Genomic DNA, 66,818 nt, shown 5'->3' on the forward strand with positions numbered 1-66,818 from the left:
TTTTCAGAGTTGAGGTTTTCATTGGAAAATTCATCATGAATGAGACAGAAGCTTCTCACAGGAGTGCATTGGTAAATGCGTGCTGTAAACTCTGCTGTGGGGGTCCAGAGAAGCAGAAGGAGGCACTGGCATCAGGATCTGGGCACTTTCAAGGAAGATGGATCCTCCAGGCTCAGTTTCAACCAGTCACTTCCTGACTGCCAGACCTCCTGCTCTCATTTGTGAGAAACATGTGAAAGATTTTGATTCTGTCTTGATACAGATGAGAAAAGAAGACTAGTGCCACCATTAGTGGCACTAGCACCACTAGTGCTTGCATTTAGATGGGCTGAGACGAGCTGGAAAGTTCAGAATAACCCAACACAGATTCCCCTCAGAGCAGACCCAGGGCAATCATTTAGACTGAAATAGTGCTGGCAGTGTTTTGGGTGCACTGAAACTAAAACTGAAGTCAGCAATTACCCCATGACTAGAAGTGTACCAGCATGGCTGGTAGGATTATCATGTCATCAGTAAGAACCTGCAAAAATGGCTTGGGCAGAAGAGACATGTGCTGGCTGTTGGCCGGGGATTAATGGTTTCAGTTGTGGTTTCTTCTCTCAGATGCTCAAACACAAATCCCCAGACACTCTGGTTATTGCACACAGAAGAGATAGCAGCCACTGGGGAGAGGACAAGAGGCAGTGTTTGCTCTCAAGAAAATAACATTCATAACCTTTGCTCTAGAAAAGAAAACGGAGTCTCCTGATAGAACCAGCCCTGTCAGGAAACCAGGCAAAGGAGCAGTCCCGGATGGCAGCCCCACAACTGGCGGGAGAGGAGCAGCATTCACCCCGCCCTCACACGTGTTTGTGACACAGCCGCTGACACCGGGTGTCCGGGCACCGTATCTTGGCCAGCCCAGACCACGGGGGCACCCACCGGGACTAGTCCCTGGAAGAGGGAGAGGGCAGCCACGCTACTTACAGGCTGCTCGATAAGCTCAGCAATGCTTCTCCCACCTGACATTAAAACAGAGGTGCTGCATGAACTATCGTAGTTTTAGCGGGAAATTATTACTGCATGTTGCACATCCACTCGTGATGGTCTCTATCTATCCAGCACTATCTAATACAGATTTGTTTAGACACTTAGTAGTATTTTGGATTTGTAACCCCCAAAGGCCGTGCTGATTTTGATCGCCAAGGAAATGGGAGGCAGTCAGAACGAAAATCAGCTGTGGCCCTGCTACACTGAGGACACAGTCCTGTGGCCACTAACAGCAGCACTAACAGTGGTGGGCTTGCTCTGCTTCTCAGCACAGCAACTGCTTGTCAGTCTTTTCAAAGGCTTCTTTAATTAATAAAAGTGGTGTGAGTATACCTGTCATTTCAACACAGTTGGTTTGGCTTTTTTTTTTTTTTTGCTGTCCTTCTACTCTAGGTATTAAGGATTCTATCAAAAAATTCAGTGTCCCAGTCCAGCTGCAAGCCAGCTGCTACTAGGAGTAGCGGACCCCTATTAGACCAGCAGAGCAGGAGGTTTTGTCAGCTGCACTTGTGATAGCTTTTCTCCAGTCTACCTCCTCCAAACTTTCATATTTTTGTTTCAATCTCACCACCATTTTCTCTGGCTTCCCACTCTGCTCCTCTTCCCATAGTCTGTTGACAGCAGCTTCTACCATTACTTCAATCCTTGGATAGGATTCCCAGTCTAGCAACACCACCCAGCACAGCTGAGAGACTAACAGTGTTTTGGCCTAGTTTCTGATTATAACCAGTTAGAAATTCCTGGTGCAATTTCATAACAATATCTTCCATATCTCCAGGACTTCCCTGGACTCTGTGGCAGAGCTTCTCTGGGTTGACCTGCTCTTTTACACCTAAGGTTTCTTCTTATTGTTTACACAAACCCATCCCAGGCAGCTTAGATCAACATGTGTTGTTCTTCTTAGAACTGCTATAAAAAAATTAACTTCTTCAGTAAAACCAAATCCATAACCACAGCTAGTAAAAATTCCACTAAAGCTGGGATATTTGGATTTAAAAGTTGACACTTAAAATTTTTCCACTAAATGCCACAAATCTTGTCATACATGTTATGTTCAGGACAGGAAACTCAGTAAACTATTTCTCCTCTACAGTTTGGCAGAGCACAGAGCATTTGACCTTCAGCCTGGGAACATCCATCTTCAAAGAGCTGGGCAAAAGGGTCCAGTTTAGTCAAATATAAGGCAGACTGAAACAAGTATTCAGTTTTTCAGGTCCAAAATAACAAAAGTATTTAAGCATCTGATTCCTTATAGGAATTACGAGATTCAATACTGTGCTGAGCTTATCTGTAGATAGAGATCTAGCTCATTTGTTGATGTTTGTGTTTTATAAAAGAGACCAGAGCCCTGGAGAAGTACTTCCAGAAGAACAAACAAGGAGCAACTAAAAGGAAAATTGAGAAATTCTTTAAAAAAATAAATCATTGCATTGTGCTTTCAAATACAGAGGAGTCAATGTCTTATTTCAAGAATTAGCTGTCCCTGGTGCACATCTTTAAGTCGGTTGGGCTATTCTGAGGCACACTGCTATGGTCAGGCTTGGTCATTCTCCCAGGGAGCCTCCATGAGAAAAACTGCTCAGCAGATTTATTTCCTAGCCTTAGAAGGACATTTCTCTGAGCTGGGTCTCACAGATAGGGCCTTGTCTTGCCTCTTTTCTGGGAGAGTTGCTGATGCAATACAGCTGCGGTGACCTCTCTTGCCACTCTGTCCGCAGAGATACCCAGTCACTGTGCTGGAAAAAGTCAGACAAAAGGCGGCCTTTTTCAGGAGACAGAAGCTGTGGCCCCCCATCCTTCTTTACAGCTGTCCATATTGGTCAGAAAATGCTGGGGGAAGGTGCTGCCAGCCTGCTAATTCAGAAGGATGTCACAGAAACAATACAGTGCCCTGATTTCAGCCCAGCTGGTCTGCCCTGAAGACTCTGGTATCTTTGGGAATGGTTGCAGAACAAGGAAAAGGACTTTGCTCCTCTGCGTTTCTCAGCTCACACTGAAAAACCATTTAGAAAAGGGAGAATGTGGCTTCAAATCTCACTCACCTCTGCTAGAAAACAGAAAGAGACTGGAAACATGAGTGTGCAGACATATCTGCATATGTGGAAGAAAATTAAAGTAGGAATACAAGGGCAATAAGAAACACTACGAAGAAGCCAAATAGAACTTGAGAGAGATTTTGAGAACCAAAGAAGCAGAGGCAGACTTAGACCAGATGAGTAACTACTACAGAATTTGGATGCTCTCCGAATCAGGCCCCTGACTCAGACCTGCAATAATATTGAACATTACAAAGCACTTTGTCATCTCTGGAGCACACAACTGCCCGTTGGCTAATTAATCTTTCAAGGTTTGCTTATCTCTAATTATAATGCATTGATCAATGTGTTTTGCAAGCTCAGAGACTTCAGGAAACGACAGTGATAGTATCAGCTGGACACTTTCTACAGACCAGTGGAAACTCTTCCCTAGCTGCAAGTGGTAAAAATGCCAACCCTCAGTCCTCATATTAACTGAAAAGATTGTGTCTCAGAGTTTTGAATCCATTTACCAGTTACTCACACGCAACTGAAGGTTAAACTCCACAAAGTCATTGGAATATTCAGTAGTATTTGGTTTCATCCCTATTTTTCTATTGTTAGGAACTGCAATAAGCTCCTGTCTGAGAACTCAGCATTAATTTCCAACCCCCAACATTTGTTGAAAGACTATATCTATACCAAGCTTCCTCCAGGGCTCAGTCTAACTTCAAGGGCAAAGACAAAAAAAACCCCCCAAAAAACCCCCCCAAAAAAAAAAAACCCACAAACAAACAAAAAAACCACAAAAACAAACAAACAAAAAAACCCACAACCAACCAAACAAAAACAAACAAACAAAAAAACCCAAACCTCAGTTGTGAATACTGGGAGCCTCCTAGTAACATCTCACACAGAGCAAAGTTTGCATTCATATATGACTGGAAAAGCCCTCTGCATTGCAAATTTTTCACATCTTGTATTGCCACTAGATCAAATGCTGCATCCAAAAGGTTTTGGTAAAAACCAAGGAAATATCTAAGCTTAATTATTTTTGTTCTCACCAAAGGTTTGTTTTCAAACAGGCAGCTCTTGTGGGCATGTTTTTAGTTTGCATGGCCAGACAGAGCATCTGCTCAGTGTTACTGATGAACAGGAATTTCAACAAAATAAAAATTAATTTTTTTAGAGGGCAATTTTGCAAAACACGTGTGGCTAAACGTGAGCTGTCAAAGGGAAAACAACATGTACACTTCTCTTGGGGTAAAAAATGTCATTCAACCATTTCTACCGTAATGTGCTCAGCATAGTATGAGACAAACTGCTTTCTGTACTTGCAATGAACATAAAATAGTAGACACCACTAAAACCAGGTTTGTTCATAAAGCCAGAAAAGAATGCAAAGAACACATTGATTTTTGTATTCAGTACCAAGGCACCTTGACTTCTCCAAAGCAGAAAAGTCAGCTTTTGCTCTAGAAGGAGAGTAAGTTCCTTTCAAAAGAAAACGTTGAAATATCTGAGCTTGTATTTTCAGGTAGCTTATATGAAGCTTTCCAAGAAGAGAAAGGGAAACAAGCACCACATGGAAGGCATAACCTCACTTACTCCAAACAAGCAGTCAAAATCATCTTGAGCCCTTTCTCATCCTCTGCTCCTATAGCTGACCCTGCACTACAACAAAGTCATTTATCACACATTCTGAACCTTCACAGCCATAAGATTGTCACATTGCTTGATAATCTGAGCTACAGAAGTGCCACGTGTAATCCACCTCCTTCCTTCTTCAGAATCTTCACTGTCTTTCACTGCACAGCACTGCTCACGGCAGGAGGAGAGGGCTTCCTCATAGCAGCTAACAAACCAGAGCTTTGGGGATGGACTTTTAGTTTCTTTCAGATTGCTGAGGACGGACGTCATCTGGACATCTAAGACAAAGAAACCTCTCAACTACAAAGAGGCTCCGTGTACTGCAAGAGCCACTGTAGGGACAGGGGCCACAAGCTGCATGGGCTCTAGCACGCACTGAGACATACCCTGAGAAACTTACACTGATGAATCCAGGCAAGGAAGACAACCCAAAAAAAGCCATTTCCCCACATCCAGAGAAAACTCCTGATGATGGAAACTGGTATTTTTGCAGCTTATCCTGTCCCACAAGACATCCTGCTCAGCACGCCAGGCTGGGCGGGGGCTCTGCCAGTGCCAGTCTGGGAATGTCCACCTTCAAGGAACTGAACACAGGGATCCAGTTGGGTCAGACCTGAGGAAGACTGGAAAAGGATTCTGCTTTAAAGACCTAACCCAACAAAAGCATATATGCATCTGATTCCTCACAGGAATGTGCTGTGCTTATTTGTAGAGACCTAGCCCACTTGTTGATGTCTGTGCTTTTAAGAGACCACAGCCCTGGAGAAGTACTTCCAGGAGCTACAAGGGAGAGACTTCAGAATTTCTTCAAAATTAAATAATTGCATTTTGCTTTCAAATACAGAAAATTCAACGGGTTATTTCTGGAAGTAGCTGCACCATTAAAAGGTGGGCACTCCCAGGCTGGCACAAGCCCAGCAAGGCAGGGGTTCTGCTGGTGTCAGGAGCAGCAGAGTGGTTTCTATGCTGGTGAAGATGAACCAAAACTCTAATGTCCTGTGGGCCCCTGAGTTGCCCCCAGCAGGCCATGGGTACAGCAGGTCGCCCGCCTTCCTGCACTCCAGCATGTTCAGACCCCTCTCCACAGCCTTGTGGAGAGTGCTTTTGCTGCCACCAAAGCAGGTCAGATGGGAACCTTTGAAGCCTGACCCCACTGCCTCTCTAAACCGCATCTTTTCAAAGCAGTGATGTCCTGACCAAAAAAAAAAAAAAAAAAAAAAAAAAAAAAAAAAAAAAAAAAAGAAAAGAAAAAGAAGACAAGTTTTTGCCAAAAGGCTTTAAAGAGTAATTTCCTCCCCTCCCCATTTTGATTAATTCTGCATGCAATGTTATCAGCTCTCCAGCCTGACAGCTGTGGGGATATTTTTTTCGTCTCTGTCATGGTTTTCCTGCTGCTTGCCTAAGCCCTGAGGCAGCAGCTCGTCCTTTGGCAGGTGGCCGCCTGGTTTCATCTGCAGCCAAGGCTTTATCACTCACAAATGCTCAGATACAGTTTTCCCCTGGGGAAAAAAGCAACTCTGAAAACCAAGGATTTCTAGGTCCTGGCCCATTTCTCACACAACATAGTCATCAATGCTGAATCAGAATTCAGCATTGTTTTAAATGGACCATACCAACACAATGCTGTGCCGTGTCAAGCTAATACAGGGAGGCTTGGCTTTGCTGCAATCACAGGACCCAGCTCCCTGGGATTCCCTTCAATTCAGCCATCTATAAACATCCATATCCAGTTGTGAACATTGCCTCTAAATCTTAAACCGGCACCACGTGGTGCTACTCAGGGAATACCCACCTTCTCCACACGCTCAGCAAACATAGGCCACGAGGCTCCCACCCGTCAGGAGACAGTCTGTGTATGCACATATCCACACAGGCACCGAGATAAAGATGAGTGGATTTTAAAACATTTCAGAATTGATAATATTTTCTCCACCACTCCTTCACTATTGACAGCAAAACTAGAATGTAAGGAGGAGAAGAGATTTCTCTGTGCATGGCGCTCCAAGCGTGCAGGTGGAGGGAGAGGAGCTGACAGCCACCCAGGGATGGATGGACACGTGTTATTTCCCAGCTTTGCGTGCGTCAGCATCAAACACCAATGAAAAGACCCAATGGACAAAAGTCACCTGAAGGTGGCAGAGGAGCCAAGGGGAGGAGAGGGGCAACCACAAAGGGTCTTCTCCACCTCCTGGGGACCAGAGTCAGGCAGGAGAGCCCTCTGTGCTGAGCTCAGCTACGCTCCCCAGAGGCTCATGCCTAAGAGAACCAGAGTGCGATTTAGTATCATTTAACCCAGCTCACAGATCTGGGAAATCAGGAGGGTCTGGTCCCAGGCACAGCAAGCAGGTGGGTTAGAAATTCGGCAGCTCTGCACCCACCTTAAGGCTGGCACAGAGGTAAGGATACACTGCACCCACCACTGCTACATACAGGGAATGAAAACGCTTTGCAAGGAAACAGCTGCAGGATATAAAAGCAAGAGAGCTTCCCTGTTGGGAACCAAGCAATGCTTGCTGAAGCTGCCAATGTCATTTCTCTCTGGGAAATGTGGGAGGAAGAAAAAATAACTTCAGCTCAGTCGAAAATAAAATGAAAACAACCATAGTGGCATAGCACTGTTACCTGGACTGCATGAGGATGGGCAAACTATCACAGTGATCAGGTGCGCAGATCAGGCTAATAGGAGGTGGAACTTTATTTAAATGGCATTACTAACTCATTTTTCCAGGTAAGAGCAGCTGCAGAAACATCCCAAGCAGCTGTGTCCTTCATCTGCCTCCATTCTCCCTCCCTCAAAGCAAAGCTGTTTGGGGGAACCAAGGCTTCTCCTGCAAAAGCCTGCAGATCCAAATCTTCCTCTAATTAAGAAACACTTCACACATAGGAGACTTTTGGGTTTTTTTTTTAGATAGCAGCAACAGTAAATAACAGCCTTGGCAGATGTTTAGGAACTTCAAAATATGAAGGTCATTAGCAGATTTATTTATATAAGGTGCCTGGAGGGCTCAGGGCCAGGTAGAGAGAAAAAAATCCACCACTATAGTAAAAACCATGCTTTCTTCATTAGCCAGAGCACTTTAGCACATTATCTACAGTGGCCTGGGCACAACAGCACAAACACTGCCTGAACACAAAGCGGAGCTTCACTGTGACCACAGCAGCACTGCTACAGCTTGCAGATCCCAAAGCTCCATCAGCAGCTGCTGCAGCATGGGAACAGCCCCAAGGCCAGGGCTGCAGGGGTTTTGCAGAAGGCCCCAGCAAACTGAACTTCTGCTCCCCATGAAGCCCAGCAGTTTATGGAGGAAAAAGCTGCAGAAGCATTTTGACACTGCATTCACAAATATAACTAATGAACCACTGCTAAGTTTTCCCTCACAAGCAGCTGCAGCTCTGCCTGGGAAACACTCCACAGCTTTTGCTCAACTTCCCACACCTCCATCATCATCCCCACATGGGATGGGGTTGTGCCACAGCAGCGGAGAGCCAGCAGTGGGGAAACTTCAGCATTAGTGTTGCCTGAAGCACTGCCCCATGGACAAAAGCAGTTCCCTCATGCAGAAGTGGTGGAAATCTGCTGGGACAGTCCAGTATCAGGCACATGCCCTTTCAGGACTTAATGTCCTCCCTGATGCCAGTAACTGGCAGCCCCAGCTCTTCCACCCACCACCAAACCACGCACATCTCAACCTGGTGCTGATTCAGCCTCTTTAGTCACAGGTTCATTTACTAATTGCATTTCAGACTGTTATCTTCCTGGGTGAATGGTAGGGGATGTTGATATGATGGCAGCCACGAGATGCCCAACAGCAGGGTGCCCCTTTTCTGGCACAATCAGACCTCGAATTCAGAGGAAAGAATATGGAATTCAAGGCAAAGCCTCCAAAAGTAACGTATGTTTAAAACTATTTGCAGCAACCACAGTAACCACTTATCCCAAAGCTATCCAGCACCAAAGAGGTGGGATGTGGGGGCTCTGCAGCACCAAAACGCATCCTAGACAGCCTCCATTAAATCTCACCTAATCAGGAAAATGTACCCAGCACACATTTGCCACAGGGGTCCTTATAGTACCAGCAAAATATTGCCTGAGCAGCTATCACAACTGCTAAACTCACTCTAGCCTTGGCAAGCAAAGATGCCCATGCTGTTCCCCTCTGGCCTACACCGCCCCATGGCACACACTCACTGCTCCCCTCTGTATTTTGTGCTGCAAGTACCTCAACAGCAGAAGAGCCCCCAAAATAAGCAATTACAAAGCCACAGTCCCAGAAGACAGCAGAGTCTTTCAGCAGCCCTCACATCCCAGAACAAACATGGGGTCACAAGTGCACACTCAGCCTTTCTCAGACCAGCCAGCTAAAAGGTGCTCTGTTCTAATGCAGTGCCTACCAAAGCGACACAAGAAGGGAAAGTCAATCCACTATTCTCATAATGGTAGAAGATTTAAAAAAAAAATTAATTAAATGCAGAGGTTGACACCTACCTGAACAGAGAAACCTCCGTCTCTCAGATCCCAGGGGAGCAGAGCCAGCACAGACCACAACAGAATGGCTCCAAAGAGAGCTCGTCCTATCTGGGCACCGCACAGCACTAATAACTTGCAGCATTTTAAATCACAAGTCTCAGATTTGACATCTTCATGAAGTTCCTCTTTCAATGTACGATTCAAGAAATCCCAGCTCTCATTTTGAAACAATAAACACAAACACGTAGCTTTCACAGAATGAAAATAAAATTTAAAACAGGGAGCAGGAGCAGCATACAAATCAAGGAGAAATCCAAGACATGCTTAGGCAAACAAAATTAAAACTTAGTTTATCTCAAAAGTTTTCAAAGGATTGAACCCTTGAAATCAGAAAAACTAGTTGTTAGACTTCTCAGCCCTCCTGAAAGAGCTGATGGAGAACCACTGGCTGCTTACAGCACTCGGACAAAATCGGTTTGCTTCACAAAACCAAGAAAAGCCAACAGCACGCTCACTCCTACCCCACACCAGTTCTTGTGAGCAAAGGGTAGGAGACACTTCAGCCCCTGGCAACTGGGGCTGGTAAAACCTTACCCAGCTGAGAGCAAGAATGTGGTTTAAAGGAGCCTCTAACCCCACACTCTGATTCACTCTCTACATGTGCTACCTAATTTTTTTATCTATAAGCAAAGCCAACAGGTGTAGTAAAGTGTGTATACCTGTGAGCTTGGGGAGTACCACGGAGATGAGTCACTCTAGAAAATGCTGGAAGCAATAAGCCAAAAAGGACAGATGACCTAGAAAGCTTCCAACATATCTTTGACTAGGAGCACTTGCAGCCAGCAGCATCCCACACTTGCTCCCTTAGGGAAATTAAAAGCAGGATCAAAGTTTGCAGCTGAGCACAGAGGCAACAAGTTTAACATTGAAACATATATAGAAAAACAGCAGGGTATTAAAGAAATGTATTATGGTGTCTTATGGTCCCTGTGAGAGGGCATCATTCTGCTGCAAGGAATTCAAAAAGCCAAGACAGTACCTTCCCTTCCCCGGTGCCTGCTCTGTCCAGCTCTCCTCCGTCCCTGCCAGCAGCAGCCGAAACGCGGACAAACCAGGAATAACAGCCCCACCTACTGGAGATTGGGAAACGATCCACACCCTCCTACTTTGCAGCTGGGCAACCCACCACCATCATCCTCCCAGCACCTTGCCAGGTGGAAGCAATGACACCTTGCCAGGTGGAAGCAATGCTTGTGCGATTGCCTGCTCCCTGAAAGCCACTTCCCTTAACGTGTCCGTGTATGAGAGTGGCAAAAGGCTGGTATTGTCATCCCAATCTAGCTCAGACGCAAAGAGCAAATATCCAGACCATCTCCTTCACTCTCAGCATCCCATTGGCTCTCCAAAGGTGAGGGGGCAAACAGCCTCTGGAACCAGTTGCTTGGGCAATGCCAACTAATTCAGCATTCCAGGTGAGAACTAAGGTTTCACAGCAGCTTTCCAGGCTGTACGGCTGCACCCTGACATTCCCAGCCACAGCACAGGAACGAGCAGTGCTGAGATGCCCTGGTACAACAAAAACTTGTCCATCTTTGTCACAAGTTGTCCTCATGGCAGACCAGCTTGGAGTTTTGCAACATGCCACACTTCTCACACCAAGCTCCCTGATTTGCATAACCCTAAACCTAACCCAAACTACTATATACAGTGGGCAGGCGTGTAGCCCCTTTGAGCACCTGAAATGTTTCAGTTCACAACACCCAACTCTGGCCCAGACAGCGTGTCCTGCTCTCCTCTTCTGAGCTGCCTGCTGTAAAAACCCAAGCCCCGCACCAAGAGCAGTGGGCACACTGGAAGGTGCTCTGTGCCAGAGGCACACGTGCACTGCGTGCACTCTTCTCCTGCACAAGAGTGACCGTCAATACTCTGTACTAAAACAGAGTTAGATGTGTGAGTCAACCCAAGGAACGCTTCTGGGTGTAGTGCAATGCCACTTAAGCATGAAGACAAAGATTTTCCACAAAAGCAGGTTTCTCTGGCCTTCAGAGCAGGGTCATTTTGAATGATGCATCCCATGGCCTTTAAGGATTTACTTTATTCATGCTTGAACAATACTAGTAAAAACAATCTTGTACCCAGTGAAACAAACACTGACAGAAATATTTAGGTCTCTGTCACATGAGAAGACACACACTGCTTAAACTCAGCTTTGTTAACACTTCATAAACTGAGGTTTCAAGCAGCAGCCCAGAACAGAGATGTTATTTCAGCTTTTAACAATAAAAAAGGTATCTTCGTTGTGTATTTTTTTCATCAGCGACTACTGAGTGCGTAAATAAAAATTACATGCTGTCCAAGTTGGACAGTAGAAAATGGCAGTGAGCATTCTTAAAAACATAAGCATTAAAAGGGCAAATAAAAAACAGGTTCAGAAATCAGCATCCCACAAAGCAAGGAATTCAGAAAATCAGTGTTGTGACATAGCAAGACTGTGCCCATGCCCAAGGTTATCACCATCTGCCTCTTTGCAGGGCTGATAATCAAGAGTATTCTTCATTCCCAGTGCTACATAGAGCTGTAACACACTGTTCTACCTTTATCTGTTATAAAGACTTGGTGGCGATGAGGTTTTCACAAACTCAGAAGTTTTGTGGTTTTCACAAGCTCTAGGCTGCAAGGGCTGGGAGTTGATAGTGCCAAGCACTGACTAGAGGAATGAAACTTGGCCTGAAACGCTGACCGATATCTCTCTGGAAGCTGCAGGGCAGTTGGGGAAATGTTCCAGAAACACCTTGGTCCTACAGCAATAATGAGATAAATCTGAAATATTTTCCTTTTTCCTTTCTCTGCCAGGACACACGTGTTCATGACAGGCTTCACCTGTCCTGAGAAGGTTCAAGATACACAGGTTCAGAGAGTGCTGCATTCATGGCAGCTTGGACTTACAATGTGCTTTACTCCATGGAGTCTATCTGCACCATCATATTAAGCCAAGAAAAAAAAAATCTAAATTACAAGATCCACTCCAACTGCATGCTCATAGTCCTGGGAGCAGAGGAAGCCTCTGAGAAGCAGCGAGGTGAATTCATCAATCACACACACCTGAGTTTTCTTTGCATACTTAGTTATATGCTGCACTGATTTTAGTAAACAGGCTTACAATATCAGTACACCATACTCCCAAAATTCAGCATCAAACATCCTATAGCCATTTTCACAGTCTCATAAAGCAAGACAGACTACAGATGGAAAGAGTGGAACATTCTTGCAGACCGGATTTAAGTAAACAGAGATGAGTCTCTTCAACTGTGCATAAAACCCTTTGCTTCCTGCAAAAGAAAAGCCTTGGTGTAATCCTACATTACTTGGATGCTAAAAATATCATGATTATTTGGGCAAAGAAATGACTGGAGAGGAAAAGGAACATCTGTGAATGGTGGCATATAAATTAAGGAGGGAATTAGAAAGCAGATGTGAATGAGAGATTCCTGGATCACACAGTACATTATTGGCAGGGACTTTTCAACAGCTCACTTCTCCAGAGAGGTTCTGTAATGCTCAGCAACACCAGTTGGCTCCTGCCGAGACCAAATGTGAGAGAAGGATATCCTAAGAAGGATATCTAACCCAACTCAGCCCACTTCCAACAACCCAAATCAAACACAGAGAGATGGTCACAGAGAAGGGAAACACTACCATGACCCTCAAGGGAAAAAAAATTGTTTTCACTACATGGAGACCTCTGCCTAAACCATTTTGAGTCAAATCAGATCAGTCCAGGACAACAGAGTTTAAGTTCTCTGCTGTCCTTTTTCAACATAACACCACAAACTGCTGGAAAAAAACTGCAGTAACGAACAAAACAATGTCTCTAGGATTGCTCCTACTTCCTGTTCCTCTACACTACCTCAACAGACCACATCTGCCAGGTGTTTGCCACAGGGGAAGCTCTGGCAGACATAGAATCTTTTGCTACACCTCTGCTGCAGCCTATATTCCTGTGCCTAGCCTTCTCCTTCCCTGTGCCTCCGGCATGCTGAGGAACACAGCCTTGCTGCAATGTGCCCTCTGCTGCTGCAGCCAAGGCTGTCTTTTCTTCTAAAAGGCTGCTATTCATCCCCTCTGCAGAGCTCCAGGCAAATGAGCTCTTCCACTGCAGAGGTCTCCTGACCATCTTTTCCCTTGATGTGTAGATCCACCTTACTGTGACAGTCCTTGGTTGTAAGAAGAATTAGAGAGTCATAAAAGCCAAGGGGATACATCAGGAAATCCTTAAATGAAAACAACCCCATTCCAGTAACGAATCAGAAATATTTCAGCAACAAGAACTCAGATGCAGCTCTCTCTTATTTAAAATAGCACCTTCACCCACACAGGAGCTGACTGATGATTGCTACATACTCATTAACTTGAACATTTACTCTTATGAAGGAGGTTACAACACAGATTAAAAAAAAAAATGGACAACGGTGAAACAGTAATAGCAATGATTCACTGTACAGAGGGGTAAGATTATGTTTTGAGTTTCAAAATGTTAATGTGAAAGAGTGAAAAGAAAGTCAAGAGCAAAAAGTTATTTGGGGGCAATCTGAGATCTGGGGAGAAAATCAGCAGGTGCTGTACAGGCTGTCCCTGATCCAGGTACAACAGCCACACGGAGTCCCAAAGTGACCAGGTCTCAACCCACCCCAACACACCAGTGACAGACCTCAGGTGACAGGAAGGAGCCTCTCACTGCTGGTTGCTGGAAGTACCTGAGGATGCGCAACAAACACACATCTCAAGAACACAGTGCACAAACAGGCCCCTTTCAGGGCCCAGTAGTGAAGTGCTCATACGCCTCTCAGCTAAAAGATGTCATGTTATTAACTAAATATTGAGTCGCCTTGCATGTAATAGGTAAAGAAAACAGGAAAAAAAAATCAGCCTCCTCTGGACACCTACTGTGCAGTAATATACATAACTTGCTTTAGGGTTTTTTACTGCTAATATGCACTATTAGAGTAAAATCAAATGAGCACATGTGCTAAGAGAAAACATTCTTTACAAGTTAATTGGCAGTGCTGAAGGTGCAAAAAAAGAGAATCGGAGACCACAGCAACATGGAAAAAAGGATCCAATTTAAACTCTCTCCAATAAAAAACCCCATTTCTCTTGGGGAAGAGTCTACCTCCCACTATTGCTAATAATCACAGCAATATAATCCTCAAGAGTTAAAGCAGACAAAATAATGCGGAGTGTTTTTCCTGAAGATTACTGCAGTATTTTTGAGAAAGGAACTGGCAATACTGATGCCAGAAGCTGCGGTTTCAGCAAGGGAGCAGCTCCCACTCAAGGACTCTCCTCTCCACATTGTGCAGTCAGGCGACCTCCCACACCCAGTCACCAGAACCTTCCTTACCCTGTTAACTTGTGAAACCCCAGGCAGAACAATAAAAACACCCTGCTTGGGTGGGTCCCAGCTTCACCCACCCGGGGGGCAGGGAGTGCTGGAAGAACCTCCACCCCTCATCACCTCCCCTCCGGGCCCACAGCAAAGCCACCCTAGTTGGACTCCTGCTTGCCAACAGGGAGCTGCCACATCACTGGGGGCGTGGAGCCAGGCAAGGCGGGAAATATGAAACCTGCCCCATCCCCGGCGCTGTGTTCTGTCAGGCAAGCAGGCAGGAGGGACAGCCCAGCCCACTGCTGCAAGCAGTGACAGAACCCACAAACCCCCAGCTCCTCTGAACAGACTCCTGGCTGAGGACTGTGCCCCACAATACCCACACACATTATCAGACAAGTTTACAAAAGCAGTACCAGGCACAGTGTATAGTAAACCAGGCTTTATTTCTCTCACAGTACAGTGGGGCTGAAGTTAAGACCACTCTGTGGCAGTGCCAACCCACTCAGTAGCCTGGGCCGTGGGAGCTGCTGACCAGTCCTCAGTGGCAGGCTGGGCACTCCAGTCCTCTGCAACCACAAAGACAACAACACTTTAATGCACCCCAGCTCTTCCCACTCACAAAACATCCCCCCCTTCCCACAGACACCCCTCAAACTGACCTGTGGGGAACTGCTGGATGGGCACAGATGGGACCTGCACTCCCTCAGACCAGTCTGCAACCTCAGGCTGAGGAGGAGCAGTGAATTCAGGTGCTGGGGCTGTCCATTCGGTCTGGAACTCCTCCTTTGTGACTGCTTTCTCGGCAGCAGCCTGCTCCTCCTTTTCAATCTGCAATGGAAGAGCCCAGCCTGAGTCTCCCAGGAACGTATCACCGCACTTGCTATCACACAGCAGACAGCAGGCATTAACAGGCAATACAATCAACCAACCATCACATTAAAGTGTCAAGTGCAATTATTATTTTAGCAAAACAGCAGGCACACAGGACAACAGGGGCAGAGCACAGGCAAAATATCTCAGAGACACACTTCCTGCCATGGGGCTCCTACCTCCTCAGGATCTCTGTAGAAGTACAAATCAGGCATGACTTCCCATGGGTGCTCGCGGGAGATGGTGCCACGCATGCGCAGGACCTCCCGAGCCAGCATCCACCACATCAGACCCACTGAGTGGGCTCCCTGCAACAGAAGGACGTAGATTTGAGTTTCTGCAAAGATAAACTTTTGAAGAAAGAGCAAAAGACTTATTTGTACCCAATCGAAGGTTCTTGTGCGGGGAGAGAAAGAAATTACCTGCCAATACCTAGACTTGAATACTTAGATACAAGAAAAAGGGCAACTTTTCACATTCCCAGTGACACTTTCAGGTCTCAGCAGGAATTGCAGTGCACGTCAGTCACCAACATCTGAGTTTGCTGTATGCAATGTAGCCCAAGGTAAGTCTCTTGCTATGGAATTTCATACTGGTCACTACCCCATGTGAATCTCGTCCAAAAGACATGGATTATGCTCATCACATATGCTAGAATGAAGAAACTGTAAACATGACAAAATAAGCAAAGCTTACCCACATGCTCAGATGTGGCTTCTATTAGTTTTGGTGATGACATCTAGACATAGCTTAAAGAAGCTTCTCATTTTCCTAGACTTTACCTTTCAGGTGATTTCTGGCAAGGTAAGGTTTCAGAGCAGCTCCTTCATTGGTTCACTTTATCTTTCATTCATATTCATAATCTGTGGCAAGAATAACTATCAAACTCCACTCATTGGGCCACAAAGACCCTCATGGCGTCAGCGAAATATCTTGCCAGGTTACTATAGCACACGTCCTACACTTGAGAGTTCCTTGGCCAGAAACCAGCCTCAGCTCCAAGCTCCAACTGTGTGCAGTTAGTTTATCTCCTCCTCCCCACCCACCTGCCAGTTTGCAAGAGGCAATTATTAGCTTGTTCCCCTGGGAGACACACGAGATACAAGCCAAGTCTCCCTTGCAGAAAGCCTCCATCTTGCAAACACAGGGCATGCTCTGGAAGAAGCTGCTTGGAATGCTACAACAAAGCCATTACCTTGTTATTGCAGGGAATAGCAATATCCACATAGCGCAGCGGGGAGTCGGTGTTGCACAGCGCAATGGTGGGGATGTTGACGTAAGACGCCTCTGTGAGGGGCTGATGGTCAGCCCGGGGGTCCGTGACAACCAGGAGTCGTGGCTCACGGAAAGCTGCCTGGATCTGATTGGTGAAGGTACCGGGGGTGAAACGCCCAGCAATAGGAGTAGCCCCGGTGGCAGCAGCAAATTTCAGAACAGCACGCTGCAAAATGGAGCACAGCAACGGTGAAGCTGGAAAACCGCATTTCAACTAACTCACCCAGGCACTGCCAGTGAACATGCACAGAATTTAACTGAACTGCTTGTTTCAGCTCCTGTGAAATCAGGGCTCACCATCTCAGAAGGAGACAGAAATGTTTCTGAGAATAGCTACGCTATGAGTTTAAAACATCATATCCACCAGCAAAGCAGGAAGTCAGGATACAGAAAACACCTCTCTCTTCCACTAAAGTTATTTGCAAGCCCTACTCCAAATTCTCATAATGAAATCATGAAAGGGGGACAAAACAAACAGCGTATTACAAAAGCAAGCCAATTTTCTTCTGTTATTTCTACATCCTCTCATTATCTAGTAGCGTAACTTCAGGACCTACAGAAAAAGCTTAATAGTAAATACATGCAAACGGTGTGTCCACTAAAATTGCAGCTGGCAGTTCTTACTCACAACAGTTTTCAACTTCTCAGGCATGTGGCAGGGCCTACTATCAAACTCCAATCCTAGAGGGAGCCCCTCTCCTGGCGTTAGCGAAAACCCTGCCACTCATTGCTGTCGCACACCTCCGACACTTGAGAGCTCATCGGCCAGAAACTGACCTCAGCATCAAGCTTTAACAGTGTGCATGTCAACCCCCAGGAACCCAGGCCTCTCCTTCATTAGTCCACCCGGTGCCACTCACAATCTCCCTGAGTGTTTGAGGCCTCAACTCCATCACTCCAAAGAAACTAATCTCATAAACTCCAGTGATTAGTAAGTTTTATTTAAAGGCTGTTATTATCTTCTGCAAGAAAATCTTTTTGCTGTAATTCTAGAGACAAAAATTACCAATATACCAGTTACTGTATCTTGCTCAGTAACAAAGGAAATTATTTCTTTGAAAACTCTTCTATCACACCCTTACTATCCCCAAAAAATCGGAGATAATGACTCACAGTGGGGGGAAGGGAACAGCAGGGGACTGGCCACTAATACACCAGAAAATCCAAAAGGAAGTTCCCAAAGGAAGACAGAGAAGACAAACAAGTTATCAAACACTCTGAAACTACAGAAATGGGGAGTGGGTTTCAAGTGACCTGTTTTAAACTACAAATGCAACACAAGAAACATGTTTTAAACTGTTCCTAAAGTTAAAGCTGGTGTTACTTTATAACCAAGCTCCCACTGGCAGGTGATGATGCACGACAAGACAGTCCTGCTCCTAAGACTGAAGGCCTCATGATTAACAAATGCCCGTACCTGTCCAGTATTCCTAGAGGAAATGACGCTCACGTCAGCTGGGTTCTCAATGGCAACAATGGCACGAGCTGCCAGGAGGAGCTTTTCCCAGGTTCTCTTCAGATTGATGATGTAAATACCTATTGGTGACAGAACGCTTTAAAGCCACTAGCAAACACGAGATCCTAAAACAGGACAGCACTCTTCCGCCAATAAACCTGTCACGTGGCTATGGTTATTCCAAAATTCATGGAAACACAGAATCAAGGCTGGAAGATACCTTTAGGATCATCCAGTCCAACCACCAACACAGCACCAGATCCAGACACCTTTAACACCTCCTGGGATGGTGACACCTCCACCTATTCCAATGCCTGACTACCCTAATTTTCTCCCTAGTGAAATATGAATCTCCCCCGTCTCCGTTTAAAGTAATTTTCCCCAGTCCTCTCACTGCTGGCATGGTAGAAGAGACTGGCCCCCACCTGCCTACGACCTCCTTTCAGGTAGTTGTAGAGAGCAATGAGGTTACCCTGAGCCTCCTTTTTTTGAGACCAGCTCCCTCAACCCTTCCTCTTCAAACATGCTCTCTAGTCCTTTCACGATGTTGCCTTTTCCTGGACATGCTCCAGCACCTTAATGTTCTCTTTAAAGCGAAAGCATTCTAGTCTAATTCTAATTAAAGCTATTCCAAGGAATAGCTCCCCTATGGGTTTAGTGTAGCACACTTCCAGCACCTAGCACCTATCAGCAAGAACCCAAACCTGGTAGGAGCTTCAGTCTTTTCACAGAGGGCAGCTCTGATTGAGGAACAATGCAAACAAGTAGAAATCACTACTGAGACACTAAAACCATTTTGTTAATATAGTCAAGACCTAGCAGAACTGCTCCAATCCAGCTGCGATTGATTTACCAAGCTCCAATATGAAGATAAGCAAAAACTAGAGGCTCAAAAATCCGTATTTCATTCTACTTCTTTGAGTTAGTACGGTTTTATCAGCAAAGACGTCTGTTCCTTTCAGATCATGAAGAAACCACGCTAGAGTGCTCAAACACTAGTACTTTCCCGTGTCATGCCCACAAGAACCCAGCTGCCCATCCCGTGGGTTTACCATCGCTCTTCCTTTTGTAGATGTATTGCTCCATCTGGAAGTCGAGGTTGGTGCCTCCCAGGTGGGTCCCGGCAGCGAGGAATTTGAGGACATCCTCCTCCTTCATCTGCAGGACATCGAGGCCTCCGGACATTGTGGGGTTTCCCTCTGGAAGCAACGACAGGGAACCTGCGGGCGGAGGGACCGGGCTCAGCGTGGCGGGGACGCGCCACGAGGACCGGCCGCCCGCGCCGCCATCTTGGGCCGCCTCCCCCCACCCTGCACCCAGCAGGCCTCGGCCTTCCCCGCGGCTCGGCCAGGCCCGGCCCGGCCGCCGGCACCGCGCAGGGGCGCGAAGAGACCCCCGGTGTTACCAGCTGGCGGGGAAGGACGCGCCCCGCGCCGCCCCCGCGCCCTGCGCGGCGGCCCCGACTCACACTGACAACGCCGTGTGGAGGCCCGGGAGGCGCGGAACCGAGAGGAAGAGGCGGCCTCCCCGACGTCTATATATAACCTCGCCAGCCAATGAGGAGCGTGAGGGGCGGGGCTCCGCGGGGAGGGGGCGTGTCCAGCGAGGTACGGGCTCCCACGGCCCTTCCCGGCGCGGACACCGGAACGGGCTGCCCGGGGAGGTGCTGGAGTCACTGTCCCTCCAGGTGTCTAAGAAAAGACTGGATGTGGCACTTCACGCGTGGTTTAAGTTGACGTGGTGTTCAGTCAAAGGTTGGACTCGGTGGGAGGTCTTCTCCTACCCAATTGATTCCGTGATCCCTTGATTCTGGACACCCCCAGTTTCCCTCCCTGCTGGGGCACTGCTCTGGCATCATGTGGGAGAGCTTGTTCTGCCAAGAGTGTCCACAAAAAGAGGTTAAATTGGCACTGAGCTTACATATCCTGTTCTGCAGTGGACATTCATGCGGTACTTGCCCTCATGGGGTTTTTTGTTGTGTTTTGGGGTTTTATTTGTTTGCTTTTAAGAAGCAACAGGAAGGGATGAGATTTAAGGATCGTCATCATCTTTCTCCTCTTCTTTGTCCTATTCTGGAAGCAGGCACAAGCCTAAGAGTGGAAAAAAGAAAAGTAGTGATATTTACTTTGTTATGCTTGCTGTTGTCCAGATCTGGATACATTTCTGGACAAATTTCTGGACTATGCAAACACTATTGCCAGTGCCTTCTGCTAATAGTAACTCACCTTCACATCTCTTTAGTAACAGTTTTCTCTCCCCTGTTTTAACCTAGTTTAACCACAGCAGTGTGACTGGACATGGACTCTCCTGAGAGCCCGTTTGCGATGCCTCCACACTGAGTTGCTCTGGAGAACATTTTTTAAGTAGCAGGTTACAATGCCATCTGGCATATGTTCTTCACCTTCTGGAAAATGGGACCTTGTCATGTTTTGGTGAGGGGCCACTGCCAGACACTTCCCAACATTTCCACGAAACTTCACCTTGCAGGGCAGGAGCTGGCACTCTGTTCTTCTTTTCTGCATGCTTGTTAGATGATGTTAATTAGCAAGATTACCAGATCAGGTTTAGGATATTTTTTTAAAGAGTAGTTCAGGCATTTGTCACATGGTGGTGACAAAGTAGGTAAAACGAAATTCAGCGACTTGCTAGTGAGCTCTCATCGGGAGCATGAACTATTATTGACAGTTCATAGACATCTGTGGCACTTTGACAAGTGCAGTGAGGACAGTGACAGCTGACCTGATGGGGCTATGTACAACATGTGTCTCTCCTAACAAGAGCACAGTGTGAATATTAGCTTGGGGGGGAAGAGGAGAGGTGGTGGTGATGTTAGCATGGTTTGTTCAATGAATTTAGTCTGTAGAGTTCTTCTGCACAATCAAAATCCAACTGTATTAAAAGTGTATTTCAACGTAGCGATTGGAAGTTACGTAATAAATATTGCAGTAAGTACAGTGTTATGAAAAGAGTGCCACTGGTAAGCATTCTAGACTCCTCTGGCATCTCTAATATTTCATTTATTTCTTCCTGTTACACTTTGGGGACTGTCTGGTAGACCATGAGCCCCATAGCCCATGAGACAGCTTGGAAAAGTCATGATAAAGCTTGACAGTAAAGTATTTCTAATTATTTCCTGAAGTAACCTGAAAACTTGCTCTATTTTTCCACTGTATGCTGAGACTTTTTAAAATAAATCTCTGTTACAAATGGACATGCCCCTCAGGTAGAAGTGTATCTATCTTACCGTGTGTTTTAGATCTGGTATCTCTGGTCTAAAGTTCACATTGAAATCTATTACACAATTACATACAGAGTTTGGCAGACATTGCTTTTTATAAGCTGAGTTAGATTCAAGATATTCCTTATCTGAGAGAAACTCCTTACAGTTTAATCACCTTATCTGATCACAAAGATATTGAAGCTGATATTAAATATGAATGTGAGGGACAGATATATTTCTACTTCTTTTGTGCAATCTGTGGCCACGCCCATGGCTGGGGCTGTTCCTGTTTGGCTGGTTTTGACTCTGCAGTCAGTACCAGCATGGTGGTGGCACCCTGGAGCACGCCCTGCATAGGGTCTTTGGGCTGGAGCCCGGAATGCTCCAGGGAAGGCTGAGGGCCGTCCCTGGGAACAGGGATTTGTAGCATGCAAACCCACAGAAAGGGGCTTTTAGCCACTGGTCCTCCTGCAGTGCCAAGGAGACTCAGGGCCTACAAGTACAGAGAGAAGCGTGATGAAGTTACCACCAGTCTTTGGGTGATGCCTTGAGAACCTTGAGCAGGTTCCTGGGGTAGTTCAAAGCCACAGAAACAGCATCTCTCCAACAGCCAACCCAGACTGCAGGAGAGAGCAGCAGCCCTTGCCAGAAGCCTATGATTAGGGGTGTGTAACAGAACCCCCCAGTGGTGGGACAGAGGGCTCCTCACAGGGCTGTAATGGGGCATTCTGTGCTCCCAGAACAGGTCCTGCAATGAACAGGTTGAATTGTGTGTCTTGGGAAGAGTCTCAGGCAGAAAGCTCTTTCAGCAGTATCTTCCCCACCAAACATGCCCCTGGGTGTCACCCAAGAGATGGTGTGGCACCCCTGGAGCTGGACTCTCCAGAAGAGAAAGGAGAACTGTGAAGATTAACCCACCTCTGGTGAAACTGCACATTACCGTGCTTCCCTGTAAACTCCATCTTGGCTTGTTTAAAAGGTTTGTTATTACTTCTTACATGTTTTGAGAAAACATACTTTAACAAGTCTATTCCCTTCTTATTTCTCGTTCTACAGAGAAATAAAAGTTGCCTAACACCTGTTACAAAACTTTCAGAGGTCTCATTTTAACCTCTTACTGGGGTTTTGTCATTTTTACTAGAATTCCTTAATGCATTATGATAAAAATGCGTGAAGCATTTTACAGTCATAAAATTGGAAATTAAGAAACAGTGCAATGTAGAAAATCAGCTTGCTATTTTGAAACAAGAAGCAAAGCCAGATGGGATAAGCATATTCAAGAGCTCTGCATGGAGTTTGTAGAACTACATGTAGAATATTTACACGTGTATGTGTGTGTCTGTGTGAGATGAGGAATGCCTTCTGCTTAGTTCTGGTGTCAGTGATTATGCAGGGCACATAATACATTAAAAATTTAAAAAGCAAGCAAAGTGTTCGCCTATTTTATATGTGAAAGGGAGATCCATAACTCAATGTTTTGCAATGACGGTGCCTTTAAACTTGAAGACTTTCCAACCCTCTACCGTCCCAAGAGGGTTAGGGAGCTTGTCTGATATCTCTTCTCACAGCTGGGGCAGCTGTCAGCAGCACGAACAGGTGGTTCTCCAAGACAGCAGGAGAGCTCTCGGGAGCCCTGTATTTAAAGCAGGCACTGTCCCAGCCCATACCTAAATTGTTATCAGGTACCTGCACAAGTAGTTCAGATCCAGCTGACACAAGGCTGCACGTCAGGACTGTCTCACAAGTCTGTTACACGCAGATAACTCTCCACAAAAGTTGTTCCATGTGAGAATGTATCATCTAAGCAATATCTGAAAAGAGGTTTGGGATCTTCACATGCAGAAGATACACATCTCAGTATCAACAACATCAATGTTTTGCTGAGCACAACATGCCTGCTACTGAATCCTGGGACCCTAATGTGACAGCAAAAGGAGATCCCAGCAATCCATCGTCACCATGTATTGTGCCTTGCAGGAGACGATTTCTCATCCCCTGCTGAGATCAGACTGTCTCAGTAACAAAGACCTGGTTGCTTGGAGATTGAAAACAGTCTCTTCCCAGAAAGATTAAAACCCCACCACCCTAAAGGCAGGTATTTCACCAGCTTGTATGGAGATCCAATTTCCATCTGTCTTTACACACAGCAGGCAGGCAAAGGAAGCTGTGCAAAAGACAAGGTTTCCCATTGCTATTTGTTTTTTCCATTTAAGTAAAGCAATTTAGGTTGTACTAGCACAGCCTGTGCATATTATATACCATAGAAGAAGAGAACATTCATTGCCTTGTATGGGCTCTGAAGAGACGCAACAGACCTGTTCTCTTGGGAAACTCCTTTTGCCTTCTTAAGCCTCTCTTCCATCCCATTCCTTTCACGATTGATTGGTTTGGAGTTTGGTGGTTTGTTGGTTTGTTTGTTTTATAAAAACACTGAAAAGAAGACATCATTCATTTTGGCAACCAGTGTTTAATAAAACATATAATACACTTTCTCACATAAATATTTTATACAGACACATAAGCACTCACAATACTTAAAGCCATGCAATGTTCCAAGGTTCCAGCTCTGTTTAAAACAGTGCAAGGGAAAAAAAAAATCATCACACAGGAAGAATGCAAACATGAAGTTTTTAAAGCATAATCAGACTATTTCTCGTGTCCTTACAACTCACTTAAATACAGCCTGCCTCAACTTGTTAGCCAGTTGTGTTCCTACGCCACAGCTGCAGGGGCAAGCAGAGACAATGCACATTCACTAAAGAGTGTATTGTCAGCATCAGAGGTGATCCAAGAGGGATTCAACTGGGATCCTGCCATACATAGAAGGGATCACACCATTTCTGGAATCCAAGCTAAGATGGCTTTGGAAATGATTATCTGATACGATTGTTAGTGTTAAATTGATGGCACCATGCAGATAGGTGATTAAGCACCTGTGCCCAGATCTTTTATTTAATTTACTTGGCATTTAGGTTGTACAGTGACTATTTGTTGTTAAGTAGAGGCACTAAACTCCAAGGGCAGTATATCTAAACTTTGAGTCTGCACTCTTTTTTTTGCCTTGACTTGCTATAGCTATCAAAAAGTAACTTCAATAAATCACTTTAGAAACAGAAAGTGAAGAGGGGAAAAGGGTGAAGGATAGTAAGGATCAGAGCCGAGAAATAATATTGTGCTTGCCTATGTGATAAAGCTTTCAAAAAAGAGTGAAGCAGAACTTCAGGCTTTCCCTTTCCCCATAAAAGACATGACAAAAAAAAATAAAGAAAAACAAGCAACAAACTTGCACTGCAGAATTCATTCTCCCCAGCTCACAGGTAGGTAAGGTTTTGGATTTGCAGCACCAACAGTAGACGAAACACAGTGCAGTTTAGATTCACTGTTTCTTATACTCAAAGGAGCTCAGGCTAATTTACAAGTCTAAAGCACATAGTTTTTCACTCTCCTCCAACATCAAAGCATCACCTCATTTCTCTACAAAGGGGAATGGAAGAACTTTCCCAAAGAAAAAGCAAACACTGCTTTAGGCCTGAATCCAGGTTTAAGACAAACAGTAGACTTTAAAACACTGTACGTGGGAGTAAATTCTCTAGTTCTTCCTTTGTTATTTGACCAGGCAGGAGTACGGTGCACAAAAGCCAACAAAACGTTCCAATTTCAGGTTTCTAATGAGGATGTTACCTAATTCCAGCTTTATCATCTGGCATTCCTTGGATCACTTGACTCATTTTTAAGAGCTTCAGTTTCTGTCTGCACAGGCTGCATACTGCTTTGCCATTGCTAAATCAGGAACTAAAATACGTGCAAAGCCCCTTGAAAGTGACCCCACACATCGCCCTCGACTACCACTGCCCAGGTGATCAACAGATCCAACTCACATACCAGATTTAGAAAGTCCCAGCTAAATTCAGGCTTCCAGCACAATGTTGTTTTGATCCCATGCATAGGGCAATAAAAGACAAATGAGGTAACTTGTGTAACTGCCACCTTATTCCGCCAGGTCAGCAATCCTAGCCTTGGTTCTCCAGCTCTTTGTGCCAGTAGTGCCCAGGATAACAAACAAGCAGGATGAGCAGTTACCACGGTTTCACGCAGTCTCACAAGTTCAGGTCACTAAGGGTAGGAGGGACAGCAAAAGGAAGGATTTGATAAATAATGTGCCACATGAGGTAATCTGACAGGTTGTCAATCACAGCGTGGAATGATTCGATGCAGTGCTCTATTATCAACACATAGACATGTGCACACGGGATCCACCACCACCATTCTTGGAGACTCCTGCACTGTGTAGCGCCAGTGTCCCCTCACAGATGGGCTGAGACTGAAAACAGGCAACACCTTGCAAGCCTCCAGCCTGTCCCCTTACACTTTACTCAACTTTCACATCAGTTATCAAACCTTTTTGGAGTTGAAATCTGGTAAACAACACCTTTAACCATCTACTCTTGTGCTGGTTGCCAAGGCAGGCAGTGATTGTCCAAATTACACTCTAAATTTTATGAACAACAGGTAGGTAGCACTGATTGCTCATACAGCTACGGTGTCATGTCTTTGTATTTAGAGACAGATGCTGTGGTTTTTAAGAGAATTGTAATATCCCTAAATATTTAAGAAAAGCCAAAGCTAAATTTTCTACAAGGCACACTACAGAACAGGATGCACACTTCCATGCCAGCTTCATGGCTATGCTAACAAAGGTGCAAGAGATCCAACCCACCACAGAGGCACAAGTGAAGAGGGGAGCAGGCCGTACCCAACTTTGGACAGCAAACACTGTTGAGGTCTGTGTAACACAGTAGGAAAGAGTAAGAAGGCACAGTGGATGGAAAAGGTGTATTTATCTCTAAACCTAAACTCAGAGATACTCAAAAATGGACTACCCAAAAAGAGAAAATGATCAGCAGGGAAAATGAGAGGGGTGTCTGTGGAGCCCAAGGAGAAGCAAAGTTCTCTACCAAGCACTCACAGGGCTCAAACTTTGGAGAAATCTTACAGAAAGAGCAGCCTTTTATTTGCAAACCCAAACATACTCCACATGCAATCAGCAGCTGCTTTTAAGGGAAATTTGAAGTGCCAGTATCTGTATCTGCTTCCATCATACCTTTATGCATTATGAGCCAAGACCCTCAAAGCTACAACAAAGGACCAGTTTGCACTGAGGGTGCTGATCAGGGATTAACAAATGAGCAGTGGGAAGCAAGTAAGTCTCTATGACAACTGGATATAAAAGAAATGCACAACAAAACCCACTTGAGCATTCCTGATATTGTTAAACCAGCAGGAATATTTTTTTTTCAGAGAACAAGTAGAACTTTGGTAGCAATCAATTCTAAAGTGCCTTATGCTTCTTAATTCCAGTGCAAACACTGCTGTAGAGGCAGAAGCACATTTCAAGAGTGTGAAGATGCTCAACCACATAATAACACAAAACACAGCAAGGAGGTTCCAGTTGCTCTCTCTGCTATCACGCACAGTACAGAAGTGATGTCAGAGACCATGTTTCTAGCTTTCCTTCAGCACTTCATTTCTCTTCCACCCACTCCTGCAATATAAGCATTAAGAGACACATCCAGTCCCCCACTGGGGCCTGCCATGTTCCCCTGTGAGAACAAAGCATATGAGGAAGGAGGTTCTATATCAGACAGTGGCTCACTGTGGCCTTACAGGCCACACTAGCAAGGAACAGGCTGGCAGGTTTTCTCCTCAGACTTCTGCTCTAGGAACGTCTCACTGCATAAAGGCGGTGAGCACAGAGCTATTTTTAAAAATAGCTGAAACCTTGCCATTTCCCATGGCAGTCTGCACGTGCAGTCCTTCTGGAACACACTGATCAAACAATGCAAAGGTCCAATCTTTCCTTTCCTCTTCTTGCCAAAAGGCCTAATCCCCTGTCTCAGCAGGGCTTTCTTCCTCCTGGCTGAGCAAGGCTTATTCCTCTGTGGAACTGGGAACTTCCTAGTGCCAGTTGATCACAGCAAGCGGGAGAAGGAGTGAAGCTGGTCATTTCTCGTGCAACTCAGTCAAGACTTCAAGCCCATTTTTTCCATCATCTGTTCATACACCGTCCATGCCATTGCTGCCATCAGAGTGCGCCTGAGGGCACGGGGCACACCACCTCGGAAAAAGCCAACCAACCCAAAGTCCTGCAACAGGAGATACACAAAAAGCAAGTCATCACAGTCTGCCCCTAGTGTTTCAGTTTCTCATCATTTATTATATGGAAGAGCACAGGACGTATTTCAGCTCAGATCCAGATCAGTTTCTGCAAGACCCAGGCTTAACTAGCATTTAATGTTTAGAAAGAACCTGTAGCACTGCATAATTGCTCTTTCCTGCAAGAAATCAGGAAGAGCAGTGAGTGGAGAGTGGAATGACAGGATGGAGATAATAGTTGGCGAAAGTCCAACAAAGAGAAGGCACGGTAATGGTTTCAAGACACTTCAGGAAGATTGTCTTTGTTTTAGAGCTTCATATTTACAAAAATCACTTAGCTGTTCTGTAAAAACTGAGATTTATAAGTACTGAAGTAAAAAAACCTTCTGACATGAGAAAAGAGTTACATAAAAATACATACACAAATAAATAGATCTCTGTTTAGGAATAGCGTTCAATATGGAAACAAAGCAAACCTGTCAAGATCTGCCCTTCTGAGGGCAGGAAGGTAAAGGTGGGCTTTGAGTACATCTCCATCCTATTCCTGGGATACAGATCTGGGCATTTATTTCTCTTCTAGCGTCTAAAGGGCAAAGAATTATTTTGTATCTGGTTTCTAACTGAAACCATCATTTCAGACTACATACTACAGTCTTGGTTTCCCACAGCATGACCCCCCTTCAGCATCTGAAAATGCTGACACTGATTAGCCTGACTGCAAGAGCAGATCAAGCAGTGACACTTGTTCACAGCCTTTAAAAGGCACAAACTTCCCCAGAATAGCTGTGCTTCAAGCAAGGGATCAGAAATGAAGCTGTGATTGCATGTATTAGAAGGGATTCACCTCACCTTGTAGATGAAGGCAATGGCCTGGCTTGTCCTGTGGTACTTTTGGGGGGTCAGCTGCATGTGTGTTTTGATGACATCAGCAGGCTGCGTTGCCAGCGAGGCCAAGATTCCCGCAAAGATCCCACAGCCAAAATTCAGCAAGGGCATGAGCACTGGATCCAGCTGGTCTGCAACAAGAGCAAAGGGAATGCACTCAGACAGAAAACAGGCCAGGAACATTCATGCTGTGTGACAAAGAGAAAGCTACTAAATGATTAAATCAACATAGTAAAATTCTTGCAGGTAAAGAAACCTTTCAAGGGGAAGAGCGGCTACGAGTCAGAAGTTAGCACTATTAAAAAGCCTCACTTGCTGGGGAACTGAATCTGACAGAAATTCAGAAAAGACAAGACTGTACAAATGTTGCCCCAGTCAGTTCTAACATCAGAGAAGCCCCAGTTTAGTGGAAATAGAGCAGTATGCAAGACAAGCAGAAGCAGCAAGCAATGCTGAAGATATGCTCTCTTTCACCTGTTCACTAACCCACCTTATTGCATCAGCCTTCATGAAGACATCAATCAATCTAGGGCCATTTCTGCACTGACCTCAGCTATAGATCTACAGTTCTCCACAGGAAAATGTGGATGTCTCACCTAAGGCCCTGCAAGAGACTAATTTAACTCCTGAGGCAGAGGGAAATAAGCAGAGCATGCAGGCTGTCAGCTGCAGGGCAAGAGCTGAGAAATATTTTCCATCCCAGCCTCCAACATTCATCCTTACCCTGCAGTGTGAGTTTTTTGGTCTGTGTGTAGAACATCAGGTAGATTCCAGAGAAGGGGGCATCCCGCAGCAGCGTTGCGGTGAGCCCACTGAACATGCCACGAGCCCCTTCCGTCTGATAGATATTCTTCAGAGCTCCATATACACTCCCATAGCCAAATCTTCCACTCTGCAAGGGTGCACGAAGGTCAGTAACTCATGTGCCAGGCACAGGTCAAGGAGCCCTATACACACCCTGAGGCTATCCAAAGAAATGGTAGTATGCATTCAAGTGTGATGCCCAAGGTGACAGCACAGAGGACAGCCCAAGGCAAAAACTGGGTTTCACCTGCCTCAGCCTTCAAAACAATCTTCCAGGAAGGTAAAACATGAAAGATGCTACACATACAACCTATACAACTGAAACTTAAAAATCTCAGGGTGAATTTTGTGTCATCTTACCCTTCTTGCCTAAGTATCAGTGCATCGCATCTCCTGCACAATGTGTGAACCAGGATGAAAACAGGTCTACATCCCTGCCTGTACCCCAGTGGCAGTAACCTTCTCCAGACAGAAGAACTTATTTTTCATCACAAGGAAGGTGTGTGACACCATTAACAGGGAAATAACCGGCAAGTCATACCTCATATCGGGTCTTCACTACAGTCACTGGCAACATGCAAATCCCGGAAACTGCACGTGCAGTGGCACCCAGAAAGACAGACTCCAGGGCTGTGGGTGAGCGGTCCACTAGGAACTTTTGCTTCATCATATACAAAGTGCTGAAGTAAATCCCAACCCCAGGAATACATCTTGCAAAGGACTTCAGAAGAAACAGAAGCAGATGAAGAAAGAAAAAGCTTACGTAAGACAAAATGTACTGCAGAATATTTCTGAGACTGTTAAACTTGACAGAAGGCTTTGTAGAAAAAAAAAATCACTAAAGCTAACGTGCCAAGGAAAGAAGATAAGGTAAAAATTATTTATGCCACTGACAGACAAACGATTCAGATGATGCCAGGATTTAATGCATTCCTCAATGGCAGTTTCTAGGAACAAGATATTCCAAACCAAAAGGAAGTTCGTGCAGTTGCCATCCCACATTTGCAAAAGTAGTCAAGTGCTCAGCTGCTCAGGACTGCAAAACCACAGGGACTGCCAAAACCAAATCAGTGGAATTCACAACATTAACTCCTTAAAATTGGATATAATCTAAATCATGTGGTTCCATTCATAATTGTATAAGAACTGGCTATTTAAATCCAGGCAGACACAGTAACAAACAGTAAATTTATTCATCCATTTATTTTTAGAAGTCAGGGTTAAAACAGCCACTTACTGGAGAGACACCTTTCCAGAGCCCCAGAATACTCTCAGTACGAACAACCCTAAAGAGCAGCCTTACCATCCCAGCACGACCAGACCTGAAAGAAAGACAGGACAGGAAATGCAGAGATGACCTGCTCCTGCTACCTGGCAGATGTATATCATGGCCACCCCCTTTCATGCCTGTTTCTGTGCATTACTCCGAGATGCTCTTTCTCAACTCAGCCTGCTTTTCTTGGTCTCTCTTTCCAGGGCTTCTCAGTCACCTTCTGTTTCTCAGCACTTGTAACACACACTAGAGCCCACTCTCATTAGCATTTTTAGCTGATCATTCCCTTTGTTAGCCACACCAGATATAGGCATACACGAAGCAAATGGGAGTAGCTGCATGCATGGAAAAGTTATCCTAGGATAACTTCACTGGATTTTTGAGGCAGAGGATACCCCATTAAACTGCACAGCAGCCACTCCAGCAAACCAGTCTCCCACATGAGAATAAACAAATGCTGAGGTTACACATTATTACAGTATATGTAATATTAATTATCAATCATATTAAAGTAGCGTTCACAACTGCAGACACTTTCTCTCTTCTGGAGCAAAATATCAATCCTTCTCCATGGTATAAAAACATACCTTCTCTTTCAAGAAGACTCTGAGCTCCCGAATTACAAACCTGAACTCCAAACCCCAGCCAGCAAATAGGGCAGAAGCCTATGGAAGAGCACCCCCATGCCCCCCATCCACACACATCCCCACCCTCTCACCCATTCACAGCAGGCTGCAGCGTTTGGAGGCGGGTTTTCAGCAGGTCAAGGGGTTGGAAGAGCAGAGTGGAACAAGTGCCACTGATGGAGCCACACACAAAGGCCTTTAGGACTGGATGCATCTGGAAGAGGAAGAACAGAAATTTAAAAGGCCCTGTAATTAAGACTGGCACAAAAAGAAATATTGCAGCTGGTATGTCGCATGTTATGGGAAAGGAAGACAAACTGACCCCAGATGCTAGGAACGGCTGTTTAGGGCACAGAAAACTTTGCCAGACCTATTCTGAGGCTGATTACGTTTTATCTGTGTTTTTTTGAGAGATATTGTTCCAGAATCTCCTTGCAGTTCGGTGGTTGGAAAGAGTTTTCTGAACACCGAATGTACTAGCAGCTATTTGGTCACCACTTGTCACGACAAAGGAAACGGGTGCCCCCCTCCCACCTCCTACCCCTACCTTTGCCCCAGCCCCATCCACCTCTGCCGGCAGCACCTCCTACCCTTCCTCCCCACTCTGCACACCAAGGTCCCGGCACTGCCACGGGCACCAGTGGGGCTCTTCCTTAAGACTGGCTTCGACCCGAACCTGGCTCAAACGCGCCCGAAGCACAGCATGGCCTGCTCGGCTGAGCTGTGTCTCCCGCCTTTCCTTACCCACGCCGGCTGCCGCCTGCCGGCACTTCTCGGGGAACGACAAAGACAGGAGATACAAACCACACGGCACGGTGAAGATTTTTTTTTTTTGTGTGTATGTTTTTTGTTTGTTTGTTTGGGTTTATATAAACATATAACTGTGGTTTTTTTAATGGACAACGAGTTTCTGCGGCCCCTGGCACAGCAGATGAGGAAACACGGGCAGATCAGAAGGTGCACGGCGGTGTCCGGACGGACACGCTCAGAGCCAGCAATGGTCCCCCCCGCGGCCCGACCGCCCCCCCCACCTCCCGGACCCACCGCTGCGGGGCTGGGCCCGCGCGTCCCTCCCCTGCCGTGCCTCCCGCTGCCCCGCGGCCGCGGAACGAGAGCCGGGCGGCAGCGGAACGTGATGGAGGAGGGCGGGGTGGGAGGCAGCGAGTCCCCCGCCGCCTCTCGCCCGGATGCTGCCTCGGGGCTCTCCTGGGGAGAGCGGCCCGGTCCTGCCGTGGGGCAGCGGCCCGGCTCGGCCGTACCTCAGCGTCCCGGCCCGGCATCCCCGCGCCGCCCGCAGCCAGTGAGCGCGAAGGGCGGCAGTGACGCCCCTCCAGCTCCGCCGGCCCCGGGCCGGCCCCGCTCCCGCCCGGCGCATGCGGGGCCCGTAACCCTCCGCTCGCCCCGCCCTCGCCCCGCCGGGGAACTCGGGCACGGTCCCGGCAGCGAGCGGCGGCCGCCTGGGACTGTCCGGCTCCCCGCAGCCTGGAGTCGCGGTTTTGTCGCTTCTCCCGGCCGTTCAATTTAGAATCATAGAACCACAGAATCACAGAATGTTAAGGGGTTGGAACGGACCTTTAAGAGATCATCCAGGCCCAACGCCGCTGCCATGGGCAGCGACACATCCCATTAGCACAGGCTGCTCAAGGCCATGTGGCTTTGAACACTGGAAGGGTTGAGCCATCCACAACCTCCCGGGCAACCTGTTCCAGTGTCTCGCCACTCTCACAATAATGACTTTTTTCCGAATATCTAAATAAATTTCCCCTATTTCAATCTGTACCCTTTATTCCTTGTCCTATCACTACAGTTCCTGACGAAGAGTCCCTCTCTGGCTTCCCTGTAGGCCCCTTCAGATACTGGAAGGTTGCTATGAGGCGTCCAAAGAACCTTCACCAGGCTGAACAGCCCAGCTTTCTCACCCCATATCTGTAGGGGAGGTGCGCCTGTCCCCTTAAAGACTTTGTGGCCCTCCTCTGGATTTGCTGCAACCATTCCACGTCTTTCTTATGTTGGGGACACCAGAACTGTACTCAGTTCCAGCAGCTGTATGCTGCATTGCAGAACTGAACAATGTATTCCAGAACTGTACACTGTATCCCACAGCTGAACCCCACCACACGCTGCCAGACACGGGCAGTTGGAAGCAGTGGTTCATAACCAGCAGCTTCCCATGTCTTCTGTAGTTCACAGCCCCCACTACCCACAAAACCAGCTTCTTGAGGAGATTGTTTCCTTCAGAAGCCTAAGCTGCTTCCTGATGCTTCCTTACCCTTACTGTTAGTGTTTCCACTTGGTCTTCCACATCCTGGGCCTGGAGCAGAGGAAGGCTGGGTTTCCAGAGCATTGGAGGAGTGAGGCACAGAAAAGAAGTGTTTCAGTATTAGACCTGTGCCAGTCCTGAGACTGTGCAGCTTCACTGTGCCTGCAGAACCAGACACTGCTTATCAACGAAGCTGGAGGAGGCTGGGAGGAGCATTCCATGGCTTTGACAAGCTGCTTTTCTGAGAATCTGGCCTACCAGCTTGCCGTGCCCTGGACAAGTAAGGAACAGCATATCCAGAACGTTACACTTCAGCTAGTTGGGCTGTTCCTGGAAAGAATTCCCTGGGCACAGCAGTGGCCACATGCACAAACCACTTCCTGTTGTGTGCTCACTTTGCCACATGACAGCCCCTGAAGAAAGAGGGAATATATTTCTCTAAGAAAATGTAACACACAGGCTGGTAAAAGCACTTCACTAGAGGCTCTCTTCCCTTTTGCAAACTCCCCTCTTGTTATGCAGTACTCTTCTCAGGGGAGCAACTGCCTTATATTTCATTAACTGATTTTCCTGCTAGCTCATGAAAAAGATGATCAGCTCAGCTCACCCCCATCCTTCCTGGTGCTTCTTTCCCTACCTAACTTCCTTCTCCACTGTGGACTTCCACAGGGACAACATGTGTCACCATGGTCTTCTCTGCTCCAGAACCTGGAGCACCTTCTTGCTCTCCATCTTCACTGACTGTGTAGTCTGCAAGGCTGTTTCTCTCACATATTCTCACTCTCTCAAGCAGCTGTTGTGCAGTGTTTCTGAACCATAGAGGCATTGCCAGTATCACTAATGGTCTCAGCTTTGGCCAGCAGCAGAGCCATCTTGGAGCTGGCTGGAACTGGGTACTACCAATATGGGAGCAGATCCTGGCAGCTTCTTACATAAGGGGGCCCCTGCAGCCCTCTTCCTACCAAAACCTTGCAATGTAAACCCAATACATCATCACTGATTATATAATTGATTATATAAGGAAGCTGGCTGGGAGATATGTGTAACTTTGGAAAAGCTGATTTGGCTGTTTCTTTTGGCATGTTTCTGGCTGTGCTGGGGTGGGACTGGGTAAGTAGATTGTTTAGAGGAGTAAGCTTAACAACTGTAATAATGCTGCCAAACTCAAGTGAGGCATTTGAAATGTTTCTGTGTAGAGCTGAGGATGGTGTGGTTGGATCCTATCCATCCATGTCTTTGGATGGAGCAACAATGGATATTTTTGTGGTTTTCTAAGCAAAGCGGGCTGCACCAACAGTGGCCAAATGGCACACATCCAAAGAAAGAACTCATCCAGCATGATACCCTGGCAGTAACAGCAGTCTCCGGGTTCTTGTCTTGCTGTGGACCTGGAAGAGTTTTCTCTCTTAAAATACGCCTCCTGATGAATAAGGAGGTGAAGCAGCACCTCTGATACATACCTCTCTGCAGGGATGTGCCTCACTTCTGCAGGAAAGCCCAGCAGAGGGAGCCACATCCCTTCATGTTGCTGTCCTGGAGAGATGCAAGGAGACAACTCAGCTGTGGTGGCTTTCCAGCCACCAGTGGGGTGCACATTTATTCTTCAGTAAAGAGGTGGGGAGGCAAAAATGAGCTGGGTCCAGACTGGTCCTTGCTCAGGGGTGGGTGCCGCTGGGGAGCCCAGCCACTCTTGGATTTAGGTATAGGATGACTGAATCCCTGGTCTCTTCTGCTCACTTGCCTCACACTGTGGTCTCATCATGGTTCCAAATATCCCCATTCCTGAGAAACAGGAACTGAAAACCAAAGTGTTACTGACTCTACTGAAGGAGACAAACTTCTTTGCAGAGCCAGACACTGCTTTGAGGCACTTCCAGTGAAGGAGAGATGCTTCTCTCCCAAGCCCCAAAACATTTACAGTGATAGCACACGTCAGAGCCAACAAGGCTGGGGCCATGGAGTGACTGAAGACCTCTCAGCTGGTCCAAATGGCAGTCTGACAAATATCACCTTTGAGGTGACACTGATGCAATCCACCTGGCTGTGACCAGCGAGGTGGAACACATTCCCTGCATACGCTGTGCTGTGAGGACATCTTCCATAGGAGGATCCCACAGGGCTTTATGGGGATCTGCAGGTCACCGTGGTCACCAGCACCACCCTTCTCTCTGCACTGCTGCAGCCAAGTACCCCTCAGGTGCTTAAGGAGCCAAATTTGGGGTTATGAGTTACAAAAGGCATTTTCAAACTTTTGATCCAAGCCAAAAGGGTTCCCAGGCGAACCTGTATTGCCATGCTGCAACTGGAATGCTTTGGCTCTGCAGTGCCTGTAGGATGTTTTCTGCTGAGGGTATGTTCAGGAGGAACAGGTTAAGTTTCTCTCATGCCACTATTCATTTTCCATGTGCTATAACAGTGTAACTGCCCCTATGAAGCCAAGGAGTGGGCAGATGAAAGCAGGGCATCCCATCCAAGGCTGAGACATGATCCCAATGGGAGCAGCACCAGCACTCAGGCACTGTCCTGTTCACAGGGTGGCTACCCGACGACAACTGCAACTGCACCCCTCTCTGCTTCTCGTGGGCACCTGCCTCCTCATCCTCCTCCTGCTCATCCACTTTCTCCTTTCCTGCTGGCACCGCTCTTTGAAAGGACAGGGGCACTGATGGCCTTCCTGATGGGGTTGGTGGCAAATTTTTTTTGTTACTGGGCTTCCTCCAGACAGGGCTTCCCACTGCCATGCAGGACACAGCCAAGGTCTCTTAGAGAAGGGCATTGGGCCTTGGGCCTTGTCTTTCCCCTGTGAATGAGGTGCCAGTGGTCTGCGCCACAGCCGTCACTGATGCATGTTGACATCTTGCCTCCTCTGATCAGTGCTTTCCCCATAGGAAGAGCCCTGCTAAGCTGCAAGCAGAAGTGCACTTTGGTGTCTCTGGCTGGGGGTGTTTTGTGCTGCTGTGACTGTGCTGACCACTGCAGGCACCAGAGGATGTCCTGTCACAGGCTCTGTGCAAATGTCACAGGCAGATTGCTCCTCTCCCACTCAGGCTCAGTGAAACTCCTCCCCCAAGCATAACATGTGTGGTGTAAATGTCCAAGGTGTCACCCTCAGTCCCAACTACTGCGCTGGGTGGCTTGTGAGCCTCTGTTCCTGCTTCACTGGGAGATGCCTGAACATTTCACAGCTCCCTATCAGTCTCAGTGCTGCTGGGGCTGCTTGTTCCTCGTGCTTGAGCAACACATCATGTCTATTTAGGAGATGAGAGGCACAGAACTGCCAAATTCCCATTTGGTGGATGCATCTTTTTCCACACTGAATGATTCCTGGGTATATTCTCTGCCACCAGCACTAACACATTTGTGAGTGTCGTTTAAACTTGTGTATGGATAGTGGAGATTCATCTTCAACACTGCCAGTAACTCCTGTGACAAAGTAATTTGTTCCTGGTTTTGATTTCTAGTTTCAGGTATTTTTAGAGTTAATATCCAGCAGAGCTTGGTTGTCATGCCTTGACTCATGCCTAAAACTTTGACCAATATCCCTGTGCCCACTATGGACAAAGAAAGCCAGTCACCACCACATGTGCAATAGTTGTAGATTTTCTTGGTTGACAGATATTTATCCCTCTGCCTTTGGAGCAATAGTGAATGCAGGTGGACATTCAAAGAATTTGGGAGAGACGAGACCATTCCAAATGGGGATCTTTAGCAGCACGTCTATGGACTGATGCACAGTGAGGTACTGTTTGTTCAAAACAAACAAAAAAGTGATGGGATTTGCCTGAATTTCAGTAGTGGCACCAGTCTATAGTGAGGAGCAGCAGTATTTAAGGAGATAACACACACTTCAGATGTTGCTTATTGCTCAGCAGTGCTGTTCTTTCCCATGTATCTTGTGTTGTGGGGAAAATCAGAGACAGCTGTGGGATAGAAGCCGTGTTGGGTCAGGATGTGGTGGCAGAAGGTGCTTGGTAGAGTTGGTGGAAATACAGTGCTGGGCTTTATTTGTCAGTGAGACCGTCCTGCAGTGTGCATGTTTTCAAAAGAAAGGGTGATATGGACTTGGCAGCATTCGAATTACAGTTGGACTTGATGACCTTAAACATCTTTTCCAACCTAAATGACTATGATTCTACCCTTTGGTATTTCTGTCTGTGCTTGGGTGATTGTGGTGGGAAAATGCCTTCCAAGGAGAAATGTTAAAGCAAACATGGTGCCCTTTACCACTGTGGGCTACTGGCAGCATTGGACCATTTCTCTCAGACATCTTCACCAAAAGTTCTTGGAGCAGAGGAGAGGCAGTGCTACTTTCTCTCTCCTAGCCAGAGCAACTGCAGAACAGGAGCAACAGGTGGGACGGGGGCACCCAGGTGAGAGATGGGGACACTTCAAAGGCATGTGGGGGAAATTGCAAATCTCTTCCACTGACGTTCATATAAACGCCCAAAGTGAAAAGGCATACTGATTATTCAGAAGATAAACCTGAAATGTTTCCGTTTCTCTAAGTGTCAAGTACACATGTCACACAGAGAAACACATGTCACACAGAGGAAAAGATATTTTAGGACTGTGCACTGCAGTGGTGAGGACCTTGCCTGTGACTTGGCATTGCAGCATAAGCTAAGGTAAATGCTTCCAGCCTATATAAATGAAGGTATGCCTGCTTCTTAAAAATATGTCATATAAAGACAATTTTTTTTTCTCTCTTTTAGACACAGTGTTGGATTATGGAGAGGAACTTGACATACCAGCTGGGCAGAGGCAGCTCTGAGGACATGCTGGTGAGTCACTCTCCACCAGGTTGCTCCCCTGCAAGTTGAGGCCAGTAGCCCATCTTGGAGGTCCAGTTTTGCCTATGGGGACGAACAGCACTGAAAGAGATGACAAGGATTTAGAAGAAATAAGTGTGATTGTTGTTAAAAAAAAAAAAGATTGAGTGAAAATATCTTTGGCTGATGAGCTTGTGGAAGGAGGCTGTCCTTGAGGGCAGAGGTAGTGCTAGGACTGTCCTATGGAGGATATCCTGATTGGAGTATGTGCTGCCATCCATCTTCTTTAGCTCTTTGCTGTCACAGGTACTGCCCAGGGATGTGGTGGTTGCAGAGAAGTCAAAGCTGGGAAGGAGGGAGGAAGAGGCAGAAAGTCCCATCTGCTCTTTGGGAAGTCACCCCATGGGCCAGAGCTGCCACTGTTGATCTTGCCTGGGGTGGCTAGAGAGTGTGTGATCTGCAGCACTCACTAGTGACCTGTAAGTGGTGGTGCCTTTACAGCTGAAAAGCTGCTTGAATTGTGTAGGAATCCTCTGCAAAAGTAACTTGTCCCATGAAGGGATATTTTTGGCACTAAGCTAACAGGAAATGAAGCTGTTAGGAGATAAATGTTTACATGTCAGTTTCTCCCTGAGCCCTGCTCCCTTTCACCTTTCAGAATGAAAGATGAAATATGACCCCAAAACCCATACCAGGGGCTCTCAGCCCCCTGGCCATGCTTATTTCATTGTTGGTTTGGGGATGCTCCCTGTCTCTGGTCCCAGTGCCCCACCTTAACTCAGGGATGGGGCATGCCTTCACAAGGAGTCAGGAGAGTCAGCTGCGTTCTGATCTCCTCTGCCCCTCTGGTGCAAGAACCTCATCCCAGATCTTGCAGGGGAAGGCCAGTCACTCATGTTCATTCCTTGTTTGCATCCTGTACCACAGCTGCAGCACAGCTGTTTTGCCCTCATGTGGCTTAGCATGAGCTGACTTGTGCCTAGTATATTGACTAAGAGGGTAATGTAGGATTTGGGTCTTATGAACTTTTTTGCCCTTGAACAGGTGGGTTACACATTACCAACAACTAACTCCCCTGCAGCCTATGAATCCGCCTTCTACTACCCAGACCTGGGCGTCATCTGTGATCCTGAAAATATTCCAGCATTGTCATCTACCTTTTTTCCAGTGCTGTACTCCCTACTGTTTGTGGCAGGCCTTGTGGGAAATGCTTTGGTGATTTGGGTTCTAACAGTTTTCAAGAAAATCAAGACCATGACTGACGTGTATCTGCTGAACCTTGCCATCTCTGACCTTCTCTTTGTTTTCTCCCTCCCCTTCTTGGTTCAGTACTCCATCATGAGTCAATGGACTTTTGGAAATGCTATGTGTAAGATCATCAGCTCAGCTTATTTCATTGGTTTCCACAGCAGCGTCTTCTTTATAACCATCATGAGCATCGACAGGTACTTGGCCATAGTCCAGTCTGTCTATGCTCTAAAGATTCGGACAGCTGCCCATGGGGCTATCACCAGCCTGGTCCTTTGGGTAATTGCCATTTTAGCATCAATGCCAGACCTAATTTTTTACCAGGAAGTAAATGACAATTACCAGATTAAGTGCATCCCTCACTATCCTGGTGGCAGCAATGGCTGGAAGACTTTCAGTAATTTTGAAGTCAACATCCTGGGGTGGTTGATCCCTGTTTGTGTCCTCATTTTCTGCTACCACAGCATCTTGAAAAACCTGAAGAAGTGCCATACCCAGAAAAAGTACAAAGCAATAAAACTGGTTTTTGTTGTTGTAATTGTGTTCTTCCTCTTCTGGACTCCCATAAACATTGTGCTCTTTTTGGACTCTCTGAGGAACATGTACATCATTGATGACTGCCAGACAAGCCAAAGGCTAGATCTAGCAGTGGAGCTGACTGAGGCACTCTCCTTCATCCACTGCTGCCTCAACCCGGTCATCTATGTCTTTGTGGGTGAGAAGTTCAAGAAGCATCTCTGTGAAGCTTTCAGAAAATCTGCATGTTTTCTAATGATCTGCAAAGACTACAGAGCTTTCAATGGACGCCGCCTGGACCAGCACTCCTCTCTGCACACAAGGTCCTCACAGTCGTCCTTTGTTGGTACAGTCTTGTAGAACTATAGGTCAAAAACGATCATCCTGGACAGGTGAGAAATCCTCCCAGAAGGGCATCCACAGGGATGGACTGTTTGTGCAACATTTTATGACAGAAAAAGTGGAAGCAGCTACTTGATTTTGCTTTTAGTGCTCTTGCTTTTCAGGGTCTTTTTTTGCATCCTCCTCCCTTTCCCTTAGCACATCCTGCCCTGCCTGCTTCGTGATAGGGTGGTGGAATTTACCAGCAAACTCCCACATTGCCTGGAGCAGCATGGAGAGGTGCCTTAGAAACATATTTTCCACCTCTCAGATTCAGTACTGAAAAGAGCTGTTTATGTTTCCAAACTCCAGACACTTGGCTGCTCCTTCCCTCATCTCAAGAGAGTGAATTGGCTTTGTGAGCAGGGACAGGGCTCACTGCAGGAGAGGGAACCTGCTCTTTGGAGGGAAATGGTATCCAAGTTTAAGATGTCACACTGGGGACTGGCTCCCATTTGACAGGTCTGAATGAGGCTTTCAGCCCAAAAAGAGCCTAGTGAATAATTGGATGAGCAATAAAGAAATAAATGCTGTCTGTGTGTTTTTGTGAAATCAATGTGAATTAATATCTAGGTATGATCTTGACACCCCATCTGTTACCAGGGCCTGCAGCTTCTTGCCTAGAAGGGTTTGGAAGCTGTAGCCCTATAAATGATGCTGTGAGTGTCAAGAAACAACACTTACAGGAATGAATGAGGCCTGTAGGAATGGGTGGAGGAATAGTTACCAGGAAAAAAGCTAAAGAGTGGAAAAACTAGTGAGTATGAGCTGAGAGAGTGGTAAGTGTCCTATGTCAAAGCTTTCTGTGGACCTGCTGGCTGGTAAACCACAGGCCAGGGTGGTGTCTGCTCTCAGCAGAGCCCTGACCTGCAGGCTGAGGAGCTGATTGTTCTGCAGGAACAGGATGGAGAGAGACACAAACAGGGGTGATAACTCAAGCATCCTGTAACTCAGGCAAGTATCTAAAGCAAACAGCACTGGCTAGTTTTGGATGGCCAGAGGCTGCTGAAAAACTCAGATGGCACTCACAACGTCCCCCTGAGGGAACTTTTTGAACACTTTAGACGACTGATGTGCCAGTGTAGTCACTGCTCTTGAGCATACGGCAGGGCTTGGCCTCCCCGTTACTGTATCGACTTGGTAACTGATTTATATGTGAACGGTTACCAATTCATATATCTATGTACATATACATGTTATATATAGATTTGCACATACACACAAATAAACACAAATATACACAAATAAACACACATGTATATGTATATATATAGAAATATCTTTTTTATATATAGAAATATTGATAGATAAATGCAATTGTTTTTTGAAACATCTATCTCTGATCTGTTTCTCCATACAAGATATCATCATATTTTAAGTTTTCTAATAAGGATACTGCATGCAGTGTAATTGCACAATTCTTACACCTGAGGAACCTGTTTCTTCATTATTTCTTTCAGCTTGTGCATTTATTATGGCCTGGACAGTTCTACAAAACTGACAATCCCTTCTGCTCCCTCTTCTCTTTCTCTTCCTCTTCCTCCTTACCTGGGAAGAAGCAGAAAGTAAATTATCTTTTATTTTAGAAATTTAGTTTCTATAAGAGTCTGCCTCTGTAGTGTTTCCTCACTTGTACTTTGGGCTTACTCCCTAGAATAAAGCAGAACAAAACAAAAATAAAATTCTTTTAAACCACTAATCTTCTTCAGATGGGATTTACAATTTTAATATGTGCTCCTTGCAATCTGCAAGGTGAAATCTTTTGCATAAATGGGCCAGTAACGAAAGGTGTGTGAGAAATACTTCTGCCTCATGCAGGCCACGACACATTTCCCAAATTGTAAAGCAAAGACCGTGGCCCGAGGGAAAGGTTTAGCTGCTGCCTAGGTCCCAGCAGCAATATCACAGACAGGGGCAGCAGTACAGTCCCTGCCTCTCAGTGCCCTACCACCCTCAGGCAGCCAGGCTTTTTTTGGGGGGGGTGTGTGCAAACACTCAGGTGCTCTAGAAGGGGAGTCACAAAAATTCAGGACAAAGCCAAAGGGTGGTAGGCAAGATGACAGCACCAGCTCTCTCCCCTGCAGATTCATAGTATGAGCCCTCTAGATCAGAACTCCCTCAGCTGAAGCGCAAGAGATGGGAATGATTTTTGCATCCCCACAGCTTTGTCCTGCATCTCCTCTGTGCGTGCTTTGGGACAGGTGCTGGAGCCCATTTGCCCAAGCTCGCAAGACAGTGGCCTTTCCCTGGTGTTGCTGAGCATCTCTACTAGGGGATATCTCCTTCCTTTTAGAGGTTTCATTGATTGCTGTTTTGTAGCTTTCACTGATTGTTGTTGGAGTGAGGCTGTGACCCAGGGCTTCCCCACAGGGGCAGTAACCCTGTGGTGTGAGGGTAGCATAAATGTGCAGAGCCTTCTTTGCAAAGTCTTTCACTTTAGCTCTCACTGGTGGGCATCCTCCCCTGCTGCTGCCTCAGCACCTCTTGCAAACCCTCCTAGCACAGAGGTGGGAGAAACTTTCTGCAGCTCAATGGATTTTCTGCCAGAGGCAGCTGCCTTCCTCTATTGCAGCAGCAACACCAGGAGCTCTGAGTTGAACTTGACCTCAACTTCTTCTCCCAGCCCAGCTGCTTTAAACTGCTATTGCTGCCTTCCTGTGCAAAGGGAGAAGGTGAGACCCACATCCGGAGGGTACACGGCTGGCAAGACCTGCCCTGTGTAGCTGTTAGCGGCCAGGAACATCCCTGCACATTACAGAGCATCTCTTCTTTCTGAAGGGACAACCCTGAGGGCAGTCTGCTGCCCTGCCAGTGCCTGTGAGGCCATACAGAGCAGTAGATATTTTCCTGCATTTGTGCAAGCTGATGGGCAGCTTGAGGGTAATGGAAATTTTAGAGTCTTTCCAAGAGCGGGGAGCACAAGAAGCTGAGGATAGACCAGACCATCCTACATAGCCCTAGTGCCTGTTTACCTACTGTGTAAGAAGTACCCAACACAGTTGTTATATTGGTCCTGCTCATATCTGCTACTTACTTCCACATCTGGATCTTGCTTTTTCTTTTTGCTGAGATGATGCAGGTTAAAGAGGATTCAGGATGATGTTGGCACATCAAATAGTCAGATATAGTCTTGTTCTTAAAACAGAGACCAGCATAACTGTTACCCATAATCAAGCTTAAACCTAAAATACACACTGGTTTTCTTTTGATTAATTGGTGTTACTAGCACAGAGGGTCCCTTCTACAGATGGTCTCTGTTTCGAAGGATGGAGTCTTTGTCTGATGCCACCACCCATGATTCTCTGCATGTCGGGATGGAAAGGCCTTTACAGGCTGAAGGCAGTGGCATCAGGGGGCTCATCTTGCGTGATGGTCACTTAACACGCTGTGCAAACCTGTGATGCAGTTATAGAGAACAAAAGGGTGTGTTTAGGGACCATGCTGTTGAACTAGACCAACAAAAAGTGGGATGCATGAGGACATGTTAGTTTATGGTGTTGCTAGATCCCTCAGAAAATAGTGTGAAGTGGGACCTAGCAGTTTGTTCCTCAGCTCTGAGCTGCAGGACTGCCACTTTTAGCACAGGGAATGATAGTCTTTGCATCTTGTTCCAAAACAGCATCCTGGAGTAAGAAACTAGTCCATATCTGTCCTTTTCTGGCATTATACTGAAGCCTCCTTCCCAAGGCAACATGGAGACAACACTAATTAAATCCTTGGCAGAATTTCTGGCTTTCAAGTCACATGTTCAGGCCACTGCATGCAGTCTACAGATGAGGATGGGAGCTTTGACTTGATCCTTTCTGGAGGAGTCCTCCCACCCAGCAGCACAACTCTGCCTCTTTCTGCTGTGATACCATCCAGCTACACCTGGAGGACAGAAGCAGTCAAAACTTTAACAAGGGAAAAAAGAAAGGTTAATGAAGGGTATCTGTGTCCCATGCTTCTTTTAGCTGAAAGATACTCCTGTGCCTGGATGGGCCTGCATTAGCATGCATAAAACTCCCCAAAGCCCTCTTAGTTGTGTCATGTTCAGGATAATCCTGTTTTATTTTCTGCCTCCTGAAAACACTGATTATATATACACCAGTATATATATATATATATATATGCATATTATATATGTGTTCCAGTTATGAAGCACCATGGAAATTAATAATTGTGCCAAAAGAGGATTGAGAAAGGACCATGACAGAAAAAAAATAAAGATGACTTTAGGTATTCTCTCCAGATGTAAAAATAGTTTGGGAAATTGAAAGGTAATTATAACCTTAATCTGAATATGTCATATTTAACTGTGATGTGTGGGCTGACGTGCATTTTTGATTAATACACCTTAAAGGTTAATGTCCCTTAAAGGCAGTAAATAATGCTGGGCAAAGCAAAGCTGCTGCTGTCCTACGTCAGTTTTGACACACAGCCTCTGAGCAGTGTGCTCTTCTGTCTGTGCACTTCTAGATAAATCCGTGTTTCTGCTGCCTCAGCTGACAGGCCAAAATGTACAGAGACCTGTCACAGAAATCCCCACCTCAGAAGAGCAGTAGCGTGATTTGGGTTTCCTCAGCCACTGCTGACGAGTGCGTCTGCTGGGACCCAACTCCGCTCTTGTCTCGTGGCCGCTGTGCTTTCCAGAAGCCAGTGCAGCCAGTGCAATGCTGGGTCAGCAGCTGGGGCACACTTACCATGCAGAATGAGCTTTATGCAAACAGCAATGTCTGCTGTGTTACTCCAGTAAACACCGTTGTTCCTCGCCATACTCCAGTATCCAGGCAGGCTTCCCGGTAACATTAATGAGCGTGCAACACGTGCGCGTGCCTCTGCATCAGCAAGACAATTATCCTTTTATTCACTTGGCACCCTTGGAGAATGCTGAGTCTCTGTAATCCTCCTCATGCTTGAGTTTAGAGAAGGTGTGAATGCATGTGCAGCATGTGAGGATGAGTACAGTGATGGACAGAAAGGAAGGACACATCCGTGACTGAACACAGACCGCCAGGACACTGCAAAAGTATTGACTGTCTCTTGTGTTCGACTCAGCACAAGCCTTGACTGCAGCACTCAGCAAGGTAAAGAGACCTATGTGTCAAGAAATGTTTGGAAACCAGTTGTCAGAGGGCAATGCCTTTCCTACACAACAAGGAGTGAAGGAAATGGGTTTTGTTCCCTAATGCTCAGACTGGGCTGAGAGCAAAGAGCAACGCTGGATTGTTTCCTTCAATCTTTTGTCCATGCTCACCGAAAGGCAGGCAACATTTCCACTCCCCTCACTCACCATGTCTGCTTCTCTGTCTCTGTACCCACACACCTCTTGCACCATCCCCACTCATCTTGGTGTCCCCAACACCACCCTGCCCCAATGTGTGCACAGAGAGAGGGGTGGTGCTGGTGCAAATGTACCCAAGAGTTTCAGCTCTCATAAGCAGCGCAGGGAAGGGGAGAGAGGACAGAAAGCAGGGAAGGGGAGAGAGGACAGAAAGCAGGGAAGGAGGGAGAAAAGGCATTTCTTTATTTATCATTTTGAACAGCAGACATTCCTCTTGCCTGGGTGAGCCCAGGAGGAAATGGATGTGATTGCCCCATCAATGGCTTCTTCCCCTCTTTCTTGGATCTTACTGTTTTTGTTGGAGCCAACCTCAAAAGCAGCACAGCCTCAGTGATGCGCTCTGAGTGATTGGTGCAACTGAGGTGCACACTGAAACAGGTGGATCCAAGAAGATGGTGTGCACATCACCCATCCCAAGGGAGGAGGACACCTCCCCAGGAGACATGAATAGGCCTCTGCCACCTCTCCAGGGTAGGAGAGCACCACCTTTCTGTGAAAGCTGTAGTCAAACAAACAGCTCAGGAATACAGATGTGGTCACCAAGGCACGAGTGAGCCTAAGCACTAAACTGTTCCAGTGCTCTTATCCCTTCCGTGTCATTTCTAATGGGGGAATAAATGTTTCTCTTAACTTTTAATGTCTTTCTGGAACACACCCCTACTGTTTGTAGAAGGTGTGCAAACCGTCAGCTTTCTATGGCTCTTCTTTTCAGCAGCCCTTGGGCTGAAACATTTTCATCCCATCTCTTTTCCTCTCTCTGGGTAATTTTTTTCTCCCTGTGCTTTTAGTGAAGAATAAATGTGTCTCCCATTGGTGTCTGGAAAGGTAACAGAGTTCCATTATCTCCTTGCATCTCTCCAGAACAGTGACATGAAGAGATGAGGCTCTCCCTCTGCTATGTTTTCTCTCAGAAGTGAGGCACAGAAGTGTTTTCCATGAAGGGCTGGTATGTGTAGGAGCAGCTGGTGCCCACAGCTACTCCAAAAGCTGCCAGCTGCGCTCTGCTACAGGACAGCGTGGGAGGAACAGGATGCTCTGTGGCAGGGATGCACCTCCACAAGAGTTTTGGAGAAATTAAGAGAAAAAATGTCCAGCAGGGTTCAGTGTAGTCACAGCTATGGTACATGTTGAGTTGCTGAGCCATGCAGGGCAGGGCAGCTCTGCATCACAGAGCTCCGGTGGGACTCGGGGCTCCATCCTGGATAGACAGAGCAGTTACTCCCAGGATGTTACGATGTCCATCAGCCCTGCAGAAGGGACTCCAATTAAACTCTTGAGAGACAAGAGAGTCCCTTTTTGTAGAAAACCACCACCATCAGGCTTTTCCACATGGCAGTGAAAGCAGAGTGAGCTATGGAGAACAGCATTTTGATCCTTTAGGCCAGACATTTCTTTACCAAGTGCTTTAGTCCACAGATCTTGAACTTGCCAGTACTGCTGTGCAAACCCCTGCCTCCCCAAGCTGACCTGGCAGCCTGGCCACAGAGCAGGAGGAGACACCACTCACGTGGAAGTACCGCTGGTCTCCCCAGGTGTTGAGAGAAATGAGTTTTCAAATTCAGAAGGCAACTCGGAGGGACATGGCATAAAAAGGGGGGTTGCCCCTCTTTACCCGCTGTGTCCCTGCACAGCATATCCTTTGATTTCTTCACATCCAGTCTTGTTTTTTTTTCTCTAAAACTATTGTGTGCTTCACAGTTGGGAAGACAGAACACTCTACCTACCTCTTACTAGGAAAAGTCTCTCTGTTTACAAGGGATGCAATATGTGTTTTGTTTCAGCTTGAATAAACAAAAGATGCTTTTCTCCATCCATGTACGGACCAGAATGAAAGTCTTTTCAGCAGCTTCCTTAGACTTTCTTATTCCTGAGCTGTGAGGGTGAACAGAGGTTGAAGATGGAGAGCACAAATATTTGTTGATGTGGCAGTTGTCTTTCAGGTGGTGTTGATTTCATACCTGTCTTTGTTGCGCTACAAGTGCACACCATGATAATGAGCATGATAATGTTATCACTCACAACAGAATACAACAGAAAGCCTTTTCTGTCTCCTGGGAAGACCTGCTGAGGATGTCTTGAGTCAGCCTGACTTGGTTTCTCTTTCGTTGAAGTCCTCCAGATAAAGATTGTTTGGGTATTCCTTTCGGCAAACCTCATTTCTTCTTGAGGGTAACAGCAAGCTCTGTGTTCAGTTCCAGTTAAACTGGGCAGCACAGGAGGAAAGGGGTTGATGAATGCCTTCAGGGATACCCTGTTGTTAGGTGCTTGTTAGCAGTGGCTGGGGACAGCCTCTCCTGCTGTTACATATGGGAAGTCCTGACCCTTATTCACAAGGTTTTTGCCTGCGAAGAGCAACACCAGGGGTACTGTGCTGAGTTGGCAAACGAGGAGCCGGTGCCCAGCAGGATGAGTGTCTGTCTGGGTTCTGTAAACTCACATTTTACAGGTCATCAGCAAACCAGCTTGGCATGTGCAGGTCCCCAGTGGGGAAGCTCCTACTGGAAAATCTGTACAATTTTTTATAGGGAGGGAAGTGGGGGCTGGGGGAGACACACCCTTTCGCCATCCCCACGAGGACATGAGAGAAAGGTTTAGATTTTGGTGTCCTCTAAAGCACAGCACATCTGCAGGGCCCCCTGAAAGCAGGGCAGTGATCATATCAGACTATCACTGGCATCGGGGAAGCCTTCGTTCATCTTTCTGAATCTTACGGTTCTCACACAATGAGAACATTTCCTTAGTACCATCTCTCAGAAAGTATCTTTCTGAAAGTTGAAAGTTTGTAATTTTGGCAGTCATAGATCCCACTTTCAGTGTTTGGGGAGTAACCACCCATTAGTTTTTTGATGTTGTCCTGAAAACAGTGCAGAGTTCTTTACTTTTATTTTTAAAGAATGGATAGGATGGAGCTGCTGGCACTTGTCAGAGGAAAAGGTGAGTTTTGCAAATCTGCTGCTCTGGCCCTTTAGAATTCCCTAACCTTTAAACTTTATTTTCAGCAGTGTATCTTTGCTTTTCCTGGCCAATACCTATCCAGGAATCTGCTCCCTGATTATTTCAATGGGTGCTTGTCCTGGTGCACCTGGCTCACATCACTTGCATAATTTGACAGATATGGTAGGCTCACCCTTTGGCCATTGCTGTGTAGCTGCTGGGGATGTAACAAGATAAAGCATAACATAATGAAAAAAAGCCATGTAATTGGCAAAAATACCAGAAAACTAAACTCATACTAGAGTATTTGCCTGGCAACTTTAATTAACGAGCAACAGCTCAGACAACCTGGAAGATGCTTTCCACCCCAAAATCCAACCCAGCTCAGCCTGCCTGAAGGCAGCACAACTCTGCCTTTGGGTAAAAGGCATTTTAACCTCCCTTGACATTTGAGGCAGGGGCAGGACCTGAGGTTTTTTCCAGGACTGCATTCCTGTGTGTGCTTGAGGACTTTGCTATTGCTACAGCCCCCAACCAGACACTGTGTCTCTGTTTCTCATAACGCACCCCAGTGCACAGCCTCCTGCCTGGTTTCACCCCAGATGAACAGCTTTTTGTGCCCCAGCGGTGCCTGCCAATGTGCTCTGCAGCATCCCAATTGTGGTGCACTCGTAATGCAACCCTGAGCACGATGCTCCAGAAGACTCCTTAATTAATGGACATCCCAATGCTTTAGACCTTCAGACTCTGCTGGTCCTGGGCCACAGAGAAACTTCACGCTTAAAATCTTGCCTACAGGCAAAGAGGAGCCACAATAATATATGTATACGTAAAGCTAAGAATTTTTTGTTAGTTTAATGGCAATCTCAGTGCTCCAACTGTTACTAGTTTAGATCTGCTGGTTGCTGAGCAACAAGCACACTATCGCAGTTTAAGCTTTTTTTGCACACACATAGTTTCTATCCACTTTCCCATCCCCTGCTCCTTTGGGTCCTAAAGCTGTTGGTTTCACCGGTAGTGCTAGAGCGAGCTGTCAGCATTTCCAGTCCTTCCCCGAGGTGAATGCAATGTTCATCCTAATTTTTCTTCTGCTTCTTTCTAGATCTGGTTTGGATTGTTTTTATGTTTTCTAACATTTTTCTATACCTTCCCCTGTCTTCACTGGTCTATACACGCATAATGTGGTGCCCATTATGTATGTTAGACACTATTTTTGTTCTACCTGTTACCACTAAACCCAGTTTTGCCATCTCCAGGTCTGCATTTTTTTAACTGACCGTCAGTGAGTGCTGTACAGCTGTGGGGCTCCCCAGTGCCAGCCCGTGCCCCATCTTTTACCGTCGCATACCTGCACTCCTCTGTGCTGCATCCTGTGTCCCCACTGCTCAAGGCCCCTGCTATTGTCCCAAACTTGTGTTTCTATACACTCTACAATTGTGTCTGACTCAAAAACATCTTTCTGCACAGGACAGGGGGAACCAAGGGGGTGAGAGCTTTGACACTCTAAGTATGAAGCACCTTGGGCATTTCTGTCTTCTGTGCAAGTCCTGTCCTCTGTAAGCACTTCTGTCCCTCTGAGTGACCACATCCTACTTTGCAATTTCACAGGGAGCCAGCAGGACCCGAGCAGAGCGCATTAATACTTTCTCAGCTCAACCTCAGCACAGCCCAGGAAGCTGCCCTGCCAAAGTTCACATGTTTCATAGGGTAGGCACCAGCATTAGAGAAGAGGAAATATACATTTAAACCCAAGCAGCTCAGCTTGAAGGAAACATTGATTTTCAATGCAGCTGTGAGTTAAGGTAAGAGACAATTGTATTTTACCTATAATTTGACAAAGCGGGATTGAGACGAAATGGTGTCGCATGAACTCAAAGGAAAGTCTTTACTGCTTAGTGTTTGGAATCTAAATGATATTTAACCTGGGTAAAGATCATGTGGGTAATGTTTACAAATTGTGAAAGTAGAGAGGGGAACACTTTTATTAACCAAAGTGAACCAGGACAGAGAAATTTTACTTGGTCAACTAATTATTTGTGGCGTCTTGTGTAAGAGAAATATTCACCCTGGATAGAAATCATCAAGGTCAACAAAATGCTGATAGATGACTAGTGTGCAACATTAGTCCAGAAGAACAGACCAAGAAGACTCAGCCCTTCTACTTCATTAGGTGTTTTTTGTTAGATGTCTGCAGGGATTTCACAACTCCGCTGCAATGCTTATTTCTAGTTTTAGTCAGTGAACCAACATCCCAAACAACACTGAACTGAAAGACGGCCCAAAGCAGAAAATCTGGTAGAGTCAATAGAAAGTGTCTGTTGCAGACATACCAGCAAGAAGGCAACAGAAATTCAAATAATTTAAAAACCCACCTTTCTGAATGACACATTACTTATTTTCTCTGTGACTCAGCTTTCCACAGGAAGGATGTTGCACAAAGATGTCTGCTGGTTTGGGTGAGACATTTGGGTAATACAGTGGTGGCAACCTGTTAGCTACTTGTGTGATGTAAACACAGATCCAAAACAGTGGTTCCCAAAATCTGGTCTGTTTGGGCCAAACCCTGTGTGGAGGCAGCACAGCCAGAGGCAGTGATTAGAGTGACAGGATGAAAGACAGCAACTGCAGTGAATTACAAGGGTTTGGGAAGCACAGAAAAAGTGCAAAAGGGAGAGGGCTAAAGTTCGACAAAGGGCAACGCATAATAAATTGAGAGTAAATCCCACAGTAAATGTGATCTTCCCGAGAAGGGGCTGGCAGCTCCAGAACTTAAATCTCATCCATACACAGTCAAGAAGGGATAATGTGCGCTGCTCTCTAAAACAATGGAGAAGAGGATTTAAGAGATCTCCCATTTCTAGAGAGCCTTCAAGGATGCTGAAGCAATGTGATGTTATTAATTGCAAAAAGTGGGGTGGGGGGCAGGAAGTAAATAGACACCACAATAAAGACAGCAAGAGGATGGAGCAAACGGTAACCAAAACCAAGTACAAACAGTGCTCATAGCTACAAAAAAAAAAATCATCTGTTTTCACAGATTTTTACAGAACATACAAAAGAAATTTGAATGCTGCTTAAGAAAGGAAGGCTTGGGATAAAGAAATACTGAGGAAGAGGAGGTAAGAGAAAACACTGGCAAAGTGATCAACTGTAAATATAAAAAAAAGATACAGAGTGTCATGAGCAACTGTGCAAGCAGAAAGGGCAATTAGGGGAATTAATAGGCTAGATGAAACACCTGTAAAATAAATTTTCCATGACAATCCTGATCCTGGCAGTCACCATCCAGTCAGATGACAACCCCAAACACCCAGTCCCCATGGGCAGCTCTTGGGAGGGCAGCTAGTCCCTCCTCAGCTCTGCCACCACATTCCCAGCTCTGCCACCACATTCCCAGCATCTCAGTAAAAGTGCTGCCCAGGACAAAAATAAATACCGCTCTGCAACAATTCTCACACCATTTACCTAACTTCCCATTCTCCAGCCAGTTCATGGGAACAGGACACGGCCTGGAAACCATCTCAGGCTGCACAGGCTTTGAAGAGGACCCTTAGTTCTGGTCATAAAATCAAGACCACAAAATCATGACCCTGAGACTCACAGAGGAAAATTTCAGAACCACTTCAGTGATTTTTGAACCTCAGTTTTAAGACCCAGGGGAGATGCAGGAGTCTAAATCATACTGCCAGGTCATCTTTCCTAAACGCATAAGTAATTTCTGAAACAAGTATTTAAAGCTCTGACTTCCTTAGGGCCAGATTGCTAAAGGTGCTTTGACCAATGCCTTATGGGATTTTTCAGAAGCTCCCCAGTGCTTATTTCTCATTCAGAAGAATGATTTGAATCAGTGATGGCACCCCAGGAAAATGCCTTGATATGACTCTGTGCAGCTTCACTTGCTCAAGGGACTTGATCATGCCCCAAAACTTGAACCTATTGTTCCCTGTTCCACTAAGTGTGCTGGCACCAAGGCTCCTGCATGTCCACCCCGTCAGCCTCAGAGTGGCTTCGTCCTCCCCAGAGCCAAGGGGAGGAGCTGAAACCACTGACAGCTTCAACTTTTGCTATAAATACACCAGTAACCACAGGGGTGAGCTGCCAGGGGTTTGCAGGGTTTGGCATGGCCCCACCACTCCTGTGGGGTAGCTGTTCCTTCTGGATGGCTCACGGCAAGTCTTCCTGGCAGGACGACAAAACCAACAAGTGTAGGGACGTTGCTGGGGCCAGGATGCACCCAGGGCACCCGGGTTCAGTCCCCTGAGCCTGCTTTGCTCCGATGGAAGCACAGCCAGCCTGAGTGAGGCCACTGGCCCAGCCAGCTGGGCCATGAACTGATGAAGCAATAGCAAGATCTCATTGAAACTAGTATCTCTGTGGTTGCTCTGAAAGATAGGTGGTGAAGACCTTGCCACCTGAAAAGATGGCATTTTTAAAATCTCTTTGACCTAAAGGACCAATATTCAGCCTTATATTTAACTTAATCAGCAGTGGTCTAATCAGCTTCCATTTCTGGGTCATTTACTTAAGACACCTTAAATGCCCTAATTTTTTGAAAGCCTTTGCATCATGTTTCTGCACCTTCAACTTCACCTTAAATTGGAAAATCCAGTAACAAAGCAGCCCAGATCACTACTTGCTTCTAAATAACTCATCCTTGAAGTCTTGGGAGGAGCTTCTATAAATTAAATCACCTAAATTGATAAGCAATTATTAGGTTTGCAGAACTCTGACGGGCCACAGAAATTGTCCAGCTGATCTGAGAATGAATAATAGAAGAAAGAAGAAACACCAAAGAAAGGAAATTCCTCACCCTAAAGTCATCAGGGAAGAACTGGGGGGAGCAGGGAGCAAGGACACATCTGGAATTACACCACACTCAGAAGTTTTTGAGGAATGATAAAAGAACTGGTTAGGAGGGAAAACACTCAGAATTTAACAGCGGCAGTACACACTGGCTGTTTGATAACAACATCCCTAAACTGTGCTGCTTTTTTTCCACAGCCATCATATAGCCTCACTGCTAACCCACCCCCAACAGCTGCTCCGTGCTTTTCACAGGAGCCCACTTCCTTCCAGGGGGTCCCATGCCGGGATTTGGGCTAGCTAATGCAGTTGAAGTACCTGGGGAGAGGACAGTTTGGCTTTTTCAGTCATTTATTACCAAAAGAGAGTCACAGTTGTTAAGAGAAGTGTGCCCCAATATGGTCTGCCTCCCTGCCTATCAGGGACTGTAGGGTTTTATCCAGCACCCTCCTGGCTGAGCTCCACTATGTCTGGCCTAAACCTGGCTCCCAGACCAATATCTTCTCTTGACATGGAGACCCTCAGATATGCAAGTCCTTTTCCTACCTGAAGGCTCTTCAGTCATCAGCCTTTCAATGTTAAAAATGTGTATCTTATTCCTATCTTCCATGTTTCTGGTTTGAATTTCCATGCATCACTTTAAGGCATGGCTAATCCCACTAGAATAATTAACAAGATTATTAACACAAGCAAAGGTGAAATCAAGTGTTAACAAATTACGCCTCCACCCCCAGTTCCTTCCCATTTAGTGGCTCTTTAAACACCTGAGGGTTGCATCAGCTTTTCCTGCAGTCAAGTTTCCTTGAGAACTGCCCCCACTTTTGAGACATGGCCCACATTGTTTAACTCCCAAGCATGTCACTTTGGCTAGATTAGAGATAAAGTGAATCATCTGAGGAGCCCCAGATTACTCAGATTGTTGGAATCACTGTCCAATTCTCTAACTCTTTTATCACGCCCTCCCCTCCCCGCTAGCTCTGATTCCTGATCTACTATCTAACCAATGATGAAAATACTCAGCAGTTTTTGGCTTTCAACTTGCTATTTCCACAAACATTTTACTAAGCAATTTTCCTAGTTCAGTGAGGCTTTCTCCATGGATGTCTATCTTTGGAGATCTGATGGCTAACCAGTCCAAATCCCATTGCAATGCTTTCTTGGACTTGTGTTACTTTGAGCTGGAGACATGTGTCAACTGCATAAGCATACAGTCCAAGTCAGAGCTCAAACTCTCCCACACAGTCACCTTTACCAACCTTGCAGTGTCATCAGATATCCAAAAGTTCCTTTTCTATAAAGCCACACAGACTGGCCTTGGCTGCACTCCCCCTCTTAACTGTTTAAATTTCATTTTGCCAGGTTAAAGACTACACTAGCCATTTCACCTTGCTTTCTGCTTTTGGAGGCCAGTATTGTGTCAGCTGCTTTAAGCACCCATAGAGGTTCAACAGGGAGAACATCTCCCCACTTCAGGACTGAACAAATGTCTGAAATTTAAGAGTTAAAGTAACTGCAAATGCTGGGCTGGGCTTGCTTTTGACCCTGGCTGTCTAACATGACCCCAAGCAACTCTAGAAACCATCTCCTATGAATTGAGTGACCTTTCTCTGAATGATAAACTAAGTGAATTATAGGAACCAGTTGGGCGTAGAAAAAGAAACTGGGCCCCATCTCTGGCTAATGTGTTGCCCATAAGTCTAAGTTTTGGGTTGTGTATCATCTAAACCATGCTTAGAGGTGTCCATGGCAGTCTGGTGATTGCGTGGTAGCTGCTTGGCACCAGGCTGGTTAAGAGTTTCACTCAGAGTGTTATTAAGATTTGCATCTCTCCAGATAGTTTCCACCCAGTTCTGGGTATTTCCCTTAAATCTCTTTCTTTTATGTGTTAGAAGTGCCACCATAGCTACAAGATTTCATTTTAAGGTACCTGAGGTTATCCCTATGGTCTTACTGAGAATCATCAGCTGGCAAGAAGCAGACAAGTGCAGTTGCAAATGCAAAAAAGCAATGGCATTTATATTTGGGTAGAGGGATGGCAGCTCAGATCTAAGGGTGAGAAAGGGATACGCACCCATAGCGTTTGACAGGGGTTCCCACAAAGCCTACAGTTTCCCAGGGCCAGCTGAATCATCAGCCCGTTCAGCGTGCACTGAAAACATGCTTTGCCTTCATAAGAAAAGCATGTAAGTGAACCTCACTCAGAAATGCTGACTGAGGTGTGAAAATCTTTCTGACTTTTAAATACTTTTATTTGCCTATTGTGCAAATCTGAAGCTTGACTCTCTGGCAGAGGTCTGGATTTGGTTATTTTTTTAACTTCTTTTAATTTAATGACTGGAGAGGCATCATGGAGAGGCAAGTGCTTGTAGAGCCCCTCTTCGTGGCACTTGGCTGGAGTGCCAGGGGTGACAACTGGAAAGACCAGATGTATAAACAGGATTTGGATCTTGTGCCCGCAGCCTGATGCCAGTGCTGTTTGAAGGTTGAAAGGCAACTTCTGTTCCTTAGAGGAGTTTGTGGATCTCTCACAATTTCACTTCCCTGTGTATTACTTAGAGCGCATATGGTTGTTGGGAATAGCTGGGTTGAGAAACAGGGGTATTGGTCTTGCAGACTATGGTCTTTGAGATAGCTATAAACGTGATTAAGAGCAGAAGTGTTTGTGGAGAGTAGGGTGTAAAGCCTCTGGGGAAATCTGGAGACAGAGCAAAGTGGTTGAGCAGTTCCATGAGAAGCAGAAGTGAATCTACTATTTCCTGTACTCAGCAAGGGAAAAAGTCTGGTGGAGGAACCTCACAGCCCTGTGGTCCTCCTGTGCCCTCTATGCTTTTTAATTCATTTATTGTAAGCATAAGAGAGAAAACTGGCCAGGATTTTGTCCTGCACCTCTTGTAAATGTTCTCCAGTGAGGAAGGTGGCCATTCCAGCACCCAGCTTTCTCTCCAGGCAATGTCAGTCAGCTCAGCCTGTGCAGAAGTCTGCTAGACCTGAGGGCTAACCTGTGGAGCTGCATTTCCTTACATGTGTGAAATCCTCTTTGTCCAGTAGAGCACAGCAACTATTATGGACGCATATGGAAACTCTCCAGAGCAACAAGCTGCTTTTCTAGATATGAATTGAGAGAGCAAGCATGTGAAAAACCAGCACAGCTAGAGGTTCTCAGAGAGGAGAGCAGACCAGCGTGCACTGCCTCTCTCCCAGATCAGGGATTTCACACAGCACACTGTAGGCAAGCACCACTGATCAGCCTTCTCTGGGTGCTGGCACAGTTAGCAGAGATGCTAATGGGGTATGAGCACATATCAATCAGTTTTTAACTCTGTGCACAATGAGACTTTTCACTGTGACACCGGGAAAGATATGTCTGAAACAGAAGCTTACACAGCAGAGAAGAAGCTGGGAAACTTTGCAGAAACATCATGACCTCCGTCTGGCTTTGTTGCAGAATCATGAGGTTAGGACAGGACTTCTGGAGGTCTCTTGTCCAAACCCATGCTCAGAGCAGAGCCAGCTGAGTTTCAAGTATCCCCAGCAATCAGATCCCACAACCTCCCTGCAGCCCTGGAGTCCTGGTGTTTGACCACCATCACAGCAAAAAACTTCTTCCATACATTGAGTAGCAATGTCCCGTGGCTACTGCTTCTTATTGCCCTGAGGAAGGTTGTCTGCTTCACCTTTACACCTTCTCGCTAGATCCCACTTGAGATGTCTCTTCCTGAGGCTGATCAACCCCAGTTCTCAGTGTCTTCTCACAGAACAAGTGCTCCAGCCCCAGTCATTTTGGTAGCCCTCAGCTACCACATGCCACTGCATCGGTGAACAATCAGCTGTGGAGCACAGCAGCTCACAGAGTAAGACAGAGGCTCTGGTGCTTGTGCAGATGGGTGCAAAGGAGCTGGGTGGGTAAACAGTGACTCATGTTTGGCACGAGAGACTTGGTGTACCCTGGCACCTATTTGTATCTTAGAGGCACCTGCTGCATATATTTAGTCTCAGAAGACAGAAATTAGAATGGGACGGCAGAAAATGATGGGTTATTGAGATTACATATGAAGTCTCCTGCTCATATCTGTATCCTTCAACAGGGCAAATAAAGAGATGACAGCATATCTATAGGCAACTCTAGTTGCTTATCTCACCAGCAGAAAATAAGTATCTTCTTTGCAGTTGCTGTCTGCTTCTACCCCAGCACCTAAACATTTCTTATTTGTATCCCTTTAATTCTGGTGTTGTCAGAGACCTCATCTCCAAAAGCTGAAGAACTGAACTAGGCTGCAAGCATGGGCTGGATAGACACAACTTTCAGTTCAAGGGGAAAGACACTGTAGGACCTGCACAGCCCATGGGTGTGCCTGCCTGTTGCAAACAGCTTTCCCCATGCTGTGCCCATGCCCCAAAGCCCAGTGCTGAGACAGCCCTTCTTCTAGCCCACTTTTCCTGTGCAAAACCACAAAGATTGTTTTTTAGTGACTATGGGCACTTCTCATTTAAATGTTTCAGAGACGATTAGGCTTTGAACTTTCAGAATAAGAAGATACATTAAAACAGAGAGCCTGCATTTTCAACTAGCACAATAAAACCCCTCTTTGAGATATTACTACAAAATAAGAGGCCAAAACTTCATGGCCAACAACACAAATGGCACTCTGGCAATGAGGTAGTGGGAGAAGATGTTGGTATGGTCATGGTAGCCACTCACGAGGAAGATCGTTGCAGTTACAAGGAAACTTCTTGGACAAAGGACTATCTCACACACCAGGACATCTTTATTTCATACTTAGTCTTGCAAGACTTATTTTAAACGGAGGGTATAAAAGCTATTGCTATCGGTGAAACGTGGACGTGTAGGCTGGGATTTTAACTAGCTAATTATTAATTAGCTCTAAGTGTCAGGAGCGGGAGTAGTTATACACCATCAGTGTCTACTGCTGAGTAATACGTCTGTGCTCTCTTGGGAAAAGAACTTCCCCCAGTGCGATCAGCAGAGTCTGGAAAGCAGCCTGGCTTGTCCTAAAGCAGATTTGGCCTGACCTGCATTAGATCAGATACACTGCTCTTTGTTGGCTGTATTGACTACATGTCCCACTAACAGGAGATGTAAACATCTATAATAAAGACAGGCTATGGTCACTGAACTGAGTCCCTTCTTTACAGTCAGGGGGGGGTTCCTGTAAGGAGTTGGCAACACAGTGACCAAGGGGTAGTTATTAGTTGCAGTTTGGTTATCACTTGCCTTTCTGTCTCAGCTTTAATAGGCTGGTTTGGCCGTGTTATCTCCCAGGGCTTCTGCACAGTGTATAACATTTCCTGCCGAGCACTGCCCAACAGACTGGCAGAGCCTGCACTTCTCACAGTGCTGCAATGCACCACCTCCCTTAGTCAGATCTTGGTTTGCTGCTGGCTTATGCGACAGCCCTTGAAATTCTCATTTAGTTTTTCGTGTCCTAAAGAGTTAATTTTCAGTGAAGTACATGTAACAGCAGAATCTGGGCTTTTGTTAGTAACTACCATCACCTCCACAGTAATACAACTATCACTAAGCCAAATAGTGACAAAATCCCTAAGTGTGTTTGTTGATACAGCCTCTCAATATTTTACCACAGCAGATACTGGGGGACTCACTCTAACGTTATTTTCTTCACTCTTCCCATTTTGCCTCCAGCCAGCAAATTCAGCATGACGGACGCATACGCAGAAACGACAGCTGAGTACACTTACGATGAACACGCTTTGTCCTGCAATAAGACTGACATCCAAGAATTTGGGAAAATATTTCTGCCGATATTTTACGTTGCGGTGTTTGCTCTTGGCCTCACAGGGAATCTAATGGTGTTTTTTGCCATTGTGAAAGGCAGTAAAAAAAGCATCACTGACATCTATCTCCTGAACTTGGCTATTTCAGACCTTCTCTTTGTGATCTCTCTCCCATTCTGGGCTTCCAACACAGTGCGTGGATGGACTCTTGGGACTATTTCATGTACAGCTGTTTCCTCGCTGTATTACATCGGTTTCTTTGGGGGCATGTTCTTTATTACTGTTATCAGTGTCGACAGGTACTTGGCCATTGTTCGAGCAACATATTCTCTGAAATCCAGAACAATAAGACAGGGCTTTCTTGTAACCTGTGGAGTGTGGGCAATAGCAGTTTTAGTGTCAGTGCCACATTTTGTGTTCTCCCAGCTGGTAGAAAATGACTGCATTGCTGTCTTCCCACAGAAGCTGGAGAACATCTGGCCAGTGTTCTGCAATATGGAGCTGAACACCATTGGCTTTTTCATCCCAGTCTGCATCATATGCTATTGCTATTGTGGGATCATCAAAACCCTGATGTCCTGCAAAAATCAGAAAAAAGCACGAGCCATAAAACTGATCTTGGTTGTGGTGGTTGTGTTTCTACTGTTTTGGTCTCCCTACAATGTACTGATTTTTCTAGAAACTTTAAAGCAGTATGAGTTGTTCACAAGTTGCAACCAAATTAAATCACTGGACTACGCAATGCACCTGACTGAAACCATTGCATTCAGTCATTGTTGTCTCAATCCTCTTATCTATGCCTTTGCTGGGGAAAAATTCAGGAAATACCTTCATCAAGTCTGCTTGAAGTATTGTCCATTCCTGTGTTTCTGTGGCCCCTGCAGTAACTACCAGGTCACCCATTCAGTTAGTTATGCAGAAAGTGTTGTGAACAGCAACATAACTCTGAATACCAGCGATCAGGATGGCTCTGTCTTTGTCTAAAAGCTCTGGGAAGGAGAAATGTCTGTATATGTGTCTTCTGCAGGGCTAGCAAGCGCTGAGGAATTGCCATTACCCACATGAACAGACTTGACTGCTGCCCTGAATTACTGACATGCCTCTTGTTAAGCATTAAATATTCTAAAACAGTAAAGATTCTAAAAACAAAAGCAGTACAGTATGTCCGTGATAAACATGGAATGGAATCAAGAGAAAGGAAGGGGGAAGTAGAAACAAAAAGAGTGCTCTGTGCTTACAAAAGGAGATGGAGAAGAATTTAAGGGTAAGGAAACTTTTTTTAAAGAGTTTCATCATGGAAATATACCTGTGTCAGTGTATGTATGTGTGATACTAATGTACACAGACCTGAACTCTTTTTTTTAAGGGAAGAGAGATCCCTTTAATGACTAGTAGCTGACCGTTAGGAGAATATTCTTTATAGTAAAGGGGTATATTTTTCTGATATCTATATGGAAGTAAACTGGGGAATACTGAATGTAACAAATGTTTTTACCTGTGCTTTCATCCCTAATAAAATCCAACTCTTAAAAAAAAAAAAAAAAGAAAGAGTTATTCATTAACATGTTTTTGGAGCCAACAGTGCACTTTGTGTTTATAGCATGCAAGAATAGAGAAAGGACCATCCTTAAGGATCAGACATATGCCAGTAGGCATGTCTCCCAAGTACCATGGGCTTGACCTGAGCCAAAGGCCAGAGCTCAGTGGAACACATCCCCAAGCCCTCTGCTGAGCCAGGAGTTGCCAGCTTGACCGGCACCTGCTGGGACAAGGGGAACTAGAGGTATGGGTTTGGGTATCACTGGGCTTGGTCCAAATATAGCACGATCAAGCTGAGCATGGGAAGTACATGCCTCACACCCGTGCTCTGCTTGCTCCATGTTGTAAACACCAATTGTGTCTGCAGTGCCATAGACAACGGCTCCTGGGACAAACCACTTGCCCATGCTCCTCACTACAACCTTCCTCAACCTTTGAGGCCTTCCCCCCTCCACCAGCTGATTTCCCTAGGGAAAACTGCAGATATACCCAGACTTAATGCATCCCAGAGGACACATTTCCCACGTGCACTCCGCAGCTGACAAATATTCTTTTTACTCTTGCAATAACAATGCATCGAGGGTGGAAAATGTCAGTCAGACAACTTAGAAGGAAAAATCAATCTTACAAAATGAGTCCCTGACAGTGGGGTCCTATTTCTATACACTGATGGAACTGAAGAAGCACTCTCACTTTTCATCTAACGCAAAGGAGTTTTTTTAGAGTATCAGTGTGAGGAGTAGGCCCTTTCTTTGAGGACCTTAGTACCACCTTGTTTCTAAGAAAGCATGGAGGATAATGTCTCCATTGAGCAATTTTCCATATACAGTAATTCCACAAATCTTAAATATTCCATTTTTTTGCTACTGAATATTCATCCTCCTCTGCTGTAAGGAAAAAAAAAAAAAGGCCTTTTCATAAAATTCTTTGTATTAGGTGCAAATATATAACATATGCTCAGTTTTGTAATTTTCAGCTATAAGTGGACTTCCAGACTCCAGACTTACTGTCTAAGATTGCGTAGCATGAGTGTCACTTGAAATCAAATTACTTTTCAAAATTCAGTCTGCCTAATCAAGTGGTAGAAAACAACTCTGTCTGTTGCAACTCTCAAGAAAGTGTTATTTGTAAGATATGGTATTTTTACAACGTTTTTTTAAAGAAATGCTAAGATGTGCAGAAAGAAAGAGGAAGGTGCTCTGAGACTAAACAAGAAGTCATCTGCATGAAATCAGCCTGAAGAGGGTGGAATGCCAAGCCTACTAATGCAATCTCGCTTGGTTTATTTACTTTACTTTGATTTTTCAGACAACGGTGAGTTGCTGAGTGGGAAGAGTAAAAGGCACCTTTAAATATGATCGACATGCGATCCCTAAAATGAAAGGTGGGAACCCAGGGCTTTCTGCCAGCTTCCTAGGAAAGGAGAGCCTTTTCCTGCTTTGCCACAGTGGTTTCTTTCCCAGCAATCCTACCCATCACCAGCACAATGCATCATACTCCTGCTGTATGGATCATCCTCTTGGCAGGGCAGACTTGCTGCTGAGAGTCAAACTGCCTCGTCAGACCTGGGTCCTCTGCAAGCTACAATGTGTGAAGCTGCATCTGCAAAAATCCGTCACTTCCAAGTCAAGGGCCCCTCCTGACAACCTGCCCTCCTGCTGTCTTTGCCACACCATGCAATGGAAGACTTCTAAGTATTGTCAGCCTAACACTGTCAAGTTACATGCCATATATTTGCAAGTGATTATATAGAATTTGCCATTTTACATGCATGGTCTTATTGATCAATATTTGAGCATTTTTATGAGATTAAAAGCCTCAGGAGGGTTTCTAGGCATGGGGCTCTGCAACAAACACCTGGTTATGCAGATTCCTCCTCACAGCAGAAGTGGTAAATCTTTGAAAACCCAAGTGAAAACCAAAATCAACATTTTCATTTTGTTTGTATTACCTGGAAGAGTATTCTTGTAATAGTTCCTTTAAAAATTTCAGACTCCATGAAACATACCACTGCTCTGAGAGTCACAAGTGGCAAACTTTACCAGGACTGGGTTCGGCATTGCTGCCCTTTGCTTTACTGCACCATGGCAGCAGGCATGGGGAGCCAGAGCCTCACAGCTCCTGCCCACACCATGCCTCTTTCATGATTTGTGACAGCTAATATTGTGTAGTTTCCTGGATTTCTGCTAAATTTACATATTACACTTCTTGAAGTATTCTTCTCACCATTCAAGCCTGACTGAAAGCCCACTGATGTCTCTTTAAGAACCGGACTTTCAGTTAATTGTAGCCTTTATTTAAAAATACAACTTCTCTTTCAAAACCTCTGCAGCAGGAAACGTGTTTGTCTCACTGCCTGGCTAGTTTACAACATGGAAAGCTTTTCTGTGTCGAGCACTAATGATGCATGTATCGTTAGGCAGGATCGACACATCCCTGAGGACCAGCAACCATCCAGTCCCTACTCACTACTCATGAGAAGGTAAACCAGCCTTTCAGTATGGGATAAAACCTTTCCATCTGCCGTAAATTAAGGACAGAGACTTGCTTACTTAGCAAGTCACAATTTACACATGGAAATGCGCACGCGCGCACACACACACACACTTGTTGTATCTATCCAATGAATAGTTTTTGGTTGTGCAAAAAACCAGGTCAGGAAATCTCTGGGTTGGGGGGGGGGGGGGAGAGGTGAGGGTGTTGGGCTTTGAGGTTTTGAGGGGTGGTGAGCAACCTTTGCATCTTCTTTGTTCATCATGATCAACTCTTTTCCTGTTTGAGAATCACACTGACACTTAACATAAATCTTTTTCCAGATGGGTTGCAGTTTGAGGAACTAATAAAACCTGAATCCAAATTTCCTCAGCAGGTTCAAGACTATATTTCATGTTCTATTTAAAAATAGAATGAACAAGACACAAATTCATCCAAACTGCTTGCAATGAAATACCTGGACCTCAGTATTACTTGTAAGTGCCACTGTGAATCCCTCTTAGCCACATATTACATCACAATTACAAAATAATAGGATTTATGTTTCTTCATTTTTAAGCTGAGCATGGGCACCCTGAATTCCTGGAGGTTTTAACCTGTAAAAAAAAACTTAGTTATGCTGCCAGGTCATTGCATCGGCTTAGGAAGTTGCTCAGCAGGGAGAGCTGGCATTTTCAGCACTGGCTTCAGAAAGAGCCAGTCACTACCCACATATTTCCCTTGGATTCCGCATTTGCTGGGAGTGGATCTGAAGCCCTGGCCCAGGGTGGTCTGAAGTTTTAATAATGCATTTCACAGAGAAACTAGTTATAAGTTAATGGGTTATGGCTTAAGTTCTGTCATTTCCATTTTGTCTCTATAACCTTTGTGAAGTCCCTCACTCAGATTTTATAGGTAATATAAAACCCTTCTCCTAGCAGGACATGGGTCAGCTTTGTTGTCAATGCGGGGACAAGTCTGATCCATACAAGTCCCAAGTCCTACTATCACTAAAAAACAAGAATTTTTCAAAGAAAATCTCAGTTACCAGCTTTATTCTTTTCTAATGTGAATTCCAGAAGTTGCGCTTTATCTGCCCACTCTTGCTTTTGCAGCTTCTAACTGGTAACATCTTTCCTCTATAGTTATTTCCCAAGCATGATGTGGTGCTTCATCAAAGGCCATTGACACACCACCGGTTCTAAAAGAGCCATTGAATGAAATATTTTCTGTATTAAGGCCTTACCTAGTCCTGCTCAAAGATTTGTTGTTTGCACTTCAGTTTCTTAGCCCTGGAAGACACCTGGAACTCTGATGAAAACCTGTGTCAGCTAGAGCTATTATTTTGAAATTCAAGTTCTGTAATCAAAGCAAAAATTGAGAACAATGTGTAACTATCAAAGGTCGGTTTCTGACACTTAACACATACATACAGCTTCTGCTGAAGTTGTTAATAATTCTGCTGCCACTGTTAATCAGAACTTCCTAATTTACATGGTAGCTAGTGTAAGAGCTTGGTTTTCAACATATACACACCCAAACCTCAAGACTGGGGTTTTGCAGTGCCAGGGTAAACATAAAAAATTGTTTTCAACATGGGAAAAAAAAAATCCACCAGCTGTTCCTGTATGATTTTGTTTGTTACACTAATATTCAAGACACAAATGTTAATATACTACATTTGTCATTTCTCTTCCTAAAGAAACATTGTAAATAGCTCCGACTGGACACAGGGAAACCAGTTTGCTTGCTTGCTTAGAATAGTTTGCATTTACCAAATTTCCAGCCGTGATACCACAATCAGCAGGAAGCAGCACATTAACTTTATATCACTGAAGGCAGAGGTTAGTGAATGGGATAGAGAGTTGCAAGCAAGGACTCTGGCACAGCTGTTTCACTATTCAGTGGTTATTATCCCCTTTCCAACGGCAGCTATCACTGGAACAGTCTGGTTTTTCCACCCCACTCAGATTTTAAGTCTCTAATAAATAGTGTGCCTTTGTCACTGCTCCATATTCAGCTGCAGCGCAACAGTCCCACTACATACAGGTCCATATGCCAGGATAATGCAGGCAACTAAGAAGCTGCATTTCTCCCATTTAGCCCATAAATGCTACATTTGCTACATTAAAATTGGAGCCAGCAGCACCGAGAGACAAAGAAACAGCAGCACAAATTGCAACAGCCAAGACTTGCAGGGCACATTGGAGGACATCGACGAAGCTGAGGAAGGGCAGCAGTCGATGGCTTCGTGTATCTTCTGACGAGACAGTTCCCCCTAGTGACAGACGGGATCTGCTGTTTCTGTGTGTAATCTCCTGTGCGCTGTACCAGGATGGTTCCTTACATTTAAGAACTGCTTGAAACCCTGAGCTGCAGCTTCAATTATTTTTCCCGCCTCCAGCCAGGTAGGAGCAAAGCTAGAATGAGATGATATCTCTGAGAGGCACCTGGAGCAGGTTGTTGCACCCTCTTTTGCCCCCGGCAATTGCTGATAACACAGACCCCAACTTGACCCTAGCAGGAGCACATGGCAGTGGGGAGGATTTCCCACTGGAAGGGCCTCAACCAATAGTGCTAATGGCCTATAACTACTCAGGGATGGGGAATGGGTAAGCAGGCACAGGAACTGCTTTTTCAGCACTTCCTAGGGACATCATGCTAGACCTCCTGGTAGGGACGAAGGACCTTCACCAGCACGTTTTCTTTGCCCTGGAAGGAAGGTTTATGAAGAGGTTCAAAGCTGGGTTTGCCTGTTTTGTGAATAGCAGTATTAGAGCTGACTAAAATTTCCTAGGTCATGACCCCCAAGTGGTTTCAGAGCCCCTCTCCAGGGAGTCTTTGCTTTATCGTAGCCTGTCTCCCCCTTGGGATGGGTCCTATGTTAGGAAATAAGTATCCTCATACTGTGATCAGTTTTGGTGTTTTGTTTTGGGTTTTCTTGTTTGTTTGTTTTCCCAAGGGACCCCTCATTTGAATCATTAAGGCTCACCATCACCTGATCTCTTGTTCTTTTACTTTCTTTCGGTCCCACCGCTGATCCTTACTCTCCGGATCCTCATGATGGATCAGGTTCCAGGAGGCTACAGTACAAGGGATGGACAAAATACATGTTATCATAAAGGCAATACAGAACGCACAGGCCAGGGTTTACAGATCAAGTCACATTCCAAAAGGGCAACTGCAGACAGTGGCACACATCTTTTTACACAAGTCTGACAGCACCTGGAGCCAAGTATTTCCAGAGTCACCATACCCATTCACTATCCCTGCATTACCCTCTGCTCATGCAGGACCCCCTGTCCTAAGCTTACTCTACTGAGCCTTCTGCCCCTCTTTAGTCATGCCTGTCAGCCTGACCTCGGTGCCTGGCAGAGTTATGGAGCAGATCATCCTGTGTGCAATCACACAGCAGCTATAGGATGGACAAGGGATCAGACCCAGCCAACATGGGTTTAGGAAGGGCAGATCCTGTTTGACCAACCTGATCTCCTTTTACGATCAGGTGACCCACCTGGTGGATGAGGGAAAGGCTGTGGATGTGTCTATCTGGACTTCAGCAAAGCCTTTGACACTGTCTCCCATAATATACTCCTGGAAAAGCTGGCAGCCCATGGCTTGGACAGGGGCACTCTGTGCTGGGTCAGGAACTGGCTCGAGGGCCGGGCCCAGAGAGTGCTGGTGAACGGGGCTGCATCCAGCTGGG

At 45.8% G+C, this 66,818-nt stretch overlaps 5 protein-coding genes and 2 non-coding genes across 10 annotated transcripts in view; 3 read left to right on the forward strand and 4 right to left on the reverse strand.

Moving 5' to 3' along the window:
• The window catches only part of TMC2 (transmembrane channel like 2), a 34,150-nt gene extending 33,170 nt beyond the window's left edge, over positions 1 to 980 (forward strand). The window contains exon 20 of the mRNA XM_027897083.1: positions 727 to 980. Coding sequence (XP_027752884.1) covers positions 727 to 980 — 254 coding nt within the window. The remainder of the gene's footprint in view (positions 1 to 726) is intronic.
• A 13,995-nt stretch (positions 981 to 14,975) lies between these two features.
• On the reverse strand, positions 14,976 to 19,711 carry LOC114064215 (40S ribosomal protein SA). The gene is made up of 7 exons (XM_027897058.1): positions 19,621 to 19,711; positions 19,205 to 19,372; positions 18,114 to 18,232; positions 16,617 to 16,862; positions 15,601 to 15,729; positions 15,211 to 15,379; positions 14,976 to 15,117 (listed from the first exon to the last, which is right to left on the reverse strand). Exons 2-7 carry the CDS (start codon positions 19,335 to 19,337, stop codon positions 15,023 to 15,025), a joined length of 891 nt encoding a protein of 296 aa, XP_027752859.1. The 5' UTR covers positions 19,338 to 19,372; positions 19,621 to 19,711; the 3' UTR covers positions 14,976 to 15,022.
• LOC114064231 lies at positions 16,283 to 16,441 on the reverse strand. The gene has a single exon (XR_003572713.1). It is a non-coding gene; the product is annotated as a small nucleolar RNA SNORA62/SNORA6 family (small nucleolar RNA).
• LOC114064232 lies at positions 17,345 to 17,502 on the reverse strand. Its single transcript, XR_003572714.1, has one exon. It is a non-coding gene; the product is annotated as a small nucleolar RNA SNORA62/SNORA6 family (small nucleolar RNA).
• Positions 19,712 to 26,339: 6,628 nt separating the features above from the next.
• On the reverse strand, positions 26,340 to 33,473 carry SLC25A38 (solute carrier family 25 member 38). 3 transcript variants are annotated; one of them, XM_027897055.1, is made up of 7 exons: positions 33,383 to 33,473; positions 31,206 to 31,327; positions 30,452 to 30,536; positions 29,756 to 29,935; positions 29,134 to 29,302; positions 28,375 to 28,541; positions 26,340 to 27,515 (listed from the first exon to the last, which is right to left on the reverse strand). In XM_027897055.1, exons 1-7 carry the CDS (start codon positions 33,455 to 33,457, stop codon positions 27,393 to 27,395), a joined length of 921 nt encoding a protein of 306 aa, XP_027752856.1. In that variant the 5' UTR covers positions 33,458 to 33,473; the 3' UTR covers positions 26,340 to 27,392. The 3 variants fall into 3 exon arrangements, with proteins under 3 accessions (XP_027752856.1, XP_027752857.1, XP_027752858.1); XM_027897056.1 differs by lacking the exon at positions 33,383 to 33,473 and adding an exon at positions 32,373 to 32,472; XM_027897057.1 differs by lacking the exon at positions 33,383 to 33,473 and adding an exon at positions 32,158 to 32,177.
• A 4,390-nt stretch (positions 33,474 to 37,863) lies between these two features.
• LOC114064220 (C-C chemokine receptor type 8-like) lies at positions 37,864 to 41,065 on the forward strand. Its single transcript, XM_027897068.1, has 3 exons — positions 37,864 to 37,998; positions 38,092 to 38,154; positions 39,187 to 41,065. The coding sequence occupies exons 2-3, from the start codon at positions 38,101 to 38,103 to the stop codon at positions 40,264 to 40,266; spliced, it is 1,134 nt and encodes a 377-aa protein (XP_027752869.1). The 5' UTR covers positions 37,864 to 37,998; positions 38,092 to 38,100; the 3' UTR covers positions 40,267 to 41,065.
• A 9,034-nt stretch (positions 41,066 to 50,099) lies between these two features.
• Positions 50,100 to 60,619, forward strand: CX3CR1 (C-X3-C motif chemokine receptor 1). Of its 2 annotated transcripts, none has more exons than XM_027897065.1 (2): positions 50,100 to 50,346; positions 59,010 to 60,619. In XM_027897065.1, exon 2 carries the CDS (start codon positions 59,024 to 59,026, stop codon positions 60,083 to 60,085), a length of 1,062 nt encoding a protein of 353 aa, XP_027752866.1. In that variant the 5' UTR covers positions 50,100 to 50,346; positions 59,010 to 59,023; the 3' UTR covers positions 60,086 to 60,619. The 2 variants fall into 2 exon arrangements, with proteins under 2 accessions (XP_027752866.1, XP_027752865.1); XM_027897064.1 differs by lacking the exon at positions 50,100 to 50,346 and adding an exon at positions 51,623 to 51,663.
• Positions 60,620 to 66,818: the final 6,199 nt, after the last annotated feature.

Source organism: Empidonax traillii, unplaced genomic scaffold (assembly GCF_003031625.1).
Source record: "Empidonax traillii isolate 1590-97213 ecotype Southwest subspecies unplaced genomic scaffold, ASM303162v1 scaffold527:size1067160, whole genome shotgun sequence".
NCBI lineage: Eukaryota > Metazoa > Chordata > Aves > Passeriformes > Tyrannidae > Empidonax > Empidonax traillii.

What these genes read in the sequence shown, in the direction of transcription:
- LOC114064215 (XM_027897058.1), bottom strand. Translation starts at nt 19,337, where the DNA reads ATGTCCGGAGGCCTCGATGTCCTGCAGATGAAGGAGGAGGATGTCCTC. An exon ending in CCTCTAGGAATACTGGACAG is followed by an intron (nt 16,863 to 18,113) that starts GTACGGGCATTT and finishes TCCATTTTGCAG; the next exon opens with CGTGCTGTTCTGAAATTTGC. An exon ending in CTATTCCCTGCAATAACAAG is followed by an intron (nt 15,730 to 16,616) that starts GTAATGGCTTTG and finishes CTTCTGTTGCAG; the next exon opens with GGAGCCCACTCAGTGGGTCT.
- SLC25A38 (XM_027897055.1), bottom strand. Translation starts at nt 33,457, where the DNA reads ATGCTCTGGAAACCCAGCCTTCCTCTGCTCCAGGCCCAGGATGTGGAA. An exon ending in CTGCAGCCTGCTGTGAATGG is followed by an intron (nt 30,537 to 31,205) that starts GTGAGAGGGTGG and finishes TCTTTCTTTCAG; the next exon opens with GTCTGGTCGTGCTGGGATGG. An exon ending in CAAAAAACTCACACTGCAGG is followed by an intron (nt 28,542 to 29,133) that starts GTAAGGATGAAT and finishes CTCTTGTTGCAG; the next exon opens with ACCAGCTGGATCCAGTGCTC.
- LOC114064220 (XM_027897068.1), top strand. Translation starts at nt 38,101, where the DNA reads ATGGAGAGGAACTTGACATACCAGCTGGGCAGAGGCAGCTCTGAGGAC. An exon ending in GCAGCTCTGAGGACATGCTG is followed by an intron (nt 38,155 to 39,186) that starts GTGAGTCACTCT and finishes GCCCTTGAACAG; the next exon opens with GTGGGTTACACATTACCAAC.
- CX3CR1 (XM_027897065.1), top strand. Translation starts at nt 59,024, where the DNA reads ATGACGGACGCATACGCAGAAACGACAGCTGAGTACACTTACGATGAA.